General features: G+C 38.2%; 1 pseudogene across 1 annotated transcript; it reads left to right on the plus strand.

Moving 5' to 3' along the window:
• Positions 1–10836: 10836 nt before the first annotated feature.
• Positions 10837–18347, plus strand: LOC147343038 (AP-2 complex subunit mu pseudogene; annotated as a pseudogene). The gene is made up of 2 exons (XR_015156589.1): positions 10837–10863; positions 16884–18347. The product of XR_015156589.1 is annotated as an AP-2 complex subunit mu pseudogene (transcript).
• Positions 18348–72089: the final 53742 nt, after the last annotated feature.

The following is a 72089-nucleotide window of genomic DNA, read 5'->3' on the forward strand; positions in this document are numbered from 1 at the left end:
TAACAACATCTACAGTTCTGATAGATACAAATTATCGTGGCTCTTAATTTACAAGTTATTGAATAATCCGTTGTATTATTATGGGACTTTTCCTTGAAGGAAAGGCAGTTGCTCATTTCACCAGCTTCCTACTTAGCAAGTCTTTCCAGAAAAAAAAAAAATAGTATTTCCATGCAATATTAGGCTATCAGGTAATTTTATGGTTAAAATTTTCCTAGGTTAAAAAATGTAATAGGGAGATGGTTCAAAGATGCAGAGGAATAGGACAGGAAGATCACTTTTCTCTCCCACAAATTCATCAAAAGATCATTTGAATGCTTAGCAATTTCCACAAAACTACTTCTGAATGCTGGCAGAGGACACCAGGCACCCAGAAAGGCAGGCCATTCTCTTCAAAAGGAAGTAGGACAAAATATAAAAGACAAAAAGAGAGACAGAAGAGTTAGGGATGGAGACCTGTCCTAGGGAGGCAGTTGTGAAGGAGGAGAAGTTTCCAAACATTAGAAAACCTTCTCACAGGCAGGTCTGTGGGGAATTTTGGAATCTCAGAGGGCAACATAACTGGGAGAAAACAAAAAACAAAACAAAATAAAAAAAAAAAAAGAAGAAGACACATCTAACCACAATTGCCAGTGAAGAACCACTAGTGAGCAGGAGCTGGACAGGGAGGCATGGGCTGCATCATCAATCCTTAGGGTAAGGACTGGGTCTGAATGCCCTGAGGACAATCAGGGAGCTAACATGAGACAGCAACCCAAACTGTGGGATTGCCAGAGAGAGAGAGAGAAAAAAGAACTTTCCTGTGAAAGGCTCTAACGTGCAGCCTGGCCCGCTCACAGAATAAAGGATTGAGCAAATACCACAGGAGAGAGAGCCAGCTGCGAACAGGGCCCTCCCACCAGCCAGAGGCAGAGAGGCAGGTATGCAATAATCAGAGCTGGAAGGCAAGGAGCAATCTCAGCCCCAGAGACTGACATCTTCCACCAAACTGTGAGCAGGCTCCCAGTTGCTAACCATGTCTTCCTGGGATCCTGGATGTTTGACATCTGCCAGGAAGGTCGCAGCCTGAGATCATCTCCCCAGAGGAGACACACGGTACACCTGACATGGTGCCCTTGTGATGCAGCTGGGAAACCAAGCGGCCTGGCCTGGGGAGGTGACTAAGATGACAAGCCCACCTGGGACAATGTGCTCACCAAGCATCTGGTTGCCCGAGCTGCTTGGACCTGGGAAAGGCAAAAATGTGCTCCCAACCGAGTCTGTGCCCTTGCAGAGTACCCAAGAACCTGACCCTGAGCAGCTTAGACCTGGGAAGTGCATGAAATGCAGGGCCTACTTTGGGCAGTGCCCCTGCAGAGCATCCTGGAGCCTGCACAGTGTAGACCTGGAAAGCACATGCCACTGTGAGCTGGGGAAAACCCAGTGTGGTCCACACACTGCGAGCACTCCCCACACACACCAGTGATATTTCTTTGCAGTGTGCTTCCTTACCCACAACACAACTGAACAGGTGAGCCTCAATAAGTGACCACCTTCGCCCTCTTGTGTCAGGATGGAAATTAGACATTGAAGAGAGTTGCAAACAGAGGAAGCCAAAATAAACAAAGAAGAGGTGAAGGTGCAGTGATAGGTGTAACAGATTAAACCCCTGTAATTAACTTTGACTAAGCATTGGAGGGGCCTATAGACCTGGAAAACAAGTACAAGCTGGAACAAGGAACTATCTGAAACTGAACTGACCCCACACTGCCCACAACAGCTCCAGAGAAATAGCTAGATACATTTTTACTATTATCACTTTTTAATTTTGTTTTAAATTTAAGTTCTTTATTACTCTTTTATTTTTCATTTTTATGACTTACTATTACCTGACAAAAGACCCAATTTTTAAATGAATTTCATATATATATATTTTATAATTTTTGTGATTGTTTTTGTTTTATATTTTTAATATTATATTTTTGAGAGTCTAACCTCTACTCTAGATTTTTAATATTTGCATTTTGGTATTGTTATCAATTTTGTAACTTCATGAATCTAATCTCAATATCTTTTTTTCACTTAGGGGTGTGATTACTGGCTTGATTGCTCTCTCCCCTTTTGACTCTCCCTTTTCTCCCCCAGGTCACCTATATCTCCTTCTTCCCCCTTCTCTTCCTTATGTAACTCTGTGAATCTCTCTGGGTGTTCCAGACTGTGGAAAAAACTTAGGGAATTGGTTAGCGGCTAGATTGCTCTCTCACCATTTGACCCCTCCTTTTCTCCTCTTGGTCACCTCTATCTATCCTCCCTCTTCTCTTTTCCATGTGACTGCGTGAAACTCTCTTGGTGTCCCTTACTGTGGAGAATTGTTTTACCATTAACCTAGATGTTTTATCATATGTGCTGTATGGATGGAGAAGTCTTGAGGCCACTGTAAGAATAAAAGCCAGAGGCAGGAGGCTTAATTCCAAAACTTGAGAATATCAGAGAACTCGTGATTCCAGAAACATTCATAGACAAGAGCTCACCCAAAAGCCTCCATACCTACACTGAAATCAAGCTCCACCCAAGAATCAACAAGTTTCAGAGCGATATATACCATGCTAATTCTCCATAAAAGCAGGAACATAGCCCTGAGCTTGAAAGACAGTCTGTCCAAAGCCGTGCCAAACCCATAGACACCCTAAAACTCACTACTGGACACTTCATTGCACTTCAGAGAGAAGAGATCCAGCTCCATCCACCAGAACACAGATGCAAGCTCCCCTAACCAGGAAACCTTGACAAGCCAGTAGCCCAACCCTACTCAAAGGGAACAGGCTCCAAAAAAGAGGAACCACGAACTTCAAGCCTACAGAAAGGGCACCCAAACACAGTAATCTAAATGAAATGAAATGGAAGAGAATATTCAACAGGTAAAGGAACATGATAAATCTGCATCAAACCAAATAAAAGAGGAGGAGATAAGGAGTCTACCTGAAAAAGAATTCAGAATAATGATAGTAAAGATGACACAAAATCTTGAAAGCAAAATAGAGTTACAGATAAATAAACTAGAGACAAGGATTGAGAAGATGCAAGAAATGTTTACCAAGGACCTAGAAGAAATAAAGAAGAGTCAATCAATAATGAATAATGAAATAACTGAGACCAAAAGCATTCTGGAGGGAACCAACAGTAGAATAATTCAGGAAGAAGATAGGATTAATGAGGTGGAAGATAGAATGGTGGAAATAAATTAAACAGAGAGGAAAAAAGAAAAAAAGAATTAAAAGAAACTGGACAACCTCAGAGAACTCTGCAATAATGTTAAACACCCCAACATCCAAATCACAGGAGCCCAAGAAGAAAACAAAAAGAAAGGGCATGAGAAAATACTTGATGAGATAATAGTTGAAAACTTCCCTAAAATGGGGAAAGAAATAGCCACCCAAGTCCAAGAAACCCAGAGAGTCTCAAACAGGATAAATCCAATATGAAACACCCCAAGACACATATTAATCAAACTAATAAAGATCAAACAAAAAGAGCAAATATTAAAAGCAGCATGGGAAAAGCAACAAATAACTAACAAAGGGATCCCCATAAGGATAACAGCTGATCTTTCAATAGAAAGTCTTCAGGCCAGAAGGGAATGGCAGGACATATTTAAACTAATGAAAGAGAAAAGTCTACAACCTAGATTACTATGCCCAGCAAGGATCACATTCAAATATGAAGGAGAAATGAAAAGCTTTACAGAAAAGCAAAATCTGAGAGAATTCAGCACCACCAAACCAGTTCTTCAACAAATATGAAAGGATTATTTCTAGACAAGAAACACAGAAAACGTTTATAAACTCAAACCCAAAACAACAAAGAAAATGGCAATGGGATCATGAAATTAAAAGTGAAAGCGAAGTCGCTCAATCGTGTCTGACTCTTTGCGACCCCATGAACTGTAGCATACCAGGCTCCTCTGTCCATGGGATTTTCCAGGCAATAGTACTGGAGTGGATTGCCATTTCCTTCTCCAGGGGATCTTCCCAAACCAGGGATTGAACCTGGGTCTCCCGCATTGTAGACAGACACTTTACCATCTGAGCCACCAGGGAATAGGGATCATACTTTCAATAATTACCTTAAATGTAAATGGGTTGAATGCCCAACCAAAAGAGAAGGACTGGCTGAATGGATACATAAACAAGACCCCTATATATGCTGTCTATGAGAGACCCACCTCAAACCAAGGGACACATACAGATTGAAAGTGAAGGGCTGGAGAAAGATATTTCATGCCAATGGAGACCAAAAGAAAGCAGGAGTAGCAATGCTCATATAAGATAAAATAAACTTTGAAATAAAGGCTGTGAAAAGAGACAAAGAAGGACACTACATAATGATCAAAGGATCAATCCAAGAAGAAGTTATGACAAATATAAATATATATGCACCCAACATAGGGGCACCTCAACACGTAAGGCAAATGCTAACAAGAATGAAAGGGCAAATTAACAGTAACACAATAATAGTGGGAAACTTTAATACCCCACTCACACCTATGGATAGATCAACTAAACAGAAAATTAGCAAGGAAACACAAACTTTAAATGATACAATATGCCAGTTAGACCTAATTGATATCTATAGGACATTTCACCCCAAAACAATGAAATTCACCTTCTTCTGTAGTGCACATGAAACATTTTCCAGGATAGATCACATCCTGGGCCATAAATCTTGCCTTGGTAAATTAAAAAAAAGAAAAAAAAAAAGAAATCTTTTCAAGCTTCTTTTCTGATCACAATGCTGTAAGATTAGATGTCAACTACAAGAAAAATAAAAGAAAGAAAGAAAAACAAATATATGGAGGCTAAACAACATGCTCCTGTATAACCAACAAATCACAGAAGAAATCAAAACATACATAGAAACAAATGAACATGAAAACACGATAACCTAAAACCTATGGAATTCAGTAAAAGCAGTGATAAAGGGAAGGTTCATATCAATACAAACTTACCACCAGAAACAAGAGAAAAATAAAATAAATAACCTAACTTTACACTTAAGCAAGTAGAAAAAAGAACCCGAGGTTAGAAGGAAAGAAATCATAAAAGTTAGATCAGAAATAATTGAAAAATAAAAAAAAGGAGACTAAAACAAAAATCATCAAAACTAAAAGCTGTTTCTTTGAGAAGATAAATAAAATAGACAAACCATTAGCCAGATTAATCAAGAAAAAAAAGGAGCAGAATCAAATCAACAAATTAGAAATGCAAATGGAGAAATCACAACAGAGAACATATAAATAACAAGGATCATAAGTGACTACTATCAACAGCTATATACCAATAAAATGAACAACTTAGGAGAAATGGGTGAATTCTGCAAAAAGTATAATGTTCCAAAACTGATCCAGGAAGACATAGAAAATCTTTACAGACCCATCTCAAGCACAAAAATCAAAACTGTAATCAAAACTCTTCCAACAAACAAAAGCCCAGGACCAGATGGCTTCACAGGTGAATGTTACCAAAAATTTAGAAAGAGCTAAAATGTATCCTATGCAAACTGTTCCAGAAAATTGCAGAGGAAGGTAAACTCTCAAACTCATTCTATGAGGTGACCATCACTCTAATAGTGTGACAATCACTCAAAACCAGAAAAAGATGCCACAGAAAAAGAAAACTGCAGGCCAATATCACTGATTAACATAGATGAAAAAATCCTCAACAAAATTATAGCAAACAGAATCCAACAACATGTTAAAATGATCATACATTATGGCCAAATGGGCTTTATCCCAGGGATGCAAGGATTCTTCAATATTCGCAAATAAATCAATGTGATACACCACATTAACAAATTGAAAGATTAAAAAACCTATGATTATCTCAATACATGTAGAGAAAGCATTTGACAAAATTCAACACCCATTTACAATAAAAATTCTCAGAAAGCAGGCATAGAAAGAACATACCTCAACATAATGAAAGCCATATATAATAAACCCACAGCAAACATTATCCTTAATGGTGAAAGATTGAAAGCATTTCCGCTAAAGTCAGGAACAGGACAAGGGTATCCACTATCACCACTACAGTTCAACATGGTTTTGGAAGTTTTAGCCACAGCAATCAGAGAAGAAAAAGAAATAAATGTAGTCCAAATTGGAAAAGAAGTAAACACACACTGTTTGCTGATGACATGATCCTCTACATAGAAAACCCTAAATACACCACCAGAAAATTACTGCATTTAATCAATGAATACAGAAATCCCTTGTATTCCTATACACTAACAATGAGAAAACATAAAGAGAAATTAAGGAAACAATCCCATTCACCACTGCAATGAAAAGAATAAAATCAGTGAGTTCAGTCGCTCAGTTGTGTCCAAGTCTTTGCGACCCCATGGACTGAAGCATGCCAGGCCTCCCTGTCCATCACCAAATACCGGAGTTCACCCAAACTCATGTTCATCGAGTTGGTAATGCCATCCAGCCATCTCATCCTCTGTCGACCCCTTCTCCTCCTGCCTCCAATCCCTCCCATCATCAGAGTCTTTTCCAGTGAGTCAACTCTTTGCATGAGGTGGCCCAAGTATTGGAGTTTTAGCTTTAGCATCAGTCCTTCCAAAGAACACCCAGGACTGATTTCCTTGAGGATGGACTGGTTGGATCTCCCTGCAGTCCAAGGAACTCTCAAGAGTCTTCTCCAACACCACAGTTCAAAAGCATCAATTTTCGGTGATCAGCTTTCTTCACAGTCCAACTCTCATATCCATACATGACCACTGGAAAAACTATAGCCTTGACTAGATGGACCTTTGTTGACAAAGTAATGTCACTGCTTTTGAATATGCTATATAGGTTGAGTAACTTTCCTTCCAAGGAGTAAGCGTCTTTTAATTTCATGGCTGCAATCACCATCTGCAGTGATTTTGGCACCCCAAAAACAATGAATTCTGTCACTGTTTCCACTGTTTCCCCATCTATTTCCCACGAAGTAAAGGGACCAGATGCCATGATCTTAGTTTTCTGAATGTTGAGCTTTAAGCCAACTGTTTCAGTCTCCTCTTTCATTTTCATCAAGAGGCTCTTTAGTTCCTCTTCACTTTTTGCCATAAGGGTGGTGTCATCTGCATATCTGAGGTTACTGATATTTCTCCTGGTAATCTTGATTCCAGCTTGTGCTTCTTCCAGCCCAGCGTTTCTCATGATGTACTCTGCATATAAGTTAAATAACCAGGGTGACAATATACAGCCTTGACGTATTCCTTTTCCTATTTGGAACCAGTCTGTTGTTCCACGTCCAGTTCTAACTGCTGCTTCCTGACCTGCATATAGGTTTCTCAAGAGGCAGGTCAGGTGGTCTGGTATTTCCATCTCTTTCAGAATTTTCCACAGTTTATTGTGATACACACAGTCAAAAGCTTTGGCATACTCAATAAAACATATAGATGTTTTTCTGGAATTCTCTTGCTTTTTTCATGGTCCAGCAGATGTTGGCAATTTGATTTCTGGTTCCTCTGCCTTTTCTAAAACCAGCTTGAAATCTGGAAGTTCATGGTTCATGTATTGCTGAAGCCTGGCTTGGAGAATGCTGAGCATTACTTTACTAGCATGTGAGATGAGTGCAATTGTGTGGTAGTTTGAACGTTCTTTGGCATTGCCTTTCTTTGAGATTGGAATGAAAACTGACCTTTTCCAGTCCTGGTGCCACTGCTGAGTTTTCCAAATTTGCTGGCATATTGAGTGCAGCACTTTCACATCATCATCTTTTAACATTTGAAATAGCTCAACTGGAATTCCATCACTTCCACTAGCTTTGTTCGTAGTGATGGTTTCTAAGGCCCACTTGACTTCCAGGATGTCTGGCTCTAAGTGAGTGTGAGTGATCACACCATCGTGATTATCTTGGTCATGAAGATCTTCTTTGTACAGTTCTTCTGTGTATTCTTGCCACCTGTTCTTAATATCTTCTGCTTCTGTTAGGTCCATACCATTTCTGTCCTTTATCAAACCCATCTTTACATGAAATATTCCCTTGGTATCTCTAATTTTCTTTAAGAGATCTCTAGTCTCTCCCATTCTGTTGTTTTCCTCTATTTCTTTGCATTGATCGCTGAAGAAGGGTTTCTTATCTCTCATTGCTATTCTTTGGAACTCTGCATTCAGATGCTTATATCTTTCCTTTTCTCCTTTGCTTTTCACCTCTCTCTTTTCACAGCTATTTGTAAGGCCTCCCCAGACAGCCATTTTGCTTTTTTGCATTTCTTTTCCATGGGAATGGTCTTGATCCCTGTCTCCTGTACAATGTCACGAACCTCATTCCATAGTTCATCAGGCACTCTATCTATCAGATCTAGGCCCTTAAATCTATTTCTCACTTCCACTGTATAATCATAAGGGATTGGATTTAGGACACCTGAAGGTCTAGTGGTTTTCCCTACTTTCTTCAATTTAAGTCTGATTTTGGCAATAAGGATTTCATGATCTGAGCCACGTCAGCTCCTGGTCTTGTTTTTTTCTGACTGTATAGAGCTTCTCTATCTTTGGCTGCAAAGAATATAATCAATCTGATTTCAGTGTTGAACATCTGGTGATGTCCATGTGATTAGCCTTCTCTTGTGTTATTGGAAGAGGGTGTTTGCTATGACCAGTGCATTCTCTTGGCAAAACTCTATTAGCTTTTGTCCTGCTTAATTCTGTATTCCAAGGACAAATTTGCCTGTTACCCCAGATGTTTCATGACTTCCTACTTTTGCATTCCAGTCCCCTATAACGAAAAGGACATCTTTTTGGGGTGATAGTTCTAAAAGGTCTTGTAGGTCTTCATAGAACTGTTCGACTTCAGCTTCTTCAGCATTACTGATTGGGGCATAGACTTGGATTACTGTCATATTGAATGGTTTGCCTTGGGAATGAACAGAGATCATTCTGTTGTTTTTGAGATTGCATCCAAGTACTGCATTTTGGACTCTTTTGTTGACCATGATGGTTACTCCATTTCTTCTAAGGGATTCCTGCCCACAATCATAGACATAATGGTCATCAGAGTTAAATTCACCCATTCCAGTCCATTTTAGTTCTCTGATTCCTAGAAAGTCGATGTTCACTCTTGCCATCTCCTGTTTGACTACTTCTAATTTAGCTTGATTCATGGACCTAACATTCCAGGTTCCTATGCAATGTTGCTCTTTACAGCATTGGACCTTGCTTTTATCACCAGTCACATCCACAACTGGGTATTGTTTTTGCTTTGGCTCCACCCCTTCATTCTTTCTGCAATTATTTCTCCACTGATCTCCATAGCATACCGAGCATCTACTGACCTGGGGAGTTCCTCTTTCAGTATCCTATCATTTTGACTTTTTACACTGTTCATGGGGTTTTCAAGGCAAGAATACTGAAGTGGTTTACCATTCCCTTCTCCAGTGGACCACATTCTGTCAGACCTCTCCACTATAACCCGTCCATCTTGGGTGGCCCCACACGGCATGGCTTAGTTTCATTGAGTTAGACAAGGCTGTGGTCCTTGTGATTAGATTGACTAGTTTTCTGTGATTATGGTTTGTGTGTCTTCCCTCTGATGCCTCTTGCAACACTTGCCGTCTTACTTGGGTTTCTCTTACCTTGGACGTGGGGTATCTCTTCAGGGCTGCTCCAGCAAAGCGCAGCCACTGCTCCTTTCTTGGACGAGGGGTATCTCCTCATAGCCACCCCTTCTGACCTTGAACGTGGAGTAAGTACTCTCGGCCCTTCTGTGCCTGCGTAGCCACCACTCTTGGACATGGGGTGCTCCTCTCAAAAGAATAAAATACTTAGAAATAAATCTACCTAAAGAAACAAAAGACCTATATACAGAAAACTATAAAACAGTGATGAAAAAAATCAAAGATGATACAAGTAGATGGAGAAATATAGCATTTTCATGGATCAAAAGAATCAATATAGTGAAAATGAGCATACTACCTGAAGCAAACTATAGATTCAATGCAATCCCTATCAAGCTACCAATGGGATTTTTCACAGAACTAGAACAATTAATTTCACAATTTGTATGGAAATACAAAAAACCTAAAAAAGCCAAAACAATCTTGAGAGAGAAGAATGAAATGGGAGGAATCTACCTGCTTGAATTCAGATCATACTACAAAGCAAGTGATCAAAACAGTATGGTACTGGCACAAAGACAGAAATGTAGATCAATGAAACAAAGTAGAAAGCCCAGAGATAAATCCACACACCAATGGACACCTTATCTTTGACAAAGGAAGCAAAAATAAACAGTGGAGAAAAGACAGTCTCTTTAACAAGTGGCACTGGGAAAACTGGTCAACCACTTGTAAAAGAATGAAACTAGAACACTTTCTAACACTATTCAAAAAAATAAACTCAAAATGGATTAAAGATCTAAATGGAAGACCAGAAACTATAAAACTCCTAGAGGAAAACATAGGCAAAACCCTCTCTGACATACATCACAGCAGGATCCTCTATGATGCACCTCCCAGAGTAATGGAAATAAAAGCAAAATAAACAAATGGGACCTAATTAAACTTAAAAGCTTTAGCACAATGAAGGAAACTATAACCAAGGTGTAAAGACAGCTTTAAGAATGGGAGAGAATAATAGCAAATGAAGCAACTGACAAAGACTTAATCTCAAAAATATACAAGCAGCTCACACAGATAAATACCAGAAAAATAAACAATGCAATCAAAAAATGGGCCAAAGAATTAAACAGATATTTCTCCAAAGAAGACATACAGACAACTAGCAAATGTATGAAAAGATGCTCAACATCACTCATTATCAGAAAAATGGAAATCAAAACCACAATAAGGAATCATCTTATGCCAGTAAGAATGGCTGCTATCAAAAAGTCTACAAAAGTAAATGCTGGAAACGGTGTGGAGAAAAAGAATAGAGAACTCTAGAACATTTCAGGCAAAGATGGGCACAATAAAGGAAAGAATAGGTATGGACCTAACAGAAGCAGAAGATATTAAGAAGAGGTGGCAAGAATACACAGAAGAACTATACAAAAAAGATCTTCATGACCCAGATATTCATGATGGTGTGATCACTCACCTAGAGTCAGACATACTGGTTTGAGAAGTCAAGTGGGCCTTAGGAAGCATCACTAGGAACAAAGCTAGTGGAGGTTATGGAATTCCAGTTGAGCTATTTCAAATGTTAAAAGATGATGATGTGAAAGTGCTGCACTCAATATGCCAGCAAATCTGGAAAACTCAGCAGTGGCCACAGGACTGTAAAAGGTCAGTTTTCATTCCAATCTCAAAGAAAGGTGAGGCCAAAGAATGCTCAAACTACCACATACTTGCACTCATCTCACACGCTAGTAAAGTACTGCTCAAGATTCTCCAAGCCAGGCTTCAGCAATATGTGAACCATGAACTTCCAGATGTTCAAGCTGGTTTTGGCAAAGGCAGAGGAACCGGAGATCAAATTGCCAACATCTGCTGGATCATTGAAAAAGCAAGAGAGATCCAGAAAAACATCTATTTCTGCTTTATTGCCTAAGCCAAAGCCTTTGACTGTGTGGATCACAATAAGCTGTTGAAAATTCTGAAAGAGATGGGAATACCAGACCACCTGACCTGCCTCTTGAGAAACCTATATGCAGGTCAGGAAGCAGCAGTTAGAACTGGACATGGAACAACAGACTGGTTCCAAATAGGAAAAGGAATATGTCAAGGCTGTATATTGTCACCCTGCTCATTTAACTTATATGCAGAGTACATCGTGAGAAACGCTGGGCTGGAAGAAGCACAAGCTGGAATCAAGATTACCAGAAGAAATATCAGTAACCTCAGATATGCAGATGACACCACCCTTATGGCAGAAAGTGAAGAGGAACTAAGGAGAGTGAAACAGTTGGCTTAAAGCTCAACATTCAGAAAACTAAGATCATGGCATCTGGTCCCTTCACTTCATGGGAAATAGAGGGGGAAACAATGGAAACAGTGTCAAACTTTATTTTTTTGAGTTCCAAAATCACTGCAGATGGTGATTGCAGTCATGAAATTAAAAGATGCTTACTCACTGGAAGAAAAGTTATGACCTACCTCAATAGCATATTCAAAAGCAGAGACATTACTTTGCCAACAAAGGTCTGTCTAGTCAAGGCTATGGTTTTTCCAGTGGTCATGTATGGATGTGAGAGTTGGACGCCGAAGTTGAGAAAGAAAGTTGAGTGCCAAAGAATTGTTGCTTTTGAACTGTGGTGTTGGAGAAGACTCTTGAGAGTCTCTTGGACTGCAAGGAGGTCCAACTAGTCTATCTTAAAGGAGATCAGTCCTGGGTGTTCATTGGAAGGACTGATACTGAAGCTGAAACTCCAGTACTTTGGCCACCTCATGTGAAGAGTTGACTCATTGGAAAAGACCCTGATGCTGGGAGAGATTGGGGGCAGGAGGAGAAGGGGACGACAGAGGATGAGATGGCTGGATGGCATCACCAACTCAATGGACATGAGTTTGGGTGAACTCCAGGAGTTGGTGATGTACAGGGAGGCCTGGCGTGCTGCGATTCATGAGGTCGCAAAGAGTCAGACACGACTGAGCGACTGAACTGAACTGAACTGATAACAATTATATGCTTTCCAATAGCTTGTGATTTTGGAATATTGTAGAAGCAATATTGTTTCTTTACTTCCACTGCAAGTAAGATTAAAAATGTCCCTATTCAATAATTCAGTTGAATTATTGAATGCAATACTTTTACCTGTTGTTTTAGCTATCATTAAATTTCCCACATATTCTAAACTTGAGTTTCTGAAAGATAAAGGAATTCACCTTGCTGATACTTCTTCAATGACTGTTGGCCTTAAAAGGGTCAAAAGCAGTCAAACCTCTGTCATGGTCCAAAGGTAGAGTTCCCCAAATGATAATTTAGACACTGCCTGGAGAGACCCAACAACTAGACTTAGGGGAGAAAAAAGAACAAGATTAGAAATTCAAAACCTATTGGCTTGATAAAAAGAGAAAGTTCTGACTTGGACCTAATAAAAAACCAAAAAATACTAATGAAGAATCTAAAATTCCCTCTACTCAAAACTGTATACACATTTAACCATTAGTTTTCTAATAAAATAATAGTCTTTATAAATCAATATTGATGGGAAAACATTTACAACGCTGAAAAATAGTGCCTATTTCCCTTGCCCCCTTGTCCTAAGTTCAACGCAGGGAAGACTATTTGTACTGCTCCTGGACATTTTAAACTGTCTAATGGACATTTTAAGGTTTGATAAATGGAATTTGGATAATTCCCTCCATCCAATGGACATCCTGCATATTTTCACAGTGGACAGAAGCCTTTCCTTACAGATAAGCTTTATTGCCTCTTGTGACTAAAATCCTTTCAGAAAAAAGAAATTATTTCTATCTGAAAAACTTTATTCAAATTTCATTGTGGTAAAGAAAACCATTTTACTGGTCAGGCATTTCAACAGATCTGTACTGTTTAGCTGGTTTTCAAGCTTTCACTGTGCTTACCACATTCAACCCTCTGATTCAATTAAACACACTAACTGCATGAAGACTCAACTGGCAAACTTGTTGCAGTGTGCCAAATACTTTAGCCAAAACCATAGGTATTTCTGAATCTCAGACCCCCTTTTGCAATTTATAAACTCTCAATCTTTGATGTAGTCACAGGTGCCCAATGCTTTTGCAATGTTGTGTCTCCTAAAAATAACAATTTTTGGTGGAACAATCTTTTCACTGTGAGCCTTTGGACACATAATACCTTAAATGTCATATCTTGTCAACTGGAGATCTTGTATATTTTACAAGAAACCTCTAGAAGAACTCTCTTCAATATTGTTGGAAGGATCCCTATCAGGTACTACTAACTAATCATTGTGCTGCCAAACTCCAAGGAATAGATTCTTGGATTCACATGACACTTTTAAAGAAGGTTTTAAACACTGAGTGGACCTGAATATTATCTGGTGACATAAAAGTAAAGACTTGCCAGAACTGAAGCAGATAACTTCTGATAAGACAGCTTTCCCAAGATACCCAGAACAGATCTGCTGGACCTCTTGTCAGACTTTTGATGATGGCATATTACTTCAGATGATCTCCAGTGACTAGCATCTTGGTAACATATTGACATAAAAAGTGCCTGAGGTTTTTTCTTCCTCCCTCTCTTTGTTGCTCAAATGTGACTTTAGTAGGTGTCCAATCGTTGCACTTACCTTCAAACATGAGACAGTACAATCAAGAAGGATTATTCCTGATATTAAGAAACAAAAGGCCTCTGAAACTAGAAAACCTGACTGCTTATTGGTGATAATTTTGGAGAAAGATCTTGATCACAAAGAGGAAATATAGAACATAAATAAACAGAAACCAAAACTTAATAGAGATGGGAAACCAGAATAGGGAGCTCTCATGTGCTTTAATGATTACAGAGCTCAACAAAAAGAAAAAAATACCCGTCTTTCCTGGTAAGGATTCAGTCAGTGCAAAGCCTTGGACTCTTCAATATAACTCCCAACTTCTTTTTATTCTCAATTAAAGAGTTCTCTTTCCCTTTCCTATGGGGACTTGCATGAGGCTTGCCATGGTTGTAGACACTTAGTTACAATTCTCTACTGTTATGAAGACTCTTGAGAGTCCCTTGGACTGCAAGGAGATCCAATCGGTCCATCTTAAAGGAAATCAGCCCTGAATAATCATTGGAAGGACTGATGTTGAAGCTGAAACTCCAATACTTTGGCCACATGATGCAAAGAACTGACTCAATTGAAAATACCCTGATGCTGGCAAAGGCTGAAGGCAGGAGGAGAAGGGGACAGGATGACAGAGGATGAAATGATTGTATAGCATCACCGACTCAATGGACATGAGTTTGAGTAGGCTCTGAGAGTTGGTGATGGACAGGGAGGCCTGGCGTGCTGCAGTCCATGGGGTCCCTAAGAGTCGGACACAACTGAGTGACTGAACTGACTGACTGATCTCAAAGATCTTCCCAGGTGGCACTAGTGGTAAATAACTCACCTGCCAATGCAGGAGACAAGCGACATGTGTTGGATCCCTGGGTTGTGAAGATCCCCTGGAGGAGTGCATGGGAACCCACTCCAGAATCCAATGGACAGAGGAGCCTGGAGGGCTTCAGTTCATGGGGTTGCAAAGAGTCAGACACAACTGCAGTGATAGCATGCACTGATCTCAAGAAGCCTAATCTTTTCTGAGGAAATATCTAACAGTCTATTTGTTTCAAGTCAACAATGAAGTTCATGTTTCTTACTTTGCTGTAAGTGATAAAGACCTTTGTCTCTGATCTGTGAGCTTTATGTCTTCTGCCAGCCCCCAGGAAACTGGCAGGCTAAATTGTTAACATGTAAGTAAGACAAACTCACCAAACTTTTTATCTCTTGACACTATTCACATTAGGTTCTCTTAGGAGTCCATGGAAAGGGTGCAATTAATTGCAGTAAGAGAGCTAGAGTTCATAGAACTAATCTGATTAGAGGCTGTGGGTGACCAACACAAGCTATCTGTTGTTAAATTAAAGCAACCCAGTTAATCACATACGTCACTCATTGGAAGAAATAGATGGCATTTTATGTGTTCAGCTTATAAATTAAAAAAAAAAAAATTAAGAAAGACTAGGACAGACAGAGACTGAGTTTCATCTGAAGGCTTTCCTTAAGTATTTTAGTTTGTTGGAATGCATTTAAATTTTGAAGATAAATGGCATTTTATTTCTCTCAACTTTTTGATTATTCCCTGAAAAATGTGTCATTATGTGTTTTTTTTTTTTTCATTATGTGTTTTAAATTTTGGTTTCTGCTGGTTGTTTAAATGAAAATATTTACAAATAAAGTTTGCAACTTCTTTGCATTTTTGTAAGATATAATGTAAATTTAATAAAGTATTAGGACTAAGATTTACTAGTTTTGACAATTGGAGGCACCCATTTAACCACTACCTAAATAAAGATAAAGAATCATGTTGTATTATGTAGTAACCAACCATGAGCTACACGTAGCTACTTAGTCTTCAATTCAAATTAATTATAGTTAAATCAAATTGACAATTCATTTTCTTAATCACACTAACCACATTTCAACTTAATAGCTGTATGTCAACATTCAAGATATTGGACATATTGAACAGAACATATTTGGAACACTGCAGAAAATAATAACAATGTCCTCTCTATTTTTTAAACATTTAAAACATCTTTTAGCTATGCCATGTGGTTAGCAAGATCTTAGTTCCCGGACTAGGAATCAAATTCACACCCCCTGTTGAGGAAGGATGATGTCCTAAATACTGGACCACCAGTATTAGAAAGTGCCTTCTTTTATTTATAATAATCTTGAAATTCATTCACATTATTGTGTGCATTTGTAGTCTTTTCCCTTTTATTGCTGTATAGTATTCCATTTAATAGTTTTAGTACAATTTATTTAATGATTCTTCTATTCATTAATGTTATTGTTTACATTTTCAAGTATTATGAATAGGCTTCCAGGACATCTTGCACAGTTCTTGTTGTGGATATATGTTTGTTTCATATGTCCTGAAAAATACCCTGGGGTAGAACTGCTTAATCATGGGTTAGGCAAAAGTTTATCTTCATAAGAAACTGCCACGTGAAAAAAAATGTATAATAATATTATTTAGTAATGACCTACTAGATCAGACTGACTAGAATTGGGGGCAAGACTGACAAAACAAAATATTGGCAAGGGCGTATAGTAGGTGGAAATCTCATATATTTCAGGTTTGAGGGTGAAATGGTACAGTTTATTTCTATAACGATATATTTTTGTGGTCTTAATATCCATTTACTCTTGACTGAAGATGTTGAGCATATTTTTATGTATTTAGTGGGCACTCTTACATCTTCTTTTATGAAGTGTCTGTAGAATTCTTTTGCACACTTTGGCTACCCACAGAACTCGGAGACAGGTGCACTGAAACCTTCATCACCCAGCAGGGGATCAAAAGCCAGCATCAGACAAAAGAAGAGCAGTCTCAGATCACCAGCCAGGTGACCGGGAAGATTGGCTGGCGGCGGAAGGGCATCAAGTATCGCCGGAATGAGCTCTTCCTGGATGTGCTGGAGAGTGTGAACCTCCTCATGTCCCCGCAAGGGCAGGTCCTGAGCGCCCATGTGTCAGGCCGGGTAGTGATGAAGAGCTATCTGAGTGGCATGCCTGAGTGCAAGTTTGGAATGAATGACAAGATCGTCATTGAGAAGCAAGGCAAAGGCACAGCTGATGAAACAAGCAAGAGCGGGAAGCAATCAATTGCTATTGATGACTGCACCTTCCACCAGTGTGTGCGACTCAGCAAGTTTGATTCTGAACGCAGCATCAGCTTTATCCCACCAGATGGAGAATTTGAACTCATGAGGTATTGCACCACCAAGGACATCATCCTTCCTTTTCGCGTGATCCCACTAGTTCGGGAAGTGGGACGCACCAAGCTGGAGGTCAAGGTGGTCATTAAGTCCAACTTCAAACCCTCACTACTGGCTCAGAAGATTGAGGTGCGGATCCCAACCCCACTGAACACTAGTGGGGTGCAGGTAATCTGCATGAGGGGGAAGGCCAAGTATAAGGCCAGTGAGAACGCCATCGTGTGGAAGATCAAGCGCATGGCAGGCATGAAGGAATCGCAAATCAGCGCTGAAATTGAGCTGCTGCCCACCAACGACAAGAAGAAATGGGCTCGACCCCCCATTTCAATGAACTTTGAGGTGCCATTCGCACCTTCTGGTCTCAAGGTGCGCTACTTGAAGGTGTTTGAACCGAAGCTGAACTACAGCGACCACGATGTCATCAAATGGGTGCGCTACATTGGCCGCAGCGGCATTTATGAGACCCGCTGCTAGCTGCCTGGTGGCCGCTAGCCCACCTCCCCACCCGCCCTCTTCCACAGGTCTGGGTGCCCTTGGCCACCACACATCAGTGTCTCCTCCCTCCTGCTTTGCTGCCTGCCCTTTGCTCTAGCCCCCGAGTCTAGGTCTGGACCAACCACATTGCAAGTGGGACTGGTGGAGCAGTCCCTGGGCTCCCTGAACGGGGTGGTTTCAGAGGCGCCTGCTCCACCATCCATCTGCCTGTCCTAGCCCACTGCCAGGCTCTTGAGTTCTGTGACCAAAGCCAAGTGGGCTCCTTCTCCTCCCCTCTCCTATGGCCACATCTCTGGAGTGGGAGGGTTGGCTGCCCCTCACCTCGGAGTTCCCCCAAAGGCCAGTAACGGATCCCCAGCCCTCGATTCCTACTCTGCTTTGGGATAGTGTGAGCTTCATTTTGTACACGTGTGACTTCGTCCAGTTATAAACCTAATAAACTCTGTAGAACGGGAAAAAAAAAAAAAAAAAAAAGAATTCTTTTGCACACTCAGGACAATCAGTTATTTACCTTTTAATTATTAATTTGTATGAGTACTTTATATATTCTAAATAGGCTTTCTTCAGATATTTCATACATTTTTTTCCAGGATTTGGATTTTAATTCACATAAATGATTTTGACTAATTTTCAAGTTAGCTATAGGAAAGTGTGGAGCCCAAACTTAGAAAGTCATTTTTTGTTTTTTGCTTTTAAAAAAAAAAAAAAAGTCAAAATGCATTAGAAGGAATACTAACCCAACAAAAGAGGTATCAAAAGAGGTATCGGAGCCAAGAAAAGTCAACTGGGGCTCCTTTGTATCAGAAGCTTAAAAACCATAGAGGAGAACATGAAGGCAAAATCACTTCAAAGACTGTATTTATTAAAAGTTTTGATTTCTTAAATGTTTCTTTAATGTTTCTAAAATTTTCTTAGAAACAAAATCATACTTCATACAATGGAAAGGTAAGATTCAATAGCCATTGTAATTTTTTGCATTAAAAATTAACTTTTCATTTTTCATATTTAAAATTATGTAATGAGCACCATATTTAAGATGCCTGGATTTTAGCATATAAAACAGAGCTAATAGGTAATTGGATATGTACTCCTAGTACAATTATGCTTTTTAAAAGCTTTATGTCTTTGGTTCCAATGATTTATGTATAGAACATTTAATTAACAAAGTTACCAATGTATTTTTAAATAAAAGTTTTTGGTTTATTTTCTGAGTACCCTGTAAAGGCAGGATTTCAAATTTACAAACAGTATTGAGTGACAGTCGCTTAGTCGTGTCCGACTCTTTGCAACCTCATGGACTGTCCATGGAATTCTCTAGGCCAGAATACTGGAGTGAGTAGCCTCTCCCTTCTCCAGGGGATCTTCACAACCCAGGGATGGAACCCAGGTCTCCCACATTGCAGGCAGATTCTTTACCAGCTGAGCCACAAAGGAAGCCCAAGAATACTGGAGTGGATAGCCTATCCCTTCTCCAGCGGATCATCCCGACCCAGGAATCGAACCTGGGTCTCCTCCACTGCAGGTGGATTCTTTACCAACTGAGCTATCAGGGAAACCCGGATTGCTTGCTTAAAAAAAAATAAATAAAAGAAGAAGAAGAAGAAAACATCAGTCTCACTAAAGCAGAAATGTCAAATACGATCTACCTTTGGGACTGAATTTTACTCTGTTGCAATGAGGCCCTCTGATGCATATTTTGATTTCAGTTTTGAAACTATGAAGAGGAAAGTTACATTTACAAAAAAATGCTAGACTTCTGGTTTGGGGTTATACAATAGATCTCAGGAATATCAAGAGCTTTATAACTATTCTCTCTGGAAATTTCAAAGCCTAATTGCATCAGGAATGAGTTTCCTTTCTCTAGAGGTATTCAAGCAGAAACTGCAATGCCACAACTCCTGAACCTTTTGGAAGACACCAATCAGTAAGGAAGCCAGTTAACTTAGATGCCCTCTTAGGTCACTTGAAAACTTTAGTGTCTATAATTCTATCAATTTTCCCCTATTTCAACATCTCAACAACATTTTATCAGAGTTACAGGTGGTCTAACATGATTTCTTTGTCTATGTTATTTTTGGAACAAGATGGGGATTTATTATATATACATCCACATTAAAATGAAGAGGAGACATGAGTAATTAGTTAGTTTCTCTATTTACTGTGAATTATCTAACTGTCTGAGGCTAAAATACTTCTTTGAAAGTGACTGCATGTTTTTCAAGAGTATAGTTTTCAAGTTAAATTAAGCAACTAACTGAGTTGAGAGCAATTAAACATTTAAAGAAAGCCTTTAGATCCTTATACTTTTTCACAGCACTTGTACCCCTAATATGCTCAGTTAATGAATTAATTACAAGACCTTTGAGTTTTGAAATTTCCAAAGATTTCTAAGTTTTCTCAGTAACTATTTCTCAGAAAGAAAAGGCTTCTGAGAAGGCAAATGGGGAGGTCTGACTGAGTTGAAGCTCAGGATAAAAGCATCCAAAAGAAACAGAAAAGGAGAGACAAGTTTAACTGGTTTTTAATAGGGTTGCTGAGGTAGATTTAAGCTTGAAATCTTATGAAGCCTTCTGTTTTCCCAGTTACCAGTTAGTACAAGATATTTTATAGGTAACTCATCTACAACCATGCACACCTTTTAAATTAATAAAGTACATTCATTTTTTAGAATAGCAAAGTAAGAGAAACTGCAAAGACAAACAACTAGTTTCTACATAAAATTATTTTTAAAACTGTTTTTGTGCATAAATTCAAGAAAATTATCTGGGAATATATTGTTAATATGTGCATAACATATCACTGAACTAGGCAGGTTTTTTTTTTTATTCTTGTTTCATTATATTTTAGAAAAAAAAAATGTCAATCTTGCTAATCCTGTTTTAATGGCTACATAAAATGCTTACTGTCTTTATATTTTTGAGATGTACATTATTTTTCATTGTGTTTACAGCACTTCCTATACATATTGTCTCTCTTCATAAAGATGGTAAACAGCAAAAAGTCATGAACTATGCCTTCCAACTCCTATTTATTTCTCCCAAATTTCCACAATATTGTTTTTATGCCAATTCCAAATATCTGGTTTACTAATACAACAATAATTCTATTTTCTTCTTCCAAGAATTACCTTCATTTAATACAAAGTATACCTCTAAATATGCATATGAATATTATATATATATATTTGATTTATCAATGGTAGGTAAATAGTGTGATTTTCCCTTATAGCCAAAGAAAAATACAGAAAAGTTAATCCCTTATTAAAGTGAAAACCTCTCCAAAGCAAGAGTCATTTGCATTCACCTCTTCACAGAGCTAACCATAGTATGCTCAACTATTATTTACTAAATTTAATAAGTCATTCTGCATAACTCTACACTAATCAAGTGACGTTAAGAAACATGCAATAAACTCTAGTGTTTTTTGTTTTAATGTCAAAAATGCGTGGTTCATAAACCTTTCAAATTTAACCATTCATGGTATTTCCTTGATTCTTTAATTCTATAAGTATCAGATATCAGTTTTCAATAACATCCTGGTAAACAAGGGGGAACATGGATGTGTTATGAAATGGGATCTCCAGTATCTGTTTTTGAAACCATGCATGAATTTAACAGCCCTTCTTGATTTTTCATGTTGCTCATCAAAAGCTATCATGGTTAGATGTTATTTTATATATATATATATATATAGTTTTTGACTAATTACTTCTAAATATCCAAGGATTTTGAAACTTCTTTTAATTTTGTGGGTTTTATAATGCTGCTGTTGTTCAGTCGCTAAGTCATGTCTGACTATTTGCCACCCCACGGACTGAAACATGCCAGGCTTCACTGCTCTTTACTACCTCCCAGAGTTTCTTCAAATTCATGTCCATTGAATCAGTGACGGTATCCAACCATCTCTTCCTCCGCCGCCCTGCCTTTCTTCTGTTGCTCTCAGTCTTTCCCAGCATTAGGGTCTTTTCCATTGAGTAGATTCTTTGCATCAGGAGGCCAACGTATTGGAGCTCCAGCTTCAGCATCAGTTCTTCCAATGAAAATTCAGGGTTGATTTCCTTTAGGATTGACTAGTTTGATCGCTTTGCTTTCCAAGGGACTCTCAAGAGTCTTCTCCAACACTGCAGTTCAAAACATCAATTCTTCGGTGCTCAATCTTCTTCATGGTCCAACTCTCACGTCCATATATGTCTACTGGAAAACCCATAGCTTTGACTATATGGATATTTGTCAGCAAAGTGATATCTCCACTTTTTAATATGCTGTCTAGCTTGGTCATAGCTTTTCTTCCAAGGGGCAAGCATCTTTTATTTTCATGGCTGTCACCATCTGCAGTGATTTTGGGGCCCAAGAAAATAAAATCTGCCACTGTTTCAATTTTATCCTCATTTATTTGCCATGAAGTGATGGGACCAGATGCCATGATCTTAGTTTTTTTGAATGTTGAGTTTTAAGCCAGCTTTTTCACTCTCTTCTTTCACCTTCATTAAGAAGCTCTTTAATTCCTCTTCACTTTCTGCTATTAGGGTGGTTTCATCTATGTATCTGAGGTTGTCAATATTTCTCCCTGCAATCTTGATTCCAGCTTGTGATTCATCCAGCCCAGTATTTTGCATGATATACTCTGTATAGAAGCTAAATAAGCAGGGTAACAATATACAGCCTTGATATACTCCTTTCCCAGTTTGGAACCAGTCCATCATTTCCTGTCTGGTTCTAACTGTTGCTTCTTGACCTGCACACAGGTTTCTCAGGAAGCGAGTAAGGTGGTCAGGTAATCCCATCTCTGTAAGAATTTTCCACAGTTTATTGTGATCCATACAGTCAAAGGCTTTAGCATAGTCAATGAAACAAAAGTAGATGCTTTTCTGGAATTCCCTTGCTTTCTCTATGATCCAATGGACATTGGCAGTATGAAATCTGGTTCCTCTACCTTTTCTAAGTCCCGCTTGCATATCTGGAAGTTCTCAGTTCATGTACTGTTGAAGCTAGCTTGAAAGATTTTGAGCATTACCTAATGACCTAATGAGCATGAAATGAGTGCAATTATATGGTAGTTTGAACATTCTTTGGCATTGCCCTTCTTTGGTATTGTAATGAAAACTATAAAGTATGTGCTAATTAAAAAAATAATTTGTACCCTCTATTTCATTTAGTTAATTTGTTATAAAACTAAAATATAATGTTTCTCTAATTTTGCAATAGAAGAGTCTCTCCATTAACATTATAATGTATAATATTTCCTTCCACTATTTAAATACATAAGTTTTAAGGTAAAATTATGATCATACTCTATCTAAGGATTTGAGCTTTGTTTTACCCACATGATATTACAAAGTCAGTTTTTCATATCATACTTACTTTTTTTCCAAAGTGTATTTTTATTCATTTGTAATTTCATCAAATTACATATGACCATTTATTTAGGATCCTGGTCTGTTTTTATCACTCCACAACAGTGGATTTCTCACCAGATACATCTTTTTGAGTATCATTGCTTATTTCCTTTGAGTAATTCCTAGAAGTGGAATTATTAGACTAAAATTATGAGTAATTTTAAGGCACATTATTGACACTATCAAATTATCTCCAAAAATATCTTAGTAGTAGAAACTTTCTTTCATATAAGTATTTGGTCATATCAGTGCAGTTGTAGTAAGCAATTCCATATGTTAATACTAACACTGATTGTGCACTGTATTCCAGATGTCCTTGACGTGTTTAATAGAGCATACATACAAATGTGGATTTGTGAAAGCATACATCCACATATACCCTGGAGAAGGGAATGGCAACCCACTTCAATATTCTTGCCTGAAAGTCCCATGAACGGAGGTGCCTGGTGAGCTCCAGTACATAGGGTTACAAAAAGCTGGACATGACTGAGAAACTGAGTGTGCATACACATACACAAATATGTTCACAGGAGTTTGAAAAAGGAGGTTTTTCACATATAAACAAAATACGCCAAGAATTCTTATGGTATGAGGTATTACATTTATAAATTAAAGATGATATTATTGATAGAAAATTCTCTGAATAGAATATTATTTCATAATTTATTTTACCTGCAAATAAAATACCCACATCCTTACAGACTCATGATTGGGTTCATGAAAAAAGAGGACATAATAAAAGGTAGATACTAAAATCGATTAATTTCCCTAAATTGAAAAAAAATATACATTTCTTTGCATAGCAACTCCTTCAATAGCAGATATCTCTAAAAAGACACTGTCCTGTCTGTTAATCAGGTGATAAGCAATGAAAATGCCTGAATTATTTTAAGAGTTTGAAATTCAGATTCTAGCTTTTTGAATTTAATATTAACACAAAATGTAAATTCAGAATTTAAATAAGCACTGGTAAACATTTTTGAGTGTTTTCATATACTCATTTCTTATGTGGTGATAACATTACATTATTTACTTCATTTAGTCTTTAGAGGACAGATATATGGTTACGGTATATCTGTTGATTGAATCTCAGGGCTGACACTACTTTGTTTATTCATATATGTTAAATAGGCAGAATGAAATAATATTAGTAAGGTTAACCACAATTTAGATCTCTGGCCTCTGGAAAATAATCACACTGCAGTGCTGCTGCCTTTTGGATTATTCTACAATAACCAAATTATGAAGAAAGGGAGTAGCCCAATTAATTAAGAAATGCTATGGTTGCATGCTTCTTTACTCCAAAAATAGGAAAACAAATTCCTATTTGTTTCATGGGTATGATAAGAGAGTGATTCTAGCTTAGTAAAATAAAGGGTGGAAATTAGGGAATTTGCAATTCCCAAATATCATGTGAAGAGCATTTCTTCCTATGCTTATTTACATCTATGTGTTTTCTGTGGTACAGGGCCTGTTTAGATCTCTTTCTCATTTTTAGAATCAGGTTGTCTGATTTGTTACTGTTGAGTTTTAAGTGTTCTTTGCATATTTTAGGTTGAAGTCCTTTATCAGATATGTGTTTTGCAAATATTTTCTCCCTACCCAAGACTTGTCCTTTCATTCTCTTAACACTATCTTCTGTACACAAGTTTTTAATTTTAATGGAGCTCACTCTGCCAGTATTCTAGTTCAGAGTGTTTTTGGTATTGCATTAAACTCTTCACCAAACTCAGGATTTTCTCCTGAGTTATGTTCTATACGTTTTATAATCTTGCATTTTACATTTAGGTCTATAATCCATTGTGGGTTAATTCTTGTGGAAAGTATCTAGATTCTTTTTTTTTAATTGAATATTCATTTGTTCTTGTATTATTTGTTGAAAAGACTATCCTTTCTCTACAGGATAATGTTTGTTCTGATAAAACCTTAAGTGAATTAAAATCTGGCAAAATAGTTTTCTTTGAAAGCAGGCTTTTGTTAATAAGAACAGAATGATCTGAGTACATTTCAAAATGGCCATTTTTTTCTCCCTGTGCTAGAAAAATGAGGGGATTTTTCTCCAACCTTCACCTGAGAACCTGGTTGGATTCTTGAGGGTAAAACTCATGAAATTATAGGGCCTAAGACTAGGCCCCTGGAATATCTAACTCAAGTTTGTCCATTCTGAGCCTCTAGCAATTCATCAATCACAACTTAAATATTTCTACTAGCACCATCCTCAGAGGTGAACTTCTGCACCTGGGCTTCTGCTCCTAGTGGGCTGTGTTTCTCAGTATGCATCTGTCTCTGCATTTTCCAGGGTGGCAGTTTACTCTGTGACCTCAATTCTCTGATGAATATGAGTTGTTCTTTTACAAATTGTTCATTTTTTTTCTTTTGTAAAAGCGGGAATGATGACTTCCAAATTCTTTACACACCAGACAGAAAACTAGCGGTCTCACTTTTTATCACAGACTTGACAATAATTTCCAGGTAACCTTATGTGTACTAATATAAATATATATATATATATATATATATATATATATAACATTGGACAAGATTAATATTTTCAACAAAGTACTGTTCTATGATTTGTTAATAGATAATCAAATAGAGCACTATTTTCAAGTAAAACAAAATTGGCACACATTCACTGAGTTCTCTCAAAAGGCAGCTGATAAGTAGCATCTTTCTTCCCCTTTATGACTTCATCTGAGAAACAAAATAAAGGAGTAGCATATGAAAGCAAAAATTTAAGTTGAAGAATGTTCAGGTGATGGAACATTTATCTGTATTGGACAAGAAGACTTGCTCTAACAGTATCCCCAAATCGGTCAACATATTTACACTTGGCCAAGCCATGCAGGTCCTGGTGCAGCAACTTTCTCAGTGATGGAGAACTTTCTAGAGAAACAATATCAACTCACTTTCCCTACGAGCAGATTATACTCAGGAGGAAGAAAAGAAGGGAAGAGTCATGCATATCAAGTTCTTGCTCCACTTCAGTTCAGTTCAGTTGCTCAGTCGTGTCCGACTCTTTGCGACCCCATGAAGCGCAGCACGCCAGGCCTCCCTGTCCATCACCAACTCCAAGAGTTCACCCAAACCCATGTCCATTAAGTCGGTGATGCCATCCAACTATCTCATCCTCTGTCATCCCCTTCTCCTGTGCTCAATCTTTACCAGCATCAGGGTCTTTTCAAATGAGTCAGCGCTTTGCATCAGGTGGCCAAGTATTGAAGTTTCAGCTTCAACATCAGTCTTTCCAATGAACACCCAGGACTGATCTCCTTTAGGATGGACTGGTTGCATCTCCTTGCAGTCCAAGTGACTCTCAAGAGTCACAGTCCAAAAGCATCAATTCTTTGTTGCTCAGCTTTCTTTATGGTCCAATTCTCACATCCGTACATGACCACTGGAAAAACCATAGCCTTGACTAAATGAACCTTTGTTGACAAAGTAATGTCTCTGTTTTTTAATATGCTGTCTAGATTGGTCATAACTTTTCTTCCAAGGAGCAAGAGTCTTTTAATTTCATGGCTGCAATCACCATCTGCAGTGATTTTTGAAGCCCAGAAAAATAAAGTCAGCCACTGTTTCCATTATTTTCCCGTCTATTTCCCATGAAGTGATGGAACCAGATGCCATGATTTTAGTTTTCTGAATGTTGAGCTTTAAGCTAACTTTTTCACTCCTCTTTAACTTTCATCAAGAGGCTCTTTAGTTCTTCTTCACTTTCTGCCATAAGGGTGGTGTCATCTGCATATCTGAGGTTATTCACATTTCTCCCAGCAATCTTGATTCCAGCTTGTGCTTTATCCAGCCCAGCTGGATGATGTACTCTGCATATAAATTTTATAAGCAGGGTGACAATATACAGCTTTGATGTACTCCTTTTCCTATTTGGAACCAGTCTGTTGTTCCATGTCCAGTTCTAACTTTTGCTTCCTGACCTGCATATAGGTTTCTCGAGAGGCAGGTCAGGTGGTCTGGTATTCCCATCTCTTGAAGAATTTCCCACAGTTCATTGTGATCCACACAGTCAAAGGCTTTGTCATAATCAATAAAGCAGAAATACTTGCTCCCCTTACTACTAATCAAGTTTCACTTCACAACACTGGGACAATATGAGAGATAGTGCAGATAGAGTTTGGGCTTCCCTGTTAGCTCAGCTGATAAAGGATCGACCTGCAGTGAAGCAGACTCCAGTTTGATTCCTGGATCAGGAAGATCCCCTGGAGAAGGGGCAGGCTACCTACCCATTCCAATATTCATGGGATTCCTTGGTGGCTCATATGGTAAAGAACCTGCCTGCAATGCCACCTGCAATGTGGGAAACCTGGGTTCGATCCTTGGGTTGGGAAGATCCCCTGGAGGAGGGCATAGCAACCCACTCCAGCGTTCTTACCTAGAGAATCCCCATGGAGGGAGGAGCCTGGAGGGCTACAGTCCATGGGGTCACAAAGAGTCGGACACGACTGAGCAACTAAACACAGCATAGATAGAGGCTAGGAGTGCATTTAAGAAAATTGTATCCACCTGGGAACTACTGAAGTGGGGGAAATTCATTCTACTCTAACAACAGAGTTTAATAAGTTTCAATATCATGGAGCCTTCATTAGGCCAATGCCCACAGAGATTTTCCAAAATGGTCAGGATCAGACTGATGTATTAACTCAGACCTGCGTACCATCTAAATAGATTTCTCAAACTGGCAGTCTACAACCAAGTGCAGACTTTGTTTTTCTGCTCAACATAGAGTATTGGTTTTCCTTTCTTAATTTCTGCCAACGTTTTTAATGAGAGATTTCATCTGTTATAGATAACGTCCTTCTCATAAATCTGTAAATAGCAACATTGGGCCTTATTTCCAAATGGCAATGATTGCTTGCACCTGAGTCACAGTCTTTACTAATAGATAATGTGAATATTCTTCATTTTTCCAGTGTTCACCATTTACTCAATGTGACCATAATGCTCTTCCACAGGATTTGTCTAATTCATGTATCTCTCTTCTGTGGGCATCTGGGTTTGTGATCACTGCTTTAAAGAAAACCAAACTTAGTCTTATTTTTGCACTCCTATCTCAACTGGAACATCTAGAACTGGTCAAAGATTACAGACCCAGTAAAACCTGAGCTTCCTCTGTTCCTGTCCACAAATCTTCTTTCCCCCAATTCCATGTACTTGGCTCATTTCTTTTACAACTTATCTCTTTTTCTCATTTTTACTCTGAGGTTGGCTTTGAAAACTCAGTTATGCCTATGGTCCATATCACCAGGCACCTTGATCTTGTGTGTTTAAATCTCTGGGTCAGCTTAGTTGGAGCCCTTAGAATCAAGATATCCACACATGAAGGCTGATATGCCTCCATTTTCTAGGCAGACCTATGGATGTCTTCCCTTTTCCCTGTCTAGCTTGATAGGAGCTCAGCCTATACTTACTCATGGGCTTCCCAGGTGGCATTAGTGGTAAAGAACCTGCTTGCCAGTGCAGTAGATGTAAGAGATGCAGGTTCAATCCCGGGGTCGGGAATATCCCCTAGAGTAGGAAATGGCAACCTGCTCCAGTATTCTTGACTGGAACATTACATGGACAGATAAACCTGGAATGCTACTGTGCATGAGGCCACAGAGTCAGACATGACTGAGTCTGCACTTCTGATTCCAAGTCAGAGGCAGAAGCAGCAGAACAGTGGGGTTATAAGTCAAAAAAAGCTAATCATACCACCAAAGTGGAGGAACCAGAACAGATGGGATGCCAGAGAAATAAAGCATAAGGAAGAATAAGGAAAGTCGGGTGCTTACTTGTAATCAAAAAGTTTTTAATTAGCATAAATTTATTCTGACAGAGGTGAAGCTATGCATTTAAATCAGAGCTTTTCCTTTTCATTATAGTTGATGATCCCCCAAAAGAGACAAGAGCAGATTTATCTATGCACAGCATAAATTATCTTAAAATGAAAAATGTAATTGTTTTTGGAACAACAAACTTTTTTTCTCTTTGCAAAGATAGTGATCAATTCATTTACACAGTTTTAATAATGCTTACTTTTACATTAACACTTAAATGAAATGCCTTTGGTTACTGAACTTCCTTTTAAATGTCTATCAGGGGACATCTTTGTGAGTTTTCTCTAAAGTCAATTTTTTTTTTTTTTAATAAAGTAGGTGTGAGTCACAAGTAGCTATTGCTGGAAGTATATACTCAGTAATTCCTGACCTTCCTTTTTTTGGCCACATCATGTGGCATTTGGGATCTCAGTTCCCCAATCAGGGATCAAATCCATGCCCCCTGCTGGAAGCCCAGAGTCTTAACCACTGGACTGCCAGGGAAGTCCCTACAACTCAGTAGTTCCTAATGTTTCTTTATGGTCTGTCTCTTCTTAAACATAACATTTCTCAACACACAAAAGAATTTGTCTTAACAACGCAGTAATAAAAAGTGCTTTCTTTACCACAGAAAGAAAGGCAAGGGTGAAGTGGAGTTTCAAAGGGCATTGCTAGTCCTATTGATAGCTTATGGTGAATGATGTCAGATTCGTGATCTCCAAAGAAGAAGTGTTAGCTTTGGGACCAGGGACCAGGCTTGACCAACAAGAGCTTTTGTGTAGCAGTTTTATTAAAGTGAAAAAGAGAAAGCTTCTGACATAGTCTTCAGAAGGGAGATGGAGAGTGCCCCCTTCAGTAGTCTTGTCAAGGCCTTATATATTTTTACCACACCCGCTACCACAATGTACATTTTTTAATTAATTTTTTTTATTAAAGGATAATTGCTTTACAGACTTTTGTTGTTTTCTATCAAACCTCAACATGAATCAGGCTTATGTATACATATATCCACTCCATTTTGAACCTCCCTCCCATCTCCCTTTCTATCCCACCCCTCTAGGTTGATACAGAGCCCCTGTTTCAGTTTCCTGAGCCACACAGCAAATTCCCATTGTCTATCTATTTTACGTATGGTAATGTAAGTTTCCATGTTACTCTTTCCATATATCTCATCCTCTCCTCCCCTCTCTGAATGTCCATAAGTCTATTCTCTTTGTTTGCTTCTCCATTGCTGCCCTGTAAATAAATTCTCCCATACTATTTTTCTAAATTCTGTACATATGTGTTAGAGTATGATATTTATCTTTCTCTTTCAGACTTACTTCACTCTGTATAATAAGTGGTAGGTTCATCCACCTCATTAAAACGGACTCAAATGTGTTCCTTTTTATGTCTGAGTAATATTCCATTGTGTATATGCACCACAGCTTCTTTATCCATTCATCTGTCGATGGACATCTAGGTTGCTTCCATGTTCTACCTATTGTAAATAGTGCTGCAATGAACAATTGGACACGTGTGTCTTTTTCAATTTTGGTTTTCTCAGAGTATATGCCTAGGAGTGGGATTGCTGGGTCATATGGTGGCTTTATTACTAGTTTTTTAAGGAATCTCCATACCGTCTTCCATAGTGTCTGTATCAATTTACATTCCCATCAACACTGCAAGAGTGTTCCCTTTTCTCCACACCCTTTCTAGCATTTATTGTTTGTAGACTTTTTGATGATGGCCATTGTGACTGGTGTGAGGTGATATTTCATTGTAGTTTTGATTTGCATTTCTCTAATAATGAGCGATGTTGAGCATCTTTTCATGTGTTTGTTAGCTATCTGTATGTCTTCTTTGGAGAAATGTCTGTTTAGAGCTTTTCCCCACTTTTTGACTGGGTTATTTGTTTTTCTGGTAATGAGTTGTATGAGCTGCTTGTATATTTTGGAAATTAATCCTCTATCAGTTGTTTCATTTGCTATTATTTTCTCCCATTCTGAGGGTTTATTTTTCACCTTGCATATAATTTCCTTTGCTCTGCAAAAGCTTTTAAGTTTAATCAGGTCCCCTTTGTTTACTTTAGTTTTTATTTTGTTACTTTAGGAGGTGGGTCATGAAGATCTTGCTTTAATTTATGTCATTGAGTGTTCTGCTTATGTTTTCCTCCCATACTGTCTTGATACCTGTAGCTTTGTTGTTTAATCTGAAGTCAGGAAGGTTGATTCCTCCAGCTTCATTCTTTCTCAAGAATGTTTTGGCTATTCAGGGTCTTTTCTGTTTCCATATGAATTGTGGAAATTTTTGTTCTAGTTCTATAAAAAATGTCATTGGAAATTTGGTAGGGATCATATTGAATCTGTAGATTGCATTTGGTAGTACAGTCACTTTCATAATATTGATTCTTCCTACCCAGGAACATGGAGTATGTCTCCATCTATTTGTGTCATTTTATATTTCTTTCATTAATGTCTTATAATTTTCTGTGTAAAGTTCTTTTGTCTCCTTAGGTAAAGGTGTTCCTAGATATTTTTTTTGTTGTTGCAATGGTGAAGGGGATTGATTCCTTAATTTCTCTTTCTGATTTTTCATTGCTCATTTATAGAAATCCAAGTGATTTCTGTATATTGATTTTGTATCTTGCAACTTTGCTAAATTCACTGATTATCTCTAGTGGTTTTCTGATACTATCTTTAGTGATTTCTATGTACAGTATCATGTCATCTGGAAACAGTGAGAGCTTTACTTCTTTTCCTATCTGGATTCCTTTTATTTCTGTTTCTTCTCTGATTGCTGTAGCTAGGTTTCCAGAACTATGTTGAATAATGGCAGTGAAATAAGACACCCTTGTCTTTTTCCTGATCTTAGGGGAAATGATTTCAGTTTTTCACCATTGAGAACAATGTTTGCTATAGGCTTATCATATATGGCCTTTACTATGTTGAGGTAAGTTCCTTATATGCCCATTTTTTGAATAGTTTTAATCATAAATGGGTGCTCAATTTTGTCAAAGGCATTTTTCCTGCATCTATTGAGAGGATCATATAATTTTTATGTTTCAATTTGTTAATATGGTGTATTACATTGATTGGTTTGCATATACTGAAGAATTTTTGCATCCCTGCAATAAACCCCAACTTGGTCATGGTGTGTGAGCTTTTTGATGTGTTGCTGAATTCTGTTTGCAAAAATTTTGTTGAGCATTTTTGCATCTATGTCCATCAGTGATATTGGCCTCTAGTTTTCTTTTGTTGTGTTGTCTTTGTCTGGTTTTGGCATCAGGGTGATGGTGGCCTTATAGAGTCTGTTTTGAAGTGTTCCTTGCTCTGCAATTTTTTGAAAGGGTTTTAGAAAGATAGACATTAATTAGCTGTTCTCTAAATATTTGATAGAATTCTCCTGTGAAGCCATCTGATTGTGGACTTTTGATTTCTGGGAGATTTTTGATCACAGCTTCAATTTCGGTGCCTGTAATTGGGTTGTTCATAATTTCTATTTCTTCCTGGTTCAGTTTTGGAATATTGAACTTTTCTAAGAGTCTGCCCATTTCTTCCAGATTAACCATTTTATTGCCATATAGTTGTTCATAATAGTCTCTTATAATCATTTGTATTTTTGCATTGTCTGTTGTAACCTCTCACTTTTCAATTCTAATTTTGTTGATTTGATTCATCTCTGTTTTTTCTTGATGCATCTGGCTAAAGTTTTGTCAATTTTATTTATTTTCTTAAAAAAAAACAGCTTTTAGTTTTATTAACCTTTACTATTGCTTTTTAATTTCTTTTTCATTTATTTCTTCTTGGATCTTTATTATTTCTTTCCTTCTACTAATTTTGGGTGTTTCTTTGTTCTTTTTTTCCTGTTGTTTTAGATGTAAATTTAAGTTGTCTATTTGATGTAATTTTTGTTTCTTGAGGTTAGATTGTATTGCTATAAACTTCCGTCTTAGAACTGCTTTTGCTGCATCCCATAGGTTTTGAGTTATCATGTTTACATTGTCATTTGCTTCTAGAATTATTTTTTAATTTCTCTTTTGACATCTTCAATAACCTGTTAATTATTTAGAAATGTGTAGTTTAATGTCCATGTGTTTCTGTTTATTACAGTTGTTTTTTTCTTGTAATTGACATCTAGTCTCATAGCATTGTGATCAGAGAAGATGCTTGATATGATTTCAATTTTATTAAATTTACTGAGGTTGGATTTGTGACCCAAGATGTGGTCTATCTTGGAGAATATTCCATGTGCACTTGAGAAGGTGTATTCTTCTACATTTGGATGGAATGTCTTGAAGATATCAATGAGATCCTTCTCATCTAATGTATCATTTAAGACTTGCATTTCCTTATTAATTTTCTGTTTTGATAATCTGTCCATTGGTATGAGTGGTATGAGTAGTAATGAGTATGAGTGGTATGAGTATGTCATTGGTATGAGTAGTAATAATCCTACTATTATGGTGTTACTGTCAGTTTGAGTCTTATGGGTCTCATTTTTGTATCCATTTAACCAGTCTGTGTCTTTTGGTTGGAGCTTTTAATCCATTTACATTTAAAATAATTATTGATATATATGTTTTTATTGCCATATTTTTTAAACATTTGAGGTTGATTTTGTAGATTTTTTTTTTTTTTCTGTTCTATTTCTTTACTATATAAGTCCCTTTAACATTTGTTGTAAAGCTGGTTTGGTGATACTGAATTCTCTTAACTTTTGCTTGTTTGAAAAGCTTTTTATTTCTCCATCAATTTTGAATGAGATCCTTGCTGGGTTTAGTAATCTTGGTTGTAGATTTTTCTTTTTCAATACTTTAAATATATCCTGCCATTCCCCTGTGGTTTGCAGAGTTTCTCCTGAAAGATCAGCTGTTAAGCATATAGGGTTTCCCTTGTATGTTACTTGTTTCTATTCCCTTGCTGCTTTTAATAATCTTTCTTTGGGTGTAGTCTTTGTTAGTTTAAGTAGTATGTGTCTTGGCGTGTTTCTCCTTGGGTTTATTCTGTATGAGACTCTTTGTGCCTCTTTGACTTGATTGACTATTTCCTTTTCAATGTTGGGGAAATTTTCAACAATAATCCTTCAAAAAATTTCTCATACCCTTTCTTTTTCTTTTCTTCTTCTGTGACTCCTATAATTTTAATGTTGGTGTGTTTGATATTGTCCTAGGGGTCTCTGAGACTATCCTCAGTTCTTTTGATTCTTTTCCTTTTATTCTGCTCTTCAGAAGTTATTTCCACCATTTTATCTTCCACCTCAATGATCCATTCTTCTGCTTCAAGTATTCTGCTATTGATCCCTTCTAGAGTATTTTTAATTTCAGTAATTGTGTTGTTTGTCTCTGTATGTTTATTCTTTAATTCTTCTAAGTCTTTGTTAATTGACTCTTGCATTTTCTCCATCTTGTTTTCAAGGTTTTTGATCATCTTTACTATCATTGTTCTGAATTTTTTTTCAAGTAGTTTGCCTATTTCCTCCTAATTTATTTGGACTTTTGTGTTTCTAGTTTGTTCCTTCATTTGTACAGTATTTCTCTGCCTTTTCATTATTTATTTATTTTTTTAACTTATTGTGTTTGAGATCTCCTTTTCCAAGCCTTCAAGATTAAATTCTTTCTTCCTTTTGGTTTCTGTCCTCCTACATTTAGTCTAGTGGTTTGTGTAAGCTTTGTATAGGGTGAGATTTGTGCTGAGGTTTTTGTTGTTGTTGTTTTCATTTCTTTGTTTTTCTTCTTCTGGGCAAGTCTGAGTGAGGTGATAATCCTGTCAGCTGATGATTGGGTTTGTATTTTGTTTTGTTTGTTGTTTAGATGAGGTGTCCTGCACAGGGGACCTGCAGGTGTGGGTGATGCCAGGTCTTGTATTCAACTGGTTTCCTTTGTGTGAATTCTCACTATCTGATACTCCGTAGGGTTAATTCCCTGGTAGTCTAGGGTCTTGGAGTCTGTGGTCCTACTCCAAAGGTTCAGGGCTTGATCTCTGGTCAGGAACAAATATTTCACAAGTGGTTTGTTATGACATTAAGTGAGATTAAAACAAATATCCAAAAATGAGAAACCAAAGATGAAGCCCAGACAAATGGCAGTTACAAAATCAGGCAAATAATAATTAAAATAATGGAATATACACATATACATATATACCCATAAGCAAAGTCAAAAGAGTCCAACAAAAATAAAGTACAGGAGATTGACCTGGAGAACAAAGGAAATCAAAAATTTACCAGTAAGGAACGAAACTAACTAAAGCACAAACTTGAAAACAAAACTAAAGCAAGGTGCCAAGTGGGGAATAAAGCAATGAAAACAAAACTAACAAATATGTTGAGAGTAAAGGAAGGAAAGAAAAGAAACAAAGAATAGATATGCAAAGTTAAATAGAGGTAGCTGAAGAAGATTTTTATACATTAAAGATTAAGTGCAAGGGGAAAAGAACAGTAGGAAAGACAAGCAAAGAAATAAATGTAGAAAAATATAATAGGTTTAAAAAATTAAAAATTAAAATTATAGAAAAGACAAAAAAAAAGGAAGAAGAAAGAAAAAAAGAAAACAAAAAAGGAAAACTCCACAGACCTTCAAAAGCTCAACATAAAGCCAGAGGTTTAGAAAAATAAAAAGCGTGACTGAATATACACATATACATATACACCCATAAGCAAAAGCAAAATCGTCTAACAAAAATAAAGTACAGTATACTGACCCGGCAAACAAAGGAAACAAAAAATTATTTCTAGCAGTTAAGAACAAAACTAACTAAAGTAACAACTGGAAAATAGAACTAAAACAAGATGCCAATTGTGGAATAAAGTAATGAAAATAAAACTAATAATCATGTTGAGAGGAAAGAAAAGGTAGACAAAATAGATATACAAAGTTAAATAGAGGTAGATAAAGATTTATATACATTAAATATTAACTGCAAGGGGAAAAGAACAGTAGGAAAAGCAAACAAAGAAATAAATGTAGAAAAAATAATAGGTTTAAAAAATTAAAAAGTAAAATTAAAAAAAAAAGAAAAGAAAAACAAACAAAACAGGAAAACTCCACAGACCTGCAAAAACCCAACACAAAGGTAGAGGTTCATAACAACAATAAAAAATGTGACTGAAGGAAAAAAAAAAGCTCAAAAGCTTAATTAGATTTCATAGTGTGAATAAAATTGACAACTACACCAGTTCAATTCAGTTCAGTCACTCAGTTGTGCCCAACTCTTTGTGACCCCATGGACTGCAGCACTCCAGGCCTCCCTGTTCATCACCAACTACCAGAGTTTAGTCAAACTCATGTCTATAGAGTACCTGATGCCATCCAACCATATCATATTCTGTCACCCCCTTTTCCTCCCTCTTTCAATCTTTGCCAGCATCAGGGTCTTTTCAAATGAGTCAGTTCTTTGCATCAAGTAACCAAAGATTGGAGTTTCATCTTCAATATCAGTCCTTCCAATGAATATTCAGGACTGATTTCCTTTAAGATGGACTGGTTGGATCTCCTTGCAGTCCAAGGGACTCTCAAGAGTCTCCTCCAACACCTGAGTTCGAAAGCATTAATTCTTTGGTGCTCAGCTTTCTTTATAGTCCAACGCTTACATCCATACATGACTGCTGGAAAAACCATAGCTTTGACAAATAGCTTTGTTGGCAAAGTAATGTCTCTGCTTTTCTATAAGCTGTCTAATTTGGTCATAACTAAAGTGGGGGGGGAGAAAAAATTCCAGAAGAATCTATAGTACAAATCAAAACATAAGAGTAATAGATGTTTTTCTTGAGTCACTTCTGTCAGAGTCCTTTCCTTCCCTGGGAGTCACAGTCCTCACCTCCCTAGGATACCCTCCAACCCTATGTGGATCTCTGGACTTGCTGTGGGGGCAGCTCAGATTTGAATCTGATCCTGCTCCTGTGTGTTCTTGCCTCCAATATCCACAGCTATCAGAACTAGTGTATTTTCTTTTGTGGGAGCTCTTAGTGTCCTTTTATGTATTCCATAGACACAGAGTCTGCCTAATTGATCATGTGGACTTAATATACAGTTTGTACAGTTGGTGGAAAGGTTTTGGGTCTTCTTCCTTAGCCACACTGCTCCTGGGGTTAAATTGTGGTTTTATTTCCACCTCTGCATGTGGGTTGTCCACTGGGGTTTGCTCTTAAGGTTGCCCTAGAGGATTTGTGTTTGCCCCTGTGAGGGCCAGGTGCAGCTGCTTGGATTGTAGGGGTTCTGGAAGCACCAGGTACTCAGGGGTGTTGCCTGCTAGGGCAACAGGAAATATAATGCTGTAGAAGGATATGGCAACTGTAGCCAATACACTCCAGTATTCTTGACTAGAGAGCCCCCATGACAGAGAAGCCTGGCAGCCACAGTCTACAGGGTTGCAAAGATTTGGACACAACCAAAGTGACCCTGCATGCACGCACACAAGACTCTTTTTGCCTGAGGCAATTCTGCCCCAGTGAGGATTGAACATGAAGGTGGCACAGCTCTTTGGCTTGGGTGGACTCTGGTGACACCAAGTATGCAGGAACACGGACTGCCTCCACTGCAGCAGTTATGGCCCTATCAGTCCTTTTTTGAGCCTCTTGTAGCTGGCAATCAGAAAGCCTCTTTGGCCAGTCTTTCTCCGTAGCTCCACCAATTCAGGAACTTAAAGGACTCCCTTTCCTGGGTTCCTTCTCTGTTGTTTGGCATGTCAGGCACATAGAGGGGCCCTGTGGCTGGGGTCCTATTCTATAGACCTGTGCATTAAGCCCTTAAAGGGGCATCCTGGGTGGGGTCCTACTCTGTAGAAAAGTGCATCAGGCTTTTGACTGGCCAGCCTTTCTATTGTTCAGCTGCCAATGCTGGCATGTGGGGAGAAAGAGGTCATGGTGATGTCTCCACCCTCTATGCATGACTCAGCAGTATCACATTACTTCCATGGCTGCCTGGCTTTCCTCCACAGGCATTTCCCACCACAATCTCCCTCACATCCCCTTGATCCGTGTCTCTGCAGTCAACAATGGCCCTTGCCGTGGGATTGCTCCACAATCCTTAAACTCCAGCTTCCAGCTGCTGCGCCCTCCAGGGGACCTGTGTCCCTCTCTGGGGTATGTATGGCTGCAGCAAGGACTGTCTGATTCTCATTCCTTTTATGCTGCCACAGATCAGTTGTTTCACTCTTAGCCTGAATTATGTCTCCTCTGACTCAGACAATTGCTTCAGTGTGGGGATCGGACCCTTGCTTTTGTTCCCCCACCCACCAAGGGCAGGTCCAGTCCTACTAACACTTCTGTTTTCCCCCTAGTTCCTTCATCCTACTGAGTTTTGTGTGGTTCTCTATATTTTTTTTTCCACTGGTCAGGTACTCCCGTCCTCTCTCAGTTGGTGTTTTGCATGCACTTCTGTGTCTGAAGGTGTATTCCTGATGTATCCATGAATAGAGATGTATTTCACATCCATCTACTTCTCTACCATCTTGTTCTCTCACCAACATACATCTTAAATTAACAAGATTAGAAGTAATAGTAGAAAGGTCTTACCAGATCCACTCCCACATAAGACAACAGGATTAGTCAGAAGGTTCTGGTTAAGGAGAAACAGGTCCTCAAGAAAGACACATTGTTGTTATATAATCGTTATGGAGTTTAAGATGAGTTGTTTTGTTTTGTAATAATTAGCTCTGGGCTTAAAGAAAATAATATCTTACGTGACTAAGACTAAAGGACGTAGAAAAAAAAGTTTATCCTTTTCTCCTCCTTGAGAACCCCAGACTCCTATCTCCTCTGTCAGAAGCCCAGACCCCTTTCTTCTTGGGAACCCCAGACATCATATCAACCTACCTAAGAATTGACTCTCTCACTATCTGACAGAGAAATCCCTATGAGAACATTTTTCTCAAAGGCATGACACTGGGTAAGGCCAGAGGATAGAGGTATCAGTGAACACTGACTCAGGTGGAGAGGTGAGCAGAGCATGGCAGGATCATATCACTGAGAACTCTGCCTAGGAAGCTGCTATGTCCCCCAAGGAAGGCTCTTGTCATGTTATGGACCCAGGGGCTGTAGGACGTTGAGGGGGTCAAGGACTAGGAGTGGAAAAGTACTGAGAATTGAGTCAGAATAAAATGTTTTCAAGCTTCCCTCGTTCTTCTTATAAGAAGGTCTTGGCAGAGATGTCTTAACAGGCTTTTAGCCAAGACCTACTATAAAGAGGTCTCCCATAAACGGCCTCCAAAAGGAGCACTAGGCTGGGGATGTAGATATGCATGAAGTGCTGAATCCTTGATGGCAACTCTATCCAGAGACTGCATGCACTAGCTATGTACTGAGTCTGCTGTGGAGCAGGCAGCTTTCCCCTGTGAGGTTTGCCACATTCACTGTTTTCACACAAACTATTTTCTTTTTCACCTCTATGTATTTGTTCATACTATTCCAAATTCTCAAAGAAAATCTTTATCTTCTCCTTCAGATGACCTTTTGTCTGTTCTTTTGGCTCATATTTATCTTATCAATATTTAAGTCTCTCAAGGAACATTTGCTTAAAATGAACTTAAGTCCAAGAAAGGGGGTCTTGTACCATTGGTCCAATGTGTTAGAGCCATGGGTGTGGTCATCCTGTGAACAGAACCCATGTCTTCTACACTTAGAGAATGTCCAGTGTACCCAGAAATCAAGCATTCCTTGTCCAAATGTCGTGACCTAATGGTATGTACAAATCAAGGCATGGTCAGGGATGGCCAACGGATACTTTTTTGGGAATAGTGAAGGGATGGAGGTTGAACAATACAGACCAACAATACAGTCCATACACCCTTGCTATGGTAGGTAGAGCCTGGGATCGTAAATGGAAAGGGACTTTAGAATTTGAGCCCATATCCTTTTATCCCAGTACCACCAAGTTCTCCAAGGAAATTCAATGGAGCTAAAAGAATTTCAGTTCACACTTGGCTTTCAAAACAGTTATGAACTATAAAGTGAAGTAATCCGGAAAGAAAAAAAAAGACTGTATATTAATGCATATATGTGGAATCTGAAAAACAAAACAAAAACTGGTATAGATGATCTTATTTACAAATTAGAAATAGAGACACAGACATAGAGAACCAAGGCATAGATACCCAGGGTGAAGGGGAAGGAGCCTGGGAGGAATTGGGAGACTGGAATTGACACGAGCACACTATTGATCCTATGTATAAAATGGATAACTAATGAGAACCTACTGTACAGCACAGGGAACTCTACCTTCTGCTCTGTGGTGACCTAAATGAGAAGGGAATCTAGAAAAGAGGAGATACATGCATATGTATAGCTGATCCACTTGGCTGTATATAGAAACTCATATAATATTGTAAAGCAATTATACACCAATAAAAATTAGAAAAATAAAAAAAAAAACTGATATGAAAGTCCATGTTTTTAGTAGTGAGAATTTGAAACATACCTAGTATAAAATTTGTAAGCTTGATTTCTAACTTTTAAAAATTTAGGCAACTGCCGTGTAAGTCTGTATTTGTCATCTTTCCTGAACCTTGCAAGTATTGGGAATGCACGTGCATTTTTTTTACCATATATTTTATCTGCAGTCTCTAAATTTAACTGCCCTCCCCGCTTTGTGGTTTTATAATACTTGTTGTGTTCTTCAGTGTCACATTTTTTCATGTGCTATCTTAGTTACTGATCTTCATGGATTTTTCCCTTTCTGGGCTACGAGTTACCTAAGGAAAAGTGTTCTTTTCACTGCTACTCTCTCCTTTGCCTACATTCACGGCACCACATTAAAAATTATGAACAATACTGAAATTTAAACTCAGAGAATTTCTTCAGTCTTTACCTTTTTGAATTTCCTCATCCAAAATGTTCCTCATTTTCTAGTGCTCTTGACTATACACATTACTTTGCCTTTCTTATTCTACTCTGTTTAACAGCCCATAAATTTATTCCTAAATATCTACTTTGTTACTGATGTAAAAATATAACAGTGTGTCCCTTTTTGAAATTACTCCCAAACTCTACAACTGCAACAAATCTCTGTCAGACTAAACTCTTCAAGATAAGTCAGCAATAAATCTTTACCCAATAGTCCTATAGAGGGAGATTATACAAGGTGTACAAGAATAATACTAATAATGGTTATGCAATAACACAACAAATAAGATTTAGCATTATATACTGCACATTGCAAGAAGAGGTGGCAAGAATACACAGAAGAACCATTCAAAAAATATCTTGATAACCATACCAGATAAACATGATGGTGTGATCACTCACCTAGAACCAGACATCCTGGAATGTGAAGTCACGTGGGCCTTAGGAAGCATCATTATGAACAAAGCTACAGGAGGTGATGGAATTTCAGTTGACCTATTTCAAATCCTAAAAGATGATTCTGTGAAAGCACTTTCAATATGCCAGCAATGTTGGAAAACTCAGCAGTGGCCACAGGACTAGAAGAGGTCAATTTTCATTTCAATTTCAAAGAAAGAGATGCCAAAGAATGTTCAAACTACCGCACAATTCCACTTATCTCACACGTTAACAAAGTAATGCTCAAAATTCTCCAAGCCAGGCTTCAATAGTCTGTGAACTGTGAACTTCTTGATGTTCAGCTTGATTTAGAAAAGTCAGAGGAACCAGAGATCAAATTGCCACCATCCACTGGATCATTGAAAAAGCAAAAAAGTTCCAGTAAAACATCTACTTCTGCTTTATTGACTATGTCAAAGCCTTTAATTGTGTGGATCACAACAAACTGTGGAAAATTCTTCAAGAGATGAGAATACCAGACCAGCTGACCTGCCTCCTGAGAAATATGTATGCAGGTCAAGAAGCAATAATTAAAACTGGACATGGAACAACAGACTGGTTCAAAAGGAGTACATCAAGGCTATATATTGTCACCCTGGTTGTTTAACTCATATGCAGAGTATATCATGAGAAATGCTAGACTGGATGAAGCACAAGCTGGAATCAAGATTGCCAGGAGAATTATCAATAACTTTAGATATGCAGATGACACCACCCTTATGGCAGAAAGTGAGAAAGAACTAAAGAGCCTCTTGATGAAAGTGAAGGAGGAGAGTGAAAGAGTTGGCTTAAAACTCAACATTCAGAAAACGAACATCATGGCATCTGGTCCCATCATTTCATGGCAAATAGAAGGGGGAACAGTAGAAACAGTGACAGACTTTATTTTGGGGGGCTCCAAAGTCACTGCAGATGTTGACTACAACCATGAAATTGAAAGATGCTTACTCCTTGGAAGAAAAGTTATGAGCAACCTAGACAGCATATTAAAAAGCAGAGACATTACTTTGCCAACAAAGGTCTGTCTAGTCAGAGCTATGGTTTTTCCAGTAGACATGAATGAATGTGAGAGTTGGACTATAAAGAAAGCTGAGGGCTGAAGAATTTATGCTAAAGCAGAGACATTACTTTGCCAACAAAGGTTCATCTAGTCAAGGCTATGGTTTTTCCTGTGGTCATGTATGGATGTGAGAGTTGGACTGTGAAGAAGGCTGAGTACCGAAGAATTGATGCTTTTGAACTGTGGTGTTGGAGAAGACTCTTGAGAGTCCCTTGGACTGCAAGGAGATCCAACCAGTCCATTCTGAAGGAGATCAGCCCTGGGATTTCTTTGGAAGAAATGATGCTAAAGCTGAAACTCCAGTACTTTGGCCACCTCATGCAAAGAGTTGACTCATTGGAAAAGACTCTGATGCTGGGAGGGATTGGGGGCAAGAGGAGAAGGGGACGACAGAGGATGAGATGGCTGGATGGCATCACTGACTTGATGGACATGAGTCTGAGTGAACTCCGGGAATTGGTGATGGACAGGGAGGCCTGGTGTGCTGCAATTCATGGTGTCGCAAAGAGTTGGACACGACTGAGCAACTGATCTGATCTGATCTGATTGGAGAAGACTCTTGAGAGTCCCTTGGACAGCAAGGAGATCCAACCAGTCCATCCTAAGAGTAATCAACTCTGAATATTCATTGGAAGGACTGATGCTGAAGGTAAAACTGAAATACTTTGGCCACCTGATATGAAGAACTGACTAATTTGAAAAGACCCTGATGCTGGGAAAGATTGAAGGCAGGAGGAGAAGGGGATGATAGAGGATGAGATGGTTGGATGGTATCACGGACTCAATGGACATGAGTTTGAGTAAGCTACAGCAGTTGGTGATGGATAGGGAGGCCTGGCCTGCTGCAGTCCATGGGGTCACAAAGAGTCGGACACAACCGTGTGACTGAACTGACTGCACACTGCATAGTTTATATTCACTATATGACTACTGTTCACAGTTACCCTGCAAAGTAGAAATTATTATTTCCCTAGTGAAGTTGAGGGTATTGATATAAAGAGGTATATTAACTTGCCTAAATTTACATTGCTTATGAATAACATATCTAGAATTCATACCCAGGTATATATTTCTTAAACCCAGATCATTTTTGTAGTCAACATCTACCAAATGCTTAATACATAATTTTGGTCAATAAGTGTCTATTAAATTCATGAATAAACAAATTGATGTGAGATGGATAGATGGATGGGTGGGTGGGTTGGTGAACAGTTGGTGAATTCTAGATTTATACCGAGAAATAATTATAAAATAAAGATTATCTCTAGATTTATACCTAGAAATAATTATGAAATAAAGATTATCTCTAGATTTATACCTAGAAATAATTATAAAATAAAGATCATGTATAGGGGATTAAAGTTTGACCAGTTAATAAGTGTCTTTAAGGCAAATGTAGGTCAAAGTTTACCAAACAACAACATAAACATTTAAATTTTTTCATTAATTCATATTAGTGAGTTAATACTCTCCCTCAGGGAAATCGGACTTTCCTGGTGGCTCAGATAGTAAAGCATCTGTCTACAATGCGGGAGACCCGGGTTCAATCCCTGGGTTGGGAAGGTCCCCGGAGAAGGAAATGGCAATCCACTCCAGTACTCTTGCCTGGAAAATCCCATGGACAGAGGAGCCTGGTAGGCTACAGTTCATGGGGTCGCCAAGAGTCGGACATGACTGAGCAACTTCACTTCACCTCAGGGAAATCATTCAAAATAGAGATTATCATAGTAGAGGCTTCTAGTCTGCACAACACCAGCCTAAGGCATTTCTTTAAGACACAGACCCCTTGGCCCTACCTCTAAGGATTCTGCTGAGGTGGGGCTGAGGGGTGTGTATTACAACAATCACAACTGATGATTCCAATGTAAAAATCCATGAACTACAGTTTTGAAATCTGTTACTGTAAGAAAATAACCAAGACATTTTTTTCCTCTTTCTCTTCAGAAAGAAGAAGAATAATTTAATTCTACATAGAGACTTTATCTGTCTAGAATGATCCATTACAGTGCGTTGGCCCATGTCTCAAGCTCAGTTTCAGGAGTCTCTCGGGTGCCTTAAGCCACTCAAGTGGGGCTGTTCATGGCCCACAGATCTGTGTCACCGCAGGTCGGTGCTCTCTGGCTGCTCTCCACAGCAGTCCTCACTAGGCAGCAGCAAATAGGACTCCCGAGAGGCTCTCTGATTGCCGGCCTCAGGCTTTTCTAACTTGATCTCCCTCCTTTCTTTCTCTTTCTTCTACCTTTTCTTCAACTTTAGTATCTTTCCTTTAGTATGGGAGTTGAAAAATGATATCTACAAGTTTTTATTTGATTCTATCTTTGGGATTCCCAGTAGCTTTTTAAATTAGTAGATAAATACAGTCTTTATTTTCTGGTTCAGGAGATTACTAGCTTTATAATCTAGGAAAGGGGGAAATAGTCAAAGCACAAGTGAAATGGAAATCCCTTAAATACATCTTCAAGATAGTTAAACAAAAACCCTTGGAGTCCATAGACAATAACTTGATAATTAGTATCATGCTTTGGATTGCCTAAAACAATCTGGTGATGTGAATAGAAAGAGCAGATTACTTTTTAAGCTTCTGAAAACAGTAAGAAATAATGATTCACTGCCTATCAGTGACATGACTAAAGTTTTCTCCAGAATATGAATATTTGGAGATTAAAGTAAGGTAGATTGAATAGTGAATTGATGCTTCAAATGGGAAATAACTATCAAAAGTTCTGCCATGTAACTGGTAAATTTTTTGAAAATTTCTTCCTTCCACAATCCTCCTGAATGATCTTGCTTAGATCCCATGAAAAAAAGGATGCTGTGAACTTTTGTTTAAACATGACCTATTAAACACTTGTTTACTCATATTGCCTTCTAAACTCCCTTAAATTCATGATGAAAATGTTAAGAAGAACAACAAAAGCAGTGTTATTGAAGCTGAGAAGGAAATGGAAAGGAGTTAGCTGACTTAGAAAAATAAAAGTATAAAAGTGAAAGTTGCTCAGTCCTGTCTGTTTCTTTGCAACCCCATGGACTATTCATCCCATGTAATTTTCCAGGCCAGAATACTGGGATGGGTAGACATTCCCTTTTCCAGGGGATATTCCCAACCCAGGGACTGAACCCAAGTCCCCCAGGTTACAGCAGATTCTTTACCAGCTGAGCCACCAGGAGAAACAAAAAAAATCTGAAGCCAAAGCTGAGAGTGAAGAAAAACTCTGTCACAGGACGCCTTACCAGAGCAATCCAGAAGGGTTAACAATAATCCACACCAAATAGCTCTGAAAGTGCCAATGGAATTGAAAACACTTAGCCTAACAGAACTCTTGCCTGGAAAATCCCATGGGCGGAGGAGCCTGGTAGGCTGCAGTCCATGGGGTCGCTAAGAGTCAGACACGACTGAGCGGCTTCACTTTCACTTTTCACTTTCATGCATTGGAGAAGGAAATGGCAACCCACTCCAGTGTTCTTGCCTGGAGAATCCCGGGACGGGGGAGCCTGGTGGGCTGCCGTCTCTGGGGTCGCACGGAGTTGAACACGACTGAAGCGACTTAGCAGCAGCAGCAGCCTAACAGATCCCTTTCTATCAATCCACACAGCAAAGAAACAACCTATCCTCATCCCAGCAGAAGACTGGCAGCTTACTGAAATATTGAACCCAAGAAACTGAATCCAGGGACAACAGGTATTGCTAGCAACTGGCAGTGACACTGAAACACAAGATTTACTAAAGGACTATGTTCCAATCCATGAGACTAAAGGTCCTTTCTTGATATTGCTCTCAGGATGTTGGCAAGTTTACCCCTCTTAAGCATGAGACTGGAGAATTCTCAGAGGAATTTACCATCTCAAGGGCAAAAGACTGTCAGTTTTGAAAATCAGACATTGTCCAAAAGTTTTATGACAGATCTTTCAAATTGCAGTACCACCTGTCACTGGGAAATGCTTTACATATATTGAGAGGTTCCAATCAGCTTTTCAGTGCTTCATTCTTAATATATTAGATAATCAAGAATTGCCAGATAATTGAGAAAAGCTGGCATCAAATGCAGAGACCCAAATGAACAAAAAAGGGGAATTAGAAATAATCAGAACCAATTCAGATTAAGAAAAGAAAAACCTTCAATAATAAACATAATTGTAAGAAACATCCAGTGATGCATGAAATAGCCTAAAAGGAAAATTTAGATATCTTAAAAGTGAAAATCTGAACGATGGAAAACAGTTATTATACCTAAAACATAAAATGTGAAGTTAAGAGATGATATCAATAACTGAATACAGTCCAGGCTTAGTAGAAAGTAACTGCATTTGAATAAAAATCTGCTAAATAGTACAAGTATATTATATAAGAATATGGACAAATAGGAGAACTAAATTACCACTAAACTAGACCTAAATTAGCTGCGGGTGGTTATTCCCATGCAACAGGAATCAAACACTGGCAGGGGGATTTTGGGGGGAGAAGGAACCTTTATTTCTTAAAAAATAAACTATATAAAACAATTTAGTTTATTTTTTAAGAAAGAAATATTCCTTCTCCCCCTAAAATCCCCCTTCCAGTACTTGATTCCTGCTCCATAGAAATAACCACCTGCAGCTAATTTAGAAGCAGAAACAGACTAACAGACATAGAGAACAGACTTATAGTTACCAAGGGAGAGAGGGACTGTGAGAGGAATGGACTAGGAATTTAGGGTTGGCAGGTGCAAACTATTACATGTAGAATGGATAAACAACAAAGTTCTACTATATAGCACAGGGAACTGTATGCAATATCCTGAGACAAACCATAATAATATATATATATATATATATAATAAACTATATAAAACAATTTAATTTTTAAAACTACTTCCGTATATTATTTGATAATAATGTTACATTATAAAAATATCTTTACTATCCAGAAAATTTTAAATCCTCATAATGTGTCTTAATTTTCAGATAAATGAAAAAATGCATAGCATCTTCATATGTTATTGTAACTCCTCATCTTACTGCAGTCTTGGATATACAGATTCTGATCAGGATACTGTAGATGGCAAAATTGTATATGGGAAGAATAATCCTGAGCATCATGGAGCTTTAAAACTACTGAGTTATGTATTTCAAATGCTATATAATAACGGTGTGTATGCAGTCTAAGATACAATGTCTTAAGAGTCTGCTCTCTGTAATACAAACATGACTGCAGTACATAATGAATATATGTTATTCTTTATTTTATGCTAAAGACTTGTAGATTCAACATAAAAGAAAATCTATCATTTAATAAAACGAAGATTCTAAATAAATCACATATCAAGAAAGAAACAAGCAAAATTTAGTATAGCAGCACTGCTATTGTGACTGGCCCTTGGAGTCCTTTGGTACACTATTAAGACATTCATTATATGCAGATTTCCAGGAAAAGTACAAACAAATCAGAACAAATTTGCATTCCCCCTTAGGACAGAACAAGCTCTGAGGAACCTATTTTGCCTGTTTGTGTTCCTGTGCACTCTAGATTTAGGACTGAGGAATGAAAAAACTGATTTAAAGGTGGTTTTCTGTGCTTCACGAGGTTTGCTGATAAATTCCTGTAATAAATTTATTTCTTTGGTTAATAAAAATGTGTCCATAGCTTTTCAAAATATAGGGTCTTTTTTCTCTCAATATTTTATTGCCTACTTTCATCACAAGCAAATAGCCAAGATTAACAATTTGGAATTATGGCGAAGAAGAAAAAAAATCATAAAAATAGCTCGTTTAACAGAGTAAGCCTTTCATGAATAATTTTTAAATGAATATTGACAATCCTTATAGAACTTTATGTTGTAAAATGCATAATAATATATTATCTCACTTGATTGTCTGGCAGGCAAGGCAGTCATTTCACTGAAAAATAAATATAGTTTCAGGAAAGTTCTGGAAATTGCTCCATGAACAGGATGCAGGATGAGTCTCAGATTTGCAACTTCTCATTCTGAGTCGAGTATTGTTGCCCTGAATTCTCCATCTCTTCATGAGGACAGATATTAAAGAACTATTTTACCTCAGTAAGAGTGAGGGGGTCTAATTTTTACATCAACGATTCTGAACAAATGCCTACCTGCTTTCAAAAGTTAGTTTAATTATTTGGGTCTCACAAAGTAAATGCCCAGACCAAATCATATGGGACCACTCTGGATGCACAGAAAGTCGAACTATGAAAATCCCTGTGAGCTCTTTATCCTTCAGCTGATGGCTGAGACATAATAATAAAGGTAGTAACAATGACAGGGATGAAGATCATGGTTTTGGTAGCTAACACTAACTCCCAATACAACAGGCGCTAATTGCTATACGTATCTTTTTTTCATTTTTATTTGAAGTATTGTTGACATATGTAAGTTCTAGTACAACATAGTGATATGACACTTACACATACTATGAAATGATCACCATGATAAAATGATCACCACAATCTGTCACTATACAAAATTACTGGAATACTATTGATTATATTTACTATGTTGTACATTATATCCTGTGATTTACTTGCTATAACTGGAATTTTGTACCTTTTAATTCCCTTCACCAGTTTCTCCCACCCTCACCCTCCTCCTCTCTGGTGATCACCATTTTTCTGAATCTATGAGTCTGTTTCTGTTTTGTTATGTTTAGTCAGTTGTTTGTTTTCTTAGATTGTGTATACAAGTGAAATCATGTAATATTTGTCTTTTTCTGTCTGCCTTATTTCACTATTTTAGAATTATATCCTCTAGGATCATCCATGTCATTGAAAATAGAAAGATTTCATTCTTTTTCATAGCTGAATGATATCCTATTATATTAAGTCATATGTATATTGTGTAGATATATGTACCACATCTTCTTGATTCATTCATCTATTGATGGACAGATTTCTTCCATATCTTGACTATTATAAATAATGTAACAAACATATGGGTGTATATATATATATATATATATATATATATACACATATATATATATGTATATATAGAGAGAGATTTTCAAATTAGTTTTTTGTATTCTTTTGATGAATAACCAGAAATTCCTGGATCATATGGTAGTTCTGGGCTTCCCAGCTGGCACTGGTGATAAAGAACTTGTCTGTCAATGCAGGAGACATAAGAGATATTAGTTGAATCCATGGGTCAGGAAGATTCCCTGGAGGAGGGCATGGCAACCCATTCCAGTATTCTTGCCTGGAGAATCCCATGACAGAGAAGCCTGGTGGGCTACAGTGCATGGGGTTGCAAAGAGTCGGATGACTGAAATGACTTAGCACACAGGCATACATGGTAGATCTGTTTTTTGTTGTTGTTGTTATTGTTGTTTTTTGAGGACCTTCCATACTGTTTTTCATAATGGCTGTACCAATCTATATTCCCACCAAAAATAGTGCTGTACATAACGTAATCCTCATTACAACCTTATGAAATTGGCACTAAAATTACACTTATTCTATAGCTAAGAAAAATGAAGGCTAGATGTTAAGTCACTAAAGACAAGCAGCTAAAGATGGATAATCCCTGCAGTCTGACTATAAAAAAAAGAAAAATCTATGCCTAAAGTCTCTAGCTGTAGCTTTGTAACACTTTCTCTTTTGCAACCTCAGGTGCCCATGTAAATTGAATTAGGTTCCTGACTTAGAAATAACTATCCCTTCTAAAGTTTATATTGCATCTCTAGAAACTCTTTTTCATTAATCTCACAGTTCCTGTGGTACTCAGTAAAATCCTGAACAAAGAATACGAAATTAAGCAATATTTTTCATATCCAACTGGATGCTTCATTAAATGATACCATGTATCCAAGTGAAAACTGAATTATTTAGTGAGCAAGACCTGAGGCAGGCACTAGCTAGCCAGGAAGCAATTAATTCTGAGTTCTGAGCTCTACTCAAGATACCAGATTAAGTCAGAAAGATGCATGCCTCAATCTCAAATGTTGTCAGACAAGAGACAACAGGGTGGGCAAGGACCATCCCCTCAGGCCAGCTTTGGAAACTAGCTTTGCCAACCACAACCAATCAGAATGTTAGCATCCACTCTAAATGTGAAAATACTCTTCTTGTCCTCCACATATGCAGATGCCATCCTGGAGAAAAGCCAGGAAGGCTTTAGGAAGGTGAACCTTTGTAAGATTAGGAAGTTTTCCTATTTGTGACTGGGTATTGCATAAAATAAACATATTTAGTTGCCAGTTTTGAACATGATAGTACTGAAGACTGAATCTCCACTCTTTTTAATCATCTTGTAAAAACTAGAGACAAAGATTTGATTAGTCCAAAACAAAACAAATCTCTTACATTTTCACTGAAGAAAGAAGGTGTAGTTTCAATAAATCTGTCTAAATACTAACAAACCTCATGGGGCCAGTTGACGATGGCTGGTATTGAACTATGCCTCTGACATCTTCGGGAACTAGCACTCTCCTTGTCTGTGCTTTTGTTCTTGCTCACCTGCACTAGTCTGTGTGTATCTCCCTTCCCCATTTACCTTTCTACTTCTGGTATCATCTGAAGCTTTGGTCTGTTTATAACTTCAGCCTCACGCCTATTCTTCCTCCCCTTCCTCTTTTCTGTCTCTCCTCTCTCTTTGCATCTTTCCAAGATAGTTAATTTGAAGGTAGTCATAGAAATTACTGCGTGGCTGCTGCACGGCACTGGAACAGTGGTTGTGTGGTTCAGGACTGGTGACTGTGAGGAGATACGCCACATCCAAGGGCTGAGAAGCCCCAGCAAGATGGAAGACACTGGAGGGGCAGCTTTGTGACTTTGAGGAGATACCCCAAGGGCAAAGGAAAAGTCACTCAAAGACAGTAGGAGGTGCAAAATCCCATTTAGAATCAAACCCGATACCTACCAGAGATGCTCAGAGGGCTCAAACATACATTTGTGCACACCAGGACCCAGAGCCCCACAGAGACTGAGACAAAACTGTGTTTGAGTGTCTCCTGAAGAGGTACGGGTCAGCAGTGGACTGCTGCAGGGGCAGGGGCTCTGGGTGCAGTAGACTTGGGTATGGCATAAGCCCTCTAGGAGGAGGTCACCATTAACCTCACCAGAGAACCGCCAGAAATTACACAGGACTGGGGAAACAGACTCTTGGAGGCCACAAACGGAACCTTGTGTGTACCAGGACCCAAGAGAAAGGAGCAGTGACCCCACAAGAGACTGACTCAGACTTGTCTGTGAGTGTCCAGGAGTCTCTGGTGGAGGCATGAGTCGGCACTGGCCTGCTGCAGGGTTGGGGGCAATGAGTGTAGCAGTGAATGCCTGGGACCTTTTGAAGGAGGTCCCCATTATCTTTATTATCTCCACCATAGTTTGGCCTTAAATCAAATAGCAGGGAGGGAACACAGCCCCACCCTCCAACAGAAAATTGGATTAAAGATTTTCTGAGTGTGGCTCCGCCCATCAGAACAAGACCCAGTTTCCCCCTTAGTCAGTCTCTCCCATCAGGAAACTTCAATAAATCTCTTATCCTTCTCCATCAGAAGGCAGCCATACTGAAAACAACAATCACTGAAAACTAACCAATCTGATTACATGGACCACAGCCTTGTTTAACTCAATGAAACTATGAGCCATGATGTGTAGAGCCACACAAGATGGATGGGTCATGGCGGAGATTTCAGACAAAATGTGGTCCACTGGAGAAGGGAATGACAAACCACTTCAATATTCTTGCCTTGAGAACCCCATGAAAAAGCAAAAAGATAAGACACTGAAAGATGAACTCCCCAGGTCGGTAGGTGCCCAATATGCTACTGGAGATCAGTGGAGAAATGACTCCAGAAAGAATGAAGACATGGAGCCAAAGCAAAACCGACATCCAGCTGTGGATGTGACTGGTGATGGAAGTAAAGTCCAAAGCTACAAAGAACAATATTGCATAGGAACCTGGAACGTTAGGTCCATGAATCAAGGCAAATTGGAAATGGTCAAACAGGAGATGGCAAGAGTGAACATCGACATTTCAGGAATCAGCAAAATAAAATGGACTAGGATGGGTGAATTTAACTCAGATGACCATTATAATTACTACTCTGGGCAAGAATCCCTTAGAAGAAATGGAATAGCCATCATAGGCAACAAAAGAGTTCAAAATGCAGTATATGGAGGCAATCTCAAAAAGGACAGAATGATTTCTGTTTGTTTCCAAGGCAAACCATTCAATATCACAGTAATCCAAGTCTATGACCCAACCAGTAATGATGAAGAAGCTGAAGTTGAATGGCTATATGAAGACTTATAAGACCTTCTAGAACTAACATCCCCAAAAGATGTCCTTTTCATTATAGAGGACTGGAATTCCAGTAAGAGGCAAAGTTGGCCGTGGAATAGAGAACGAAGCAGGGCAAAGACTAATAGAGTTTTGCCAAGAAAATGCACTGGTCATAGCAAACACCCTTTCCCAACAACACAGAACACTGTACACATGGACATCACCAGATGGTCAGTACTGAAATCAGATTGATTATATTCTTTGCAGCCAAAGAAGGAAAAGCTCTATACAGTCAGAAAAAACAAGACCAGGAGCTGACTGTGGCTCAGAACCTGAACTCCTTTTTGCAAAATTCAGACTTAAATTGAAGAAAGTAGGAAAAACCACTAGACCATTCAGGTAAGACCTAAATCAAATCCCTTACAAGTATACAGTGAAAGTGACAAATAGATTCAAGGGATTAGATCTGACAGACACTGCCTGAAGAACTATGGACATGTCCATGACATTGTACAGGAGGCAGTGATCAAAACTATCCCCAAGAAAAAGAAATGCAAAAAAGGCAAAATGGTTGTCTGAGAAGGCTGTACAAATAACTATGAAAAGAAGAGAAGCAGAAGACAAAGGGGAAAAAGAAGGATATACCCATTTGAATACAGAGTTCCAAAGAATAGTAGGAGATATAAAAAAGCCTTCCTCAATAAGCAATGCAGAAAAATAGAGGAAAACAATAGAATGGTAAAGACTAGATAACTCTTCAAGAAAATAGAGATACCAAGGGAACTTTTCATGTAATGATGGGCACAATAAAGGATAGAAATGGTATGGACCTAAGGGAAGCAGAAGATATTAAGAAGAGGTGGCAAGAATACACAGAAGAACTATACAAAAAACATCTTTATGACCCATGTATTCACAATGGTGTGATCACTCACCTAGAGCCAGACATCCTGGAATGTGAAGTTAAGTGGGCCTTAGGAAGCATCACTATGAACAAATCTAGTGAACGTGATGGTACTCCAGTTGAGCTATTTCAAATCCTAAAGATGATGCTGTGAAACTGCTGAGCTCAATGTGCCAGCAAATTTGGAAAACTCAGTAGTGGCCACAGGACTGGAAAAGTCAGTGCATTTCCAGCTGCACTCATCTCACACGCTAGCAAAGTAATGCTCAAAATTCTCCAAGCTAGGCTTCAACACTACATGAACTGTGAACTTCCAGATGTTCAAGCTGGATTTAGAAAAGGCAGAGGAACCAGAGATCAAATTGCCAACATCTGTTAGCTCATTGAAAAAGCAAGACAGTTCCAGAAAAACATCTATTTCTGCTTTATTGACTACACCAAAGACTTTGACTGTGTGGATCACAATAAACTGTGGAAAATTCTGAAAGAGATGGGAACACCAGAACACCTTATGTGCCTCCTGAGAAATATGTATGCAGGTCAAGAAGCAACAGTTAGAACCAGACATGAAATAAAAGATTGGTTCCAAATCGGGAAAGGAGTACATCAAGGCGGTATATTGTCACCCTGGTTATTTAACTTATATACAGAGTACATTATAAAAAATTCTGGATCGGATGTACCATAAGCTGGAATAAAGATTTTTGGGGAGAAATATCAGTAAACTCAGACACGCAGATGACACCACACTTATGGTAGAAAGTGAAGAAGAACTAAAGAGCCTCTTGATAAAAGTGAAAGAGGAGAGTAAAAAGTTGGCTTAAAGCTCATCATTCAGAAAACTAATGTCGTGGCATCTGGTCCCATCACTTCATGGCAAATAGATGGTGAATAATTGGAAACAGTGACAGACCTTATTTGGGGGGCTCCAGTATCACTGCAGATGGTGATGACAGTCATGAAATTAAAGGATGCTTGTTCCTTTGAAGAAAAGTTATGACCAACCTGGACAGCATATTAAAAAGCAGAAACATTATTTTGCCAACAACAGTTCATTTAGTCAAGGCTGTGGTTTTTCCAATAGTCAGGATGGATATGAGAGTTGGACTATAAAGAAAGCTGAGTGCTGAAGAATTGATGATTTTAAACTGTGGTGTTGGAGAAGAAGACTCTTGAGAGTCCCTTGTACAGCAAGGAAATCCAACCAGTCCATCCTAAAGGAGATCAGTCCTAAATATTTATTGGAAAGACTGATGTTGAAGCTGAAACTCCAATACTTTGGCCACTTAATGCGATGAACTGACTCATTTGAAAAGACCCTGATGCTGGGAAAGATTGAAGGCAGGAGGAGAAGGGGATGGCAGAGGATGAGATGGTTGGATGGCATCACAGACTCAATGGACATGAGTTTGAGTAAACTCTGGGAGTTGGTGATGGACAGGGAAGCCTGGTGTGCTGCAGTCCATGGGGTTGAAAAGAGTCAGACATGAGTGAGTGACTGAACTGAACTGAACTGAACTGATAGAAATTACAATATAAAGAAGAGTCTGAAGAGACTGCTTTTATTGCAAAAAGAAATAAGTAAAGACTGAGAAGTGTGTGGTAAAGGTAAATGACAGAAGAACAAAAAAAATTATGCAATGCAGTATCAGAGGAATACAAGACAAAGTTCCTGGACTTGAGGTGTCAGAGAGGCCAAGGCAGATGTGTAAGAGGTTCCGCTAGACTTCCCTGTGCTCCAACAAGAAGATTTAATAAATAGAGTGAAAGGTGGAGATTTCTTCTTTGGGTAAAGAGCCAATAGTGTGTATTAAAGGTTGTTCAGTATATTTGTCCAGAAGTTCCAGGTTATTCTTCAGTTTGGAGCACTCCTAGACAAGAGAGTCTATTCCAGGTAGCAGCCTCTGTTGCAATTACCCCACTTTCCTAAATGTGTGTGCATGTGCACTGTCAGGGGGTCTGGTTCTCTTTATCCCACAGGTTTTTTTCCAGAGTAAGTCTTTTTTACCTGGATGTCTTTTTCTGCCAGTTATAGTAGCATCCGGGGAACTCTCAGCTCTATATTCCCCAATTCTGAAACAGCTTTCCCAAAGGAAAAGTAAACTTTCTCTTATCTTCATGACAGGAGATAATGTTGTTTTACAACTTGGAACAAGGCAAGTACCTCTTTTTAAAGCCCCTACCCTCCCACAGAAAGAGGAACACAGGGGTGCAATCTTCCTCAATGAATATGTTTCAAAGAGATGGCTCCCAGGCTTCTTGAGAAACTCAGTCCTGGATCGTAAAACTGGCAAGAGCCTGGAAGAAGATTTATATGCATTTCAAAGGAGTCGAGAAAGGGTTTACAATGACAGGTTTAAAGTAAATGTTCTAAGAAAAGGGATGTCAGGGACTGGAGTCAAGAAGAAATCTGTTTGAAGTTTAGCCAACTTGCAGGGAGTGTTAAGGTCATCTTGGTCAGGCCACAGACACAGTTATCGCTGTGGACACTTAAACTCCTCAGGAGCTCCAAGGGGACCAGAAAGCAGCCATTCATGTGGCCTGAATTACTACTTCTAACAACATTGTTCTGGCTTTGCTGTCTTTATAACCAGTATCCCATCAATGCCATTTATATTCAGTTATCAAATGACTGTTTTTTGATATGTTCCTAGTTGTGTCCTCCTTATTAAGCCCTCAGAGTTGAAGGTGACTGTCATGCTCATACAGCACAGGTTGTCCCTGCCTTTGAACATTCACTCTCATGCCCGCTGTGGGCAAAGCTCCTGCCTAGAAATAATAGATCTGCCTCTCTGCCTTCGCCATAAAGACAAAAGTGAATCAAAAGAAAGAGGGGGGGTGGGGGGGAGTAGAAAAACTAAAAATAAGAAGGCACTTCTCCTTGGGCAAGTTTTATACTCATACTGTGGTGCTCTGGGCCATATAAAGTAGTACTAAAGGACTTTAGAAAGAAGAAACAGAACCCTTCTTTGGCATAATAGCTGGAGTTATGTTATACTAAATCTCAACATTAAAAATGCATGTTTCTGAGGGACTTCCCTGGTGGCCTAGTGGTTAAGATTCTGCACTTCCACTGCCGGGGGCATGGGTTCCAACCCTTGTCTGGAAACTAAGACCCCATACACTATGCAGTGCAGCCAAAAAAAAAAAAAGCATGAATTAAAAAAAAAAAAAAGAAAAAGAATTTCTGCTATAAATTATTCTCTCAGTTAAGCGAGAGCATCTTGGAAGTTCCCTGATGGTCTAGTGGTAAGGATTCCAGGCTTCCACTGCCATGATCCACATGCAATTTCTGGTCAGAGGAAATGAGATCCTGCAAGCATTGAGGCAAGGTCTAAAAGAAAAAAGAAAAAAATAGCAAGGCATCTTTCCCACATGGTTTACACCCATTAGTGGCTGTGAGGCTCTCAATCTTCTCACATCTGCAAATATTTTAAAGATAACAAATAGAACAAAATGCCTGCAGAAGAGGCAGAGGCTGAGAGAAAGGGCCCGGTGGCGGGGTGGGGGAGGAGGAGGTGGTGGTTAGAGATAAAGAGCCAAGAGAAATGAAAGAACATAAAGGAACACAGCTGAGGCAGTTCTCTTGTGTCTCTTCACTGTGGGTTTATTGCACGAACCTGCTGGAGAAAATAAAGAACTGATTTGTCCCATTCTCTAGGTTCCGTATAAGAGTCTTTAGTGATGGGCCATACTTTTTAATATTTCTGAGCATTAATGCAGAAAATGTCTAATTAAAAAGAATGGGGAAAAAAGAGGGAGATAGAAAGAAAGAAGGATGAGAAACTATTATATTTGTAGCACTCTATTTTCCCAAATAACAGTTAAAAGATTTTGAGGTAATGGTCTTTTAACCTTTACTTATAGAGTCGGACACAACTGAGCGACTTCACTTTCACTTTTCACTTGCATGCATTGGAGAAGGAAATGGCAACCCACTCCAGTGTTCTTGCCTGGAGAATCCCAGGGACGGGGGAGCCTGGTGGGCTGCCGTCTATGGGGTCGCGCAGAGTCGGACATGACTGAAGCGACTTAGTAGCAGCAGCAGCACCATAGGTAATTTCACTCCATTCAGCATTCTAAGATTGCCATTAAACTCATCAAATTATTCACTAGAACCTTATGAGGTAGGTAGTATCATTATATCCATTTACTAGCAGCAGAATTTTAAACTCTAGGACAGAAAGATACTTGCGCAAGTCATATCAAAGGTGAGCAGTGAAAACAAGAAACAAGAGCAGACAAACTGACTTAGACCCTTGTACTTTAACATGAGAGTCCTCTGTTTTACTGGGCACCTCTCTTCTATATTGAAATGGGACATAATGTGAGGAAAGTAGCTAATCCTAACATCAATTCAGTGAGTAAGGCCGCCTGTCACCTTCACCACTTGACACTTTGAATAGGACTCCCACTTATCTTGAACATCAGTCATGGCATGTGACATTAGCCCCTAAACTTTTTGTACATCATCTGAGATGATTAGATCCCAAACTTTTAATAGTTGTAGAGTAGGGGGATAAATTATGCTTAGCTGTTTTTGCATGTTTGCACACAATCAAATTTAAGAGAATAAACTTTAGTACAGATTGAAATGTGATATCCACAAGTCCAGAGAAGGGGTCAAGAAAGTAAATGAATAAAACAAAACATACTTAAATGTGTTAGAAAGAGTGTTTGCCATGTATCTGCCATATAAAAAATAAAAAGCTAAAAAAAAGACATCAGTCAGTTCAGTTCAGTCACTCAGTCGTGTCCGACTCTGTGCGACTCCATAAATCATAGCACGCCAGGCCTCCCTGTCCATTACCAACTCCCGGAGTTCACCCAGACTCATGACCATCGAGTCAGTGATGCCATCCAGCCATCTCATCCTCTGTCATCCCCTTCTGCTCCTGCCCCCAATTCCTCCCAGCATCAGAGTCTTTTTAAATGAGTCAACTCTTCGCATGAGGTGGCCAAAGTACTGGAGTTTCAGCTTCAGCATCATTCCTTCCAAAGAAATCCCAAGGCTGACCTCCTTCAGAATGGACTGGTTGGATCTCCTTGCAGTCCAAGAGACTCTCAAGAGTCTTCTCCAACACCACAGTTCAAAAGCATCAATTCTTCAGTGCTCAGCCTTCTTCACAGTCCAACTCTCACATCCATACATGACCACAGAAAAAACCATAGCCTTGACTAGATGAACCTTTGTTGGCAAAGTAATGTCTCTGCTTTTGAATATGCTATCTAGGTTGGTCATAACTTTCCTTCCAAGGAGTAAGCGTCTTTTAACTTCATGGCTGCAGTCACCATCTGTAGTGATTATGGAGCCCAGAAAAATAAAGTCTGACACTGTTCCCACTGTTTCCCCATCTATTTCCTATGAAGTGGTGGAACCGGATGCCATGATCTTTGTTTTCTGAATGTTGAGCTTTAAGCCAACTTTTTCACTCTCCACTTTCACTTTCATCAAGAGGCTCTTGAGTTCCTCTTCACTTTCTGCCATAAGGGTGGTGTCATCTGCATATCTGAGGTTATTGATATTTCTCCCAGCAATCTTGATTCCAGCTTGTGCTTCTTCCAGTCCAGCGTTTCTCATGATGTACTCTGCATAGAAGTTAAATAAACAGGGTGACAATATACAGCCTTGACGAACTCCTTTTCCTATTTGGAACCAGTCTGTCGTTCCATGTCCAGTTCTAACTGTTGCTTCCTGACCTGCATACAAATTTCTCAAGAGGCAGATCAGGTGGTCTGGTATTCCCATCTCTTTCAGAATTTTCCACAGTTTGTTGTGATCCACACAGTCAAAGATATTGGCATAGTCAATAAAGCAGAAATAGATGTTTTTCTGGAACTTTCTTCCTTTTTCTATGATCCAGCAGATGTTGGCAATTTGATCCCTGGTTCCTCTGCCTTTTCTAAAACCAGCTTGAACATCAGAAGGTTCACAGTTCACATATTGCTGAAGCCTGGCTTGGAGAATTTTGAGCATTACTTTACTAGTGTGTGAGATGAGTGCAATTGTGCAGTAGTTGTAGCATTCTTTGGCGTTGCCTTTCTTTGGGATTGGAATGAAAACTGACCTTTTCCAGTCCTGTGGCCACTGCTGAGTTTTCCAAATGTGCTGGCATATTGAGTGCAGCACTTTCACAGCATCATCTTTCAGGATTTGGAATAGCTCAACTGGAATTCCATCACCTCCACTAGCTTTGTTCATAGTGATGTTTTCTAAGGCCCACTTGACTTCACATTCCAGGATGTCTGGCTCTAGGTCAGTGATCACACCATCGTGATTATCTGGGTCATGAAGATCTTTTTTGTACAGTTCTTCTGTGTATTCTTGCCATCTCTTCTTAATATCTTCTGCTTCTGTTAGGTCCATACCATTTCTGTCCTTTATAGAGCTCATCTTTGCATGAAATATTCCTTTGGTATCTCTGATTTTCTTGAAGAGATCTCTAGTCTTTCCCATTCTGTTGTCTTCCTCTATTTCTTTGCATTGATCACTGAAGAAGGCTTTCTTATCTCTTCTTGCTATTCTTTGGAACTCTGCATTCAGATGTTTATATCTTTCCATTTTTCCTTTGCTTTTCGCTTCTCTTCTTTTCACAGCTATTTGTAAGGCCTCCCCAGACAGCCATTTTGCTTTTTTGCATTTCTTTTCTATGGGAATGGTCTTGATCCCTGTTTCCTTTACAATGTCATGAACCTCATTCCACAGTTCATCAGGCACTCTATCAGATGTAGACCCTTAAATCTATTTCTCACTTCCACTGTATAATCATAAAGGATTTGATTTAGGTCATACCTGAATGGTCTAGTGGTTTTCCCTACTTTCTTCAATTTAAGTCTGAATTTGGCAGTACGGAGTCAAGTCCCTGCTTTGCCTGGTTTTCCAGTACTTTAGAGGTCCCCTTTGGGCTTGCCTGTGAAGGAGTTTCCCTGTGCACTGGAACTCCTGTTTCAGGGCTCCCTCCCTCCCTTGGGGCACAAACTCCTGCCCAGAAGTTCTCTCACTTTTCCCTGTTTATGTCTCTCTCCTCTCTCCTACACCATTTCAGGGAGCTTAGCCTGTCCCCTGGAAGCCTGGGGTCTTCTGCTGTCACCTAGATGTTGCTTTGTAGGAGTTGTTCCATATCTTGATGAGTTTTTGATATATTTAGGGGGAGTCTGGCAATCTCCCCATTTTACTCCTCTTCTATCTTCTTCCATCTCTTGACATGTAATTTTCATTTCAAAAATTTTTAAGAAAAAACTGGCTTCGGAAGTTGGATCAAAATTCAAACTGTTATATATATACTGCAGTTGGCCCTCTTTATCCTGAATCTTTAGAAAGATCTTTAGGTAGAACAGTCTTGTTTAAATTAATGACTTTATAATCAAATAAATAAATAAAAGTAGTACTACAAGTACTCTGAAAGATATTGGGTCTTGAAATCTGATTAAAGAAGAGACCACAGCACAGCATATTTTCAGAGAAAGCAGTGGTAAAAGGCAGGTACCCCTCTAGGTGCAAGCAAAGCATGGAAGTTTTAGCTGATGAGGGCATGAAGAAACTGGAAATAATTTGTCTCCACATTCTTCTTCTCACTCCCTTAGACCAAGAAAGCAAGGGAGATCCTCATGCCAAGTTCAGAATCAGAGGTTAGATAGTGTCCTATAGCCTTGAAGAGGAATGGGGAAAAACATATCCATTGCTAACTTTTGTTCTCTGTGTTTTCATGTTTTAGAATCGGTTCACCAATTATTAATCATAATGAAAACTATTTCAGTTTTGTTGGGTTACATTGAGTCTAAAGATAAGTTTAGGAGAATTAACACATTTAAAATACCTTATCTTTTTTGTGTGGCATCTTTGGCAGGTTTTGGTATTAAGGTGATGGTGGCCTTATAGAATGAGTTTGGAAGTCTACCTTCCTCTGCAATTTTCTGGAAGATTTGGAGTAGGATAGGGGTTAGCTCTTCTCTAAATTTTTCGTAGAATTCAGCTGTGAAGCCATCTGGACCTGGGCTTTTGTTTGCTGGAAGATTTCTGATTACAACTTCAATTTCCTTGCTTGTGGTGGGTCTGTTAAAATTTTATATTTCTTCCTGGTTCAGTTTTGGAAAGTTGTACTTTTCTAAGAATTTTTCCATTTCTTCCCCGTTGTCCATTTTATTGGCATATAATTGCTGATAGTAGTCTCTTATGATCCTTTGTATTTCTGTGTTGTCTGTTGTGATCTCTCCATTTTCATTTGTAATTTTATTGAATTGATTTTTCTCCCTGTGTTTCTTGATGAGTCTGGCTAATGGTTGGTCAATAATATCACTCATGAACACAGATGCAAAAATCCTTAACAAAATTCTAGCAATCAGAATCCAACAACATATTAAAAAGATCATACATCATGACCAAATGGGCTTTATTGCAGGGATGCAAGGATTCTTCAATATCTCCAAATCAATCAGTGTAATGCACATTAATAAACTGAAAAATAAAAGCCATATGGTTATCTCAATAGATGTAGAGAAAGCCTTTGACAAAATTCAACATCCATTTATGATAAAACCCTCCAGAAAGAGGAATAGAAGGAACATACCTCAATATAATAAAAGCTATATATGACAAACCCACAACAAACACTATCCTCAATGATGAAAAATTGAAAGTGTTTCCCCTAAAGTCGGGATAAGACAAGGGTGCCCACTCTCATCACTACTATTCAACATAGTTTTGGAAGTTTTGGCCACAGCAATCAAAGCAGAAAAATAAATAAAAGGAATCCAGATTGGAAAAAAAGAAGTAAAACTCTCACTATTTGCAGATGACATGATCCTCTAATAGAAAACCCTAAAGACTCCACCAGAAAATTACTACAGCTAATCAATTAATATAGTAAAGTTGCAGGATATAAAATCAACACACAGAAATCCCTTGCATTCCTATACACTAATAATGAAAAAATAGAAAGAAAAATTAAGGGAACAATAACATTCACCCTTGCAATGAAAAGAATAAAATACTTAGGAATGTATCTACCTAAAAAACAAAAGACCTATATATAGAAAACTATAAAACACTAATGAAAGAAATCAAAGAAGACACTAACAGATGGAGAAATATACCATGTTGATGGATCAGAAGAATCAATATAGTGAAAATGAATATACTTCCCAAAGCAATCTATAGATTCAATGCAATCCCTATCAAGCTACCAATGGTATTTTTCACAGAGCTAGAACAAATAATTTCACAATTTGTATGGAAATACAAGAAAACCTCGAATAGCCAAAGCAATCTTGAGAAAGAAGAATGGAACTGGAGGAATCAACCTGCCTGACTTCAGGCTCTACTACAAAGCCACAGTCATCAAAAGAGTATGGTACTGGCCCAAAGACAGAAATACAGATCAGTGGAACAAAATAGAAAGCCCAGAGATAAACCCACACACCTATGGACACCATATCTTTGACAAAGGAGGCAAGAATATACAATGGAGAAAAGACAATCTCTTTAACAACTGGTGCTGGGAAAACTGGTCAACCACTAGTAAAAGAACACTAGACACTTTCTAATACCATACACAAAAATAAACTCAATATGGATTAAAGATCTAAAAATAAGACCAGAAACTATAAAACTCCTAGAGGAGAACATAGGCAAAACACTCTCTTAGATAAATCACAGCAAGATCCTCTATGACCCACCTCCCAGAATACTGGAAATAAAAGCAAAAATAAACAAATGGGACCTAATTAAAATTAAAATCTTCTGTACAACAAAGGAAACTATAAGCAAGGTGAAAAGACAGCCTTCAGAATGGGAGAAAATAATAGCAAATGAAACAACTGACAAATAATTAATCTCAAAAATATACAAGCAACTCCTGCAACTCAATTCCAGAAAAATAAACGACCAAATCAAAAAATGGTCCAAAGAACTAAACAGACATTTTTCCAAAGAAGACATACAGATGGCTAACAAACACATGAAAAGATGCTCAACATACTCATTATCAGGGAAATGAAAATCAAAACCACAATGAGGTACCATTTCACGCCAGTCAGAATGGCTGCTATCCAAAAGTCTACAAGCAATAAATGCTGAAGAGAGTGTGGAGAAAAGGAAACCCTCTTACACTGTTGGTGGGAATGCAAACTAGTACAGCCACTCTGAAGAACAGTGTGGTGATTCCTTAAAAAACTGGGAGTAGAACTGCCATATGACCCAGCAATCCCCCTGCTGCCCTGCTGGGCATACACACCAAGGAAACCAGAATTGAAAGAGACATGTGTACCCCAATGTTCATCGCAGCACTGTTTATAATAGCCAGGACATGGAAGCAACCTAGATCTCCATCAGCAGATGAATGGATAAGAAAGCCGTGGTACATATACACAATGGAGTATTACTCAGCCTTTAAAAATAATATATTTGAATCAGCTCTAATGAGGTGGATGAAACTGGAGCTTATTATACAGAGTGAAGTAAGTCAGAAAGAAAAACACCAATACACTATACTAACGCATATGTGTGGAATTTAGAAAGATGGTAACAATAACCCTGTATGTGAGACAGCAAAAGAGAGACAGATGTATAGAACAGTTTTTTGGACTCCGTGGGAGAGGGCGAGGGTGGGATGATTTGGGAGAATGGCATTGAAACATGTATATTATCATATACGAAACGAATTGCCAGTCCAGGTTTGATGCATGATACAGGATGCTCGGGGCTGGTGCACTGGGATGACCCAGAGGGATGGGATGGGGAGGGACGGGGGAGGGGGGTTCAGGATGGGGAACACATGTACACCCATGGCAGATTCATGTCAATATAGGGCAAAACCAATACAATATTGTAAAGTAATTAGCCTCCAATTAAAATAAATAAATTCATATAAAAAATTACCAAAAAAAATTTTATCTTCTGATTCATATATATATATACAAACAATACATAGAAACAATGTATATGAAATTATATATATATACATATACACATACATTGTATTCATGGTATAGCCCTACATTCATGTGAACTCTTTTCATTTCTTTCAGTAGTGTTTTAGAGTTTTCACATCATCCATGAGATTTATTCCTGAGTCATGGGTATTTTTGATAAAACTGGAAATGTTTCTTCAAATTTAATTTAATAGTTTTTTTGCTGTTGCTATTGTTAGTACATAAAAATAAATAGATTTTTATATAATAACCATGCTCCAGTGAGGTTGTTCAATTCATTTTTGAATTCTATGAGTTCACCTGAAGATTTTGTCAGCTGTTTGAAAAAAAAAAGTTTCTGTTGTTTATTTTTTCTTTGCTTTATTGCACTGTACTCAGTGGAATGCTGAATAAAAATGATGATGCTCAAACATTTGCTTATGTGTTTATGAGAAATTTTTTTTTTTCTTTTAATGTTCTTGTCATGTTTATTCTGGAGAAGGCAATGGCAACCCACTCCAGTACTCTTGCCTGGGAAATTTGATGGACGGAGCAGCCTGGTAGGCTGCAGTCCATGGGGTTGCGAAGAGTCAGACACGACTGAGCAACTTCACTTTCACTTTTCACTTTCCACTTTCATGAACTGGAGAAGGAAATGGCAACCCACTTCAGTGTTCTTGCCTGGAGAATCCCAGGGATGGGAGCCTGGCGGGCCGCCATCTATGGGGTTGCAGAGTCGGACATGACTGACGTGACTTAGCAGCAGCAGCATGTTTATTCTGACTTCCTAATATAAGGTAGGAAACATTTTTTTTTTTCTTTCTAGTTTCCAAGTAGTTTGTGTATCATAATTATTTGGTTTTTAAATATTTGGAACAAATTATCTACTTGTGCTTCATTACTATGCTAAAGCCTTTCACTGTCTGGATCACAACACACTGTGAAGAATTGTTAAAAAGGGATGGGAATAAGAGACCACCTTACCTGCCTCCTGAGAAATCTGTATACAAGTCAAGAAGCAACAGTTAGAACCAGAAATGGAACAGCAGACTGATTCAAAATTGGGACAGGAGTACACCAAGGCTGTATATTGTCACCCTGCTTATTTAACTTCTATGCAGAGTACATCATGTGAAATGCCAGGCTGGATGAAACAAAAGCTGGAATCAAGATTTCCAGGAGAAATATCAATAGCCTCAGCTATGTAGATGAGACCACTCTTATGCCAGAAGGCAAAAAGGAATTAAAGATCCTCTTGATGAAGGTGAAAAAGGAGAATGAAAAAACTGGCTTAAAACTCAGCATCCAAAACCAAAGATCATGGCATGTGCTCCCATCACTTCGGTGCAAATAGATTAAAAAAAAAATGTAAACAGTGACAGACTTTATTTCTTGGGCTCCAAAATCCCTGTGGACGGTGACTGTTGCCATGAAATTAAAAAACATTTGCTCCTTGGGAGAAAAGCAATGACAAACCTAGACAGCATATTAAAAAGCAGAGACATTACTTTGCTGACAGAAGTCCCTCTAGTCAAGCTATGGTTTTCCCAGTAGTTGTATTCATGTGAGAGCTGGACAATAAAAAAGGTTGGATGCTGAAGAACAGATGTCTTTAAACTGTGGTGTTAGAGAAGACTGTTGAGAGTCCCTTGGACAGCAAGGAGATCAAACCAGTCAATCCTAAAGGAAACCAACCCTGAATATTCATTAGAAGGACTGATGCTGAAGTTGAAACTCCAATACTTTAGCCACCTAATGCAAAGAGCCAGCATATTGGGAAGACCCTGATGCTAGAAAGATTGAAGGCAGGATAAGGGGATGACAGAGGATGAGATGATTGGATGACATAACCTATACTAATGGACATGAGTTTGAGCAAGCTCTGGGAGTTGAGGATGGGCAGGGAAGCCTGGTGTGCTGCAGTCCATGGGGTCACAAAGAATCGGACATGACTGAGCAACTGAACAACAACAAATTAATTAAGTACTAGTATTACCCTTATTTTAAAAATGAAGATGTTGAGACACTTAATGTTAAAAAAAAAATGCTTCAGATTACAAACATGTTAGGCATTAACCCAAAATACAATTCATGGCAAAAAGATCCATCACTTACTAACCTACTATTAGGATTTGCAAACCAGCCCAGCAGGGTTTTTGGAGTGTACATCTTACATGTTCATATAATACATGACCAAGCAATGGCAAATCTTGGAAATTTATCTGTCACACCAGAGAAATTCTTATACCTTTTCACAAAGAAGCATGCTAATGAATTTTTTCAACTTTTCAACAGAGAAGATTTGGGGATGACTTTTGTGTTAATTATAGAGGTATCATAAATAAATAAATAGGGCTACCTGCTAGCTCAGTTGGTAAAGAATCTGCTTGCAGTGAAGGAGACCCGGGCTTGATCCCTAAGTTAGGAAGATCCCCTGGAGAATGAAATTGCAAACCACTCCAGTCTTCTTGCCTGGAAAATACCATGGATGTAGGAGCCTGGATGGCTACAGTCCATGGGTTGCAAGAGTCAGACACACTTTAGTGACTAAACCACCACATCATAAATGAAATGTGGAAATGTGCAAGATGGGTTCCTATGCAGAAAGTGAAAGTCACTCAGTCATGTCTGACTCCTTGAGACCTCATGGACTATGGTCCATGTAATTCTCCAGGCCAGAATGCTGGAGTGGGTAACCATTCCCTTCTCCAGGGGATCCTCCCAACCCAGGGATTGAACCTGGGTCTCCCGCATTGCAAGCAGATTCTTTACCAGCTGAGCCACCAGGGGCAGAGGTCAGGTATAATAATATAGATTTACATAAAACCACATAGATATTTCAAATGCATATGTCAAGTAGAATGTCAGAAGTGGCAGGTTTTATTTTCCTGGGCTCCAAAATCACTGCAGACAGTGACTGAAGCCATGAAATTAAAAGATGCTTGCTCCTTAGAAGAGAAGCTATAACCAACCTAGATAGCATATTAAAAAGCAGAGACATACTTTGCCAAGAATGGTCCATCTAGTCAAGCTATAGTTTTTCCAGTAGTCATGTATGGATCTGAGAGTTAGATCATAAAAAAGGCTGAGCACTAACAAACTGATGCTTTTGCATTGTGGTGCTAGAGAAGACTCTTCAGAGTCTTTGGACATCAAGGAGATCAAACCAGTTAATCCTAAAGGAAATCAATCCTGAATATTTATTGGAAGGACTGATGCTGAAGCTGAATCTTCAATACTTTGGCCACCTGATGCAAAGACCCAACTCACTGGAAAAAATCCTGATTCTGGGAAAGATTGAGGGGTATGGGGAGGAGAAGGGAGAGACAGAGGATGAGATGGTTGGATGGCATAATTGACTCAATGGGCATGAGTTTGAGCAAACTCCGGGTGTTAGTGAAGGACAGGGAAAACTGTTGTGCTACAATCCGTGAGGTTGCAAAGAGCCAGACATGGCTTAGCTAGTGAACAACAACAGAAGTTGAATGAGATTTGTAACAAAACAATATTTATGTAAAATTGAGAACTTGTATATATAACCACAAAAGTATATTTTAAAGAAAGAAACAATTCTAGATTAATAGTTGAAAAAGAACTGTAAGAATGTGGAGTGAATACTCAAGAGAATGGAAATGATGAATAAAAACGAAAATAATAACATGAGATAAAGAGGGATTTTACATATACTGACATAGATTTCTATGTCTTTAATTTAGATGTAAGAATAGCTTATTTCTCTACTTTAAAATAAAACAATTTACTACAACAAAAGAAAGTTGCCTTGCCATATAAGAAAATACATTATTAAGTTTCTACACCAAAGCAATATGAAATAGCTGATAAGTCAATGAAAAAGAATAAAACATAGAAACAAAAGATGATATACAAACTTGCTATATAATAGAAGATAAATTAAATATGTGGCGGGGGGGAAATTGCATTATTATAAAATGCATGTCAACAACTAGTATTCCAGTCAGAAAAATAAATAAAGTTATATTATCAACATTTTCTAGAATTTATAGTAAATATTATTATTACTTTCATTTTATGAGCAAATAAATAACCATGTGGGAAAATATATATATATATATAAACATCATGGAAACCACTTCAAGTTTGACTATCCATTGAAATTTCACAAAGGAAACACTAAACAAGAGCATGTACTATAAAACATCTATAACATCACATACCATTAAAGAAATTTGAGGCAAATAATGTACCTAGAAACTGAGAAACAAAATTCAGCAATATGATGTTCAAATTTTCTTGTCTACAATTAATTATATCAAGAAAATAGGAAGCCAATAAAAATTTCAAATTGCTAATAACCATATAATGAGATGCCCTAATTTATTCAAATAAATATAAATTCAAAATCTGAAATTTCATTTTTCTTCCACTATCAAATCTAACAAAATGTACAATTGTATAAAATGTTGTTGAATGTATTTAAAAGAAGATGCCTTCACAATCTAAAAGTAAAGGTGTCAATTAAGGCCACTTTTGGGGGGAAATAAAACATGCAATATTGGTAAAAATTAAATATAATTAAATATGCATATACCATTAACATTTTCATTTAAAAACTATCATTTGTAAATGGATAAAAAGCATTTGTAAAATTGCAATATTGTTCACATCAGAAAATATTTTTACAGAATATTAATGCCATAATTAATTTATGCCCTAAATAGAATAGTGTGTGTGTTTGAAATGATATAGTATGTTCATGCTTATCCCACATATGTCAATATGTACAAATTTAAAAAAAATAACTATAGAATAATTTTTACATTATATACAGGAAAATGAAATGAAAATATTACATATCTTTTTATTTTTTTGTAGAGAGTTGGAAGAATAAGTTTGGATGAATACATTGGGATACTTTTTTAGCCATGTCAATATATCATAAACACAGATTTTAATAATTTGCCCTTTCTAATTTAAAATGGCAAAAATATGAACTCCTGCATTTACCTAAGGACTGGGAGAGAAGGTAAAAGAAAGAAATAACAATTCACAGAAATGCCTGAATATTAATCCCATTCCTTTACTGGTGTGCTTTGCACGTGTTCTCAGTCATGTCTGACTCTTTGCAACTCCATGGACTGTAACCCTAGCCACCAGGCTCCTCTGTCCATTGAATTCTCCAGGCAAGAATACTGGAGTTGATTGCCATTTCCTTTGCCAAGGGATTTTCCCAACTCTGGGATTGAACCCGCATCTCCTGCTTCTCCCACATTAGCAGGTGGATTCTTTACCACTGAGCCTCCTGGAAAGCCTCCTTTCCTTTGCAGCAAATGTACTATCTGGCTTGATGTTGGTGTAAATGCTTAGAGAATGTTCCCCAAGCACATTGGATGGTGTAGTGCTCCAACAGAGAGTTGTCTGCTGTTTTGAGAGCAGAGTTTGTTAATGCCTGCAAATTGACGCTATTCTCCAGTCTTGGATTATAAAGGGAAAGCAGATGTTCATGAGCAACTAACCCAAACACATTGAGAAAGGCTACACACATTTTCCCATTTCAATTACCATAATTTAATGCCTAAAATACATGCCCAAAACTTTTCATGGCAGAGGATTAGCACATCACCTTTAATGCAAACCAATTCCCCAAGTCTTCTGTAGGTATTGCTGACTTTCAGAGATAAATCACTACATTGAATAAGAGTTCAGTGTTCTGAAATGCCTTTGTTTGAAAATTTTTGAAGATTACAAAGGTTTATTATCCAGTTATTTTCATTATCAAGTTCTTACAAGAGTTGTTTACTTTCTAATATTTATGTACTGTGATTTTTTTTTGTTGTTAATATTGAGCTGAGTTTTCTAGGCCATTTATCAAGCAATTACTATCATGTCTAGATAGCTTATGCTTTTATTTCCAGAAGGTTGTCATTCAGTGGTAGAGACAGAAGTGGAATCAAGATTGAATGGTAGGAAGATCCTGAGCTCACCTTCTCCCATGGACACACTAAAGCTACAACTATATAACAGAACAACTCTCTCTCAGTTAATGACCTGAAAATTAGCAGAATACCTCTCCTACAATTAAGGACATAAAGAAGAAAAACATTACATTGGGAAGGGTTGAAGTGACAGAGATGTAATTTAGTCAGGACCCATACCCCCAGCATGGCAACCCACAAGTAAGAGGGGATGTTATAGACTCAGAGGTTATGCCTAAAATGTGAGGGGTTCAAACTCTACATTGTGCCCCTCAGTCACAGGAATCAGCATTTTGAAGTTGAACCCCCAAAACTGGCTTTGTAAACTACTAGGTTTTATGAAAGGGAGAGCCTGAGGGTTGTAGGAAACCAAGAATCTGCTTTTAAATGGTTTGCACACGAACTGACTTGTTTTGAGGTGCAGTGAAAAAGCAGCAGATTGAAATGCACCTGGTGCTCTAGCTGGCCTGCCAAAATCACCCTAGAATGCCCACTGGCACATCCCTGTCTCCAGTTTTAGTACTCTAACTGGTTGTCAGCCACAGACACACCCAGGGAAAAGTTCTAGGCTGTACTTTGGGCTATGTCTAGACCACGACAAGGTGGTGACCCCCAGTGCACTCTGGGAAAAGCACTAGCCCACACCCATTACTACTTCAGCCCTTTAGCCAAAGCCACTGGGCACAGCAGTTTACATAGGAATATTCCTATTCAAGGCCGCACTTAAAGACTGGGAGAGGTAAGTTTTTTTGCCTAATTTTTAGAAACAAACATAGAAAGTCAAACAAAAATGAGACTATGGAAGAATTTGTTCCAAACAAAAGATAAAATCTAATAAAAAATATTAGTAACACAAAGATTAGTATATCACTTGATAAAGAATTCAAAGTAAAGTGAACATAAAGATGTTCACTGGGGAAAAATGGAGAAACACAGTGAGATTTTCCACAAACAGAAAATACAAGAAAGAACCAACCGGAACTGAAGAATATGGTAACTGAAGTTAAAAAAATACAGTAGAAAAAATGAGCAGTGATTAGATGATACAAAGGAACAGATCAGCAAACTATAAAACCTAGTAGTGGAAATCACACAAGCCAAAGAGAAAAAAATAATAAAGAATTTCTTAAATGCGAATAGCTTAAGAAACCTCTGAAATAACATTAAACACACTAACATTTGTATTGTACTTGAAAACCTATAAGATATTGATCAAATGAATCAAAATGTCATAAATAACTGGAAAGATACACAGTACTTTTGGATTAGAAAAAATAATACTTGTAAAATATCCATGCTACCCAATACAATCTGCATATTTAATGCAATCTCTACCAAAATACCAATGGCATTTTTTTAAATATATATTTTATTTTATTTTTTAACTTTACAATATTGTATTGGTTTTGCCATATATCAACATGAATCTGCCATAGGTATACACGTGTTCCCCATCCTGAACCCTCCCCCCTCCCCGTACCATCCCTCTGGGTTGTTCCAGTTTTCATTTTTCATAGAACTAGAAAAGTAATTAATTCAAAAATATGTCTGGAGACACAAAGACCTTGAATCACTAAAACAATCTTGGGAAATAAGAATAAACTTAGGGTCAGCACGCTCCCTGCTTTCAAACTGTATTTAGAAAGTTATAATAAGCAAAACAGCATTGTACTGGCAAAACAAACAAATAAAAAACAAGCCAAAAATT

Source organism: Bos grunniens, chromosome 28 (genome assembly GCF_055505025.1).
Source record: "Bos grunniens cultivar Pamir isolate PY7600 chromosome 28, Bosgru_T2T1.0, whole genome shotgun sequence".
NCBI classification, from domain to species: Eukaryota; Metazoa; Chordata; class Mammalia; order Artiodactyla; family Bovidae; genus Bos; species Bos grunniens.